The sequence below is a fragment of the Parus major genome, chromosome 5 (assembly GCF_001522545.3).
Source record: "Parus major isolate Abel chromosome 5, Parus_major1.1, whole genome shotgun sequence".
Taxonomy (NCBI): domain Eukaryota; kingdom Metazoa; phylum Chordata; class Aves; order Passeriformes; family Paridae; genus Parus; species Parus major.
Genome location: NC_031774.1, coordinates 19,007,358 through 19,079,446, shown reverse-complemented (window position 1 = coordinate 19,079,446; position 72,089 = coordinate 19,007,358). Strand labels below are relative to the sequence as shown.

The 72,089-nt window shown below is 38.7% G+C and overlaps 2 protein-coding genes across 6 annotated transcripts; one reads left to right on the top strand and one right to left on the bottom strand.

Moving 5' to 3' along the window:
* Positions 1 to 24,254: 24,254 nt before the first annotated feature.
* Positions 24,255 to 64,025, bottom strand: IFTAP (intraflagellar transport associated protein). 5 transcript variants are annotated; one of them, XM_015631947.2, is made up of 9 exons: positions 63,861 to 63,950; positions 59,657 to 59,739; positions 55,120 to 55,215; positions 52,647 to 52,801; positions 40,821 to 40,978; positions 39,186 to 39,257; positions 38,182 to 38,236; positions 31,820 to 31,950; positions 24,685 to 25,327 (listed from the first exon to the last, which is right to left on the bottom strand). In XM_015631947.2, the coding sequence occupies exons 4-9, from the start codon at positions 52,753 to 52,755 to the stop codon at positions 25,178 to 25,180; spliced, it is 675 nt and encodes a 224-aa protein (XP_015487433.1). In that variant the 5' UTR covers positions 52,756 to 52,801; positions 55,120 to 55,215; positions 59,657 to 59,739; positions 63,861 to 63,950; the 3' UTR covers positions 24,685 to 25,177. The 5 variants fall into 5 exon arrangements, with proteins under 5 accessions (XP_015487432.1, XP_015487431.1, XP_015487433.1 ...); XM_015631944.3 differs by lacking the exon at positions 55,120 to 55,215; XM_015631948.3 differs by lacking the exon at positions 55,120 to 55,215 and having other exon boundaries at positions 59,669 to 59,739.
* Positions 64,026 to 64,043: 18 nt separating this feature from the next.
* On the top strand, positions 64,044 to 66,596 carry RAG2 (recombination activating 2). The gene is made up of 2 exons (XM_015631942.3): positions 64,044 to 64,154; positions 64,274 to 66,596. Exon 2 carries the CDS (start codon positions 64,281 to 64,283, stop codon positions 65,886 to 65,888), a length of 1,608 nt encoding a protein of 535 aa, XP_015487428.1. The 5' UTR covers positions 64,044 to 64,154; positions 64,274 to 64,280; the 3' UTR covers positions 65,889 to 66,596.
* The last annotated feature ends 5,493 nt before the right edge of the window (positions 66,597 to 72,089 follow it).

Genomic DNA, 72,089 nt, shown 5'->3' with positions numbered 1-72,089 from the left:
TCCTTTGTACCCTTACAAGAAAGAACATTGTACCATAAAGTATCATAAAACATGTAAAAAGCCAGATGTCCTGACACGTACTTGACCCAAACATTATGTCCTTATTCATGACTGCCTGATTTCTTTTTGAGACAGGAAGATTTTGCAGTGGTTTCTGGAATATTTGGAAGGAGAAAAAAGCATAGAGATATACATGAGACTGGAATAATAGATTTCTGCAGGCTGTGAACCCTTTTTGAAAATATCAGAACCTCCATATTTGTTTTTTAGTGTCCTTGAAAAGGTGCAGAGTTTTAGCTAGTTGCAGAGCTGGCTTCAGTCCAAAAAGAGGAAAGAATCCTGTGGCAAACAAGAGTGGTGAATTAACACACTTTACCACCCACTTGTGCAGGATAAACACAAAATATCTTTCCCAGGGGATCTTCTGAGATTAAGATTTCTACCCTCTGGCTCTGACTTTCTTTCTCCAATTTTGAGACTGTAGGAAAGGTCACCCCCTTCCTATACTCCTTATGCCTCATTCATATGGAAAACCTATTTCCCTCTATTATCTGTACTGTCTTTCAAAAACAGAACTCCCAGCATCCCCTATGGTTTGCTCCATAGTTTTTTTCTTTGGAGGGAAGGAGGATGATGAAAGGAAGAGCAGGGACATTTCACATACAGCCCAGTTATTTATGCAGAGCCCTATCCACAGTGGGCTAGCTGTTGGCACCTTTTATCATGTCAGCAGAGCCATTGATAGTCTAAGAGAGAGGAAGAAAAAACAAGGGCAGTAAAACTAGGAAATGTCGTTCATAAAATTTCCTTTTCATGTGGATGCTGCTTTATAGGATATTTCAATACCCTCAAAATCAATCTGAGAACTATTCAAAATAATAAAGGAATATGGCTCAATTTCTGGCAATAAGATAAATGACATGAAAGAAAAGTTCTGAACCTAAGTGGAAAGAATAGAGACAGTATTGGTACCCTGGATATATTTGAACAGAATCAAAAAGGACTGAGGTATATAGTTATCTCTCATAGACTGATTTTACAGGAATTGAAGGGATCGAGTAATAAAATATTTACCTGAAGCAGTTTTCCTTTTTCTTAGCAGACAAAAGAGAGATAATTGAAATAAAAGTTCTTGAAATAAAGTTCTCTTCCAGTATTTTTCACTACCATTCCTCAAGAAACGGAAGGAACTGATGGATAACTACATGTCAAAATTCACATGAACCACAAATTGTGGAATAAATACTATGCAGGTCTAGAGTGAAAAGATTCAATTGCAGATGATGGTTCAGTTTATAATGGATATAGTTAAACATAATAAGACCAAAAATTTATACATCAGAAAATTAGAAGAACTAGTTTAGCTGTATCATTTATTGGTCAATTAAATCTGGAAAAATCACAAGGCATTTACTGAGTAGAGGATAAAAGAAACTAGCATTTTTCCTCATTGTTAATGTCACATCTATGAATGACATCTGATTTCACAAATCATGTAAGAAGCAAATGGATATCGAAAGCAAAAAGTGTAACTATATGACCAAACCCAAAGGCTGTTCCAGAATTTACCAAGTAGAAATGCCTAATGGGTCTTTAAATTGCACCTGTTAAGCTCTGTCTTAACTCATTAATGCAGATAGAGATCTCATACATAGCTGGGTTCATTAGTATGTCCCTGTAGCCTTATTATGAGGAGTTGCTATTTGATCCAGATGCCTCTCTTCCTCCTAACTCACCTGTGTGCCAGGGGAGAGCTCAGGTAACATCCCCTGAGGGTGAATGTAAGGCTCTTGGGATTTTATAAGCCACTAGGAAAGCTGAAAGCCATCCAAACAAAATCGAGTGGGTTGCCTTCAGCTAACCTTGCCCAAGTGGTTGCAAGAGGGTTTGTCCTCCCCAAGAGGACTGAGTGGTTCTGTCACTATGATTTGGAGCAAGACCCTGGAGGTGTGTCTCACTGCAGAGTGAGCTCCCATTCCTGCCTTTGAGTCCCGTCTCCTCCTGCTGCCCTGCCCACAGCCCAGTGCTGGGTTTAGTGCTCTACACAAGGCCCCAGCTGCCCCAGCACCACTGTCTCCTGAGACAGGAGCACAGCACACCCAGCTGAGCAGAGAGCCTCTTCTAGGAGAGCCCTGGGGCCAAACCCAAGGGAAAAGCACAGCAAGTGTAAGGATGCAGCATAATTAAAAATGTCAGGATTCAGTGTACCATGTTTGTTTGACAAAACTGAACAAACAGAACATCAAAAGGCATAGATTAATAAAAGACACATCGTGGATTTTCATCCATAAATATATATGGCTCAAGTCCCTTCATATATCACTCCCAGATTCCTCAAAGAGCCTTCTGCATCCTAAATATATACAATAATAACTGAAAGAAGTCTAAAGACAGGTTAAGAGTTACTCCAAGGAGAAGGATGCAAAAGGAAATAATGATGCAAACAGGCTCAAAGTTAAAAAGTAGGTATTTTTGGATGTTCTTCTTTATAGAACTATCAGGCATCATGGCTATCATGAGGTTACTGTGGGGAAAAGAAATGAACCATCAAATCTCTCCAGATTGCCAGAGGCAAACAACACTTAGCGCTCTTGTCAGTACAGTTTCTCCCTTGTGGCTTGAACAATGCTTGAAAATTATGATTAGATACAATTGAAACAGTCAGCATACACAATAAAAGGCATGAGAGAACGCATTGTTAGGAAAAAGCCAATTAATGAATTTTGTAACAGTGAGGTAGCCTACAAAAAGTAGCCTTCAGTGTGCATTTAAGAGGAATATGACCTTTTTCTCTAATGTGCACAAAAACTTTTGAGATATATTAACTTAGTGACAGCTGTGAGTGCAGGATATATAGAATTCTTTAATTTGTGAGGAGAGAAAAATAACTCATAAATTACTTTGACCAAAGGGACTTCCTTGAATCTTGAGTCCAAAAAGGGGTTGGTTATAAACTTCATACCCAGTGTTTGACATTAGCCAAGGTGACCTTGGTTCATCCACATGCAAGCCAATTTAGCAACTACTGCTGTTCCTTACTCATGTCCTCCAAATCCCCAAAGCAAAGACAGAAGACATTTCTTTTTTTCATCTGTTTTTCAATGCATGCAACAGACATGTGTTATGAAAGGATAAAAAAAAGGAACTAAAATATCTTCTTTTTTTCCTTACCATATTAACCAAGAAATTATCTAGGGAAATTATGAATAAGCTAATTAAAAAGTAGACCACACACATTTGTAGTGACTAAGAAATACATCATCTTAGTTAATAGTTTCCAAGGTATGTTTTGCTAAAAATATAGAATTTCCAGTGTATAATACACTCCTATATATAGCACTTACTTTTCTGCTAGTTACATGGAAAATAGTTCCTGTTGTCATAAGTCCTAGCTATTATCAGTTGAAATAAGGAATTAAGGTGGTAAACATTCCTATTTCTTGCTGTCTTTTTTTAAATTATGCATACAAAATTTTAAAACCGTATTGTTTCCTGAAATATGAACAACCACTGTCTAAGTGATTAGTGAGATTCAATACTTTTATTTTTTCATGTGCATGTTAAGAACACCTTAATTTTATCACAGCCATTGTGGTAGTCTTTTCCATAAGGGGTTTTTGAGAATATTGTCTCTACAAGAGAGCTTGTATTTGAATAGCTAAGTATAAGATTTCACTCTAAATAGAAACTGTGGAAATAAAACTACAAGCAAAGGACCTGTGAGAAATCCCTTCTTGACTTCTCAGCACTTCCTCCAGTTACAGTTTGATGATTTCTGCTTCAAATTCAAACAGAGGAAAGTTAAGTCAAACAAGACTGCATTATATTTTTCCTTGCCCCTAAAATCACAGTATGTTTTCAACATATTAGTTATTCTAGACTCATATGAACTACCAAGACTTTCAGAACAAGGTAGTGTGCATTTCAGTGTAGCAGGCAGCATATGTTCTGTCTCACAGAACGGCAGCTACCTCTGCAGACTGCCAAGTCCCATAAATTTAACAGTGCAGCCTGCAGAAAGCAGGATCCTAATGATTATATATCTATAGACAGGAATTCATGGTGCTAGAAAGGCCCATTCAATCATCTAGTTGGACTTTCTATATATTGAGGGGCTCTTAAATTTCACAGTGTAGCCCACTCTGCAGGAATAAATACATAGCTAGTCATCTTTATCACCCTTGGCAGTTTGTAATGAGCTTCAGAAGCCGTAGCAGCAGAGCCTGCAGTAAACACAGGGCAGGACTGCCACAGCTTCTAGGACAGAAGGAAGGGACCAACCACAATTGATGCTTCCCTCTAAACCTGTGTCTTCAAGACACCTTTTTTCACACCTTTGCTGCTCTCACATAAAAGTCTGCATGTTGTGGGCCTGTATATCCATGAGAATATACAGGCTAGATTCCTCTGCAGCCTAACAAGATGTAGCACTTGAAGGCAGAAGTTTTGGGGTAAAACCAGTAAGGCACTATAGGAATAGTAAGTAAGATGGCAGGTCCACGTTGCTGATGGTGGAATTTTTTGGGATTCTGATGGCCTCCATTAAACCTAAGGTTACTGGTGTGTGCACAGGCTGAAATTTGTGAGTGCCAATCACAGCAAACAATAAGGCAAGCAGTGTCAACACAGAAGGCTTCAGAGAAAACCCCTGATTTGAAGGTCACAGCTTTACAGTGTAAATTCTGGTGCTGGCACAGAAAACCCACCAGGTTTGGAGCGTAACCAAGAAACCTACAGTCTTTTGAAGCAGACTTGGGGATGGGCCACAGATAAGTACCGAAAAAATTTGTGGTCATGGTTTTGTGTGTGTGCCTGAGGGGATAAGGATGCCTTTGCCAAAGACCACAACATGCAGCAATTCACTAGGAATGCACAGGCTCAAAGACACAGAGCTGCTTTACCTTTTCTACTAATCCGTATTGCAGAAATGGGACTTAGCAGGATGAGACAGGGACACTCGATTTAAAATGTGGTAGAAACTAATTTTGAAATACTATCCCTTGATGTCTGACACCCCTAAGACAGGAACACACTAAGATTTGCTGAACTAGGCTTCCCATGCTGTTTTTGATTGTCAGGCATAAGGGGCCTGTTCTGATTTATACCATTGTCCCGACCAAGACACTTGACTCAGAGGTGAGCTATCAATCCATAGGGGTCCCTATATCAAACACATATGCTATATGGTGTTTTCTGCCACTACAATGCCTTTTTCTTCATATTTTGCATTCATTTCCCTCTTTCATTAAGCTTGCTTTCCAGATAGTTGGTTAAGTTAATGTATTTGCACTTGGCTCACGCATTAATCTCTGCAAACTACATGACATTTTGCATACTGCATACCTTGTCATAAATTATTGCTTACTTCATAGTATGTATAACTCTGTATTTCCAACCGCCATAAATAAAGGTAAAGCAATGCCTCAGCCACTGCTGCCTCACAAAATAACATTGACAGAAGGAAGCCATTCACAAACACAGAAATAATGAAGATTTCTTTTCAATCTAATGGGCATTAGGGAAAATATTTTAAAGTTCAGCAAGCAGTTGGAATTTTAATATATAAGTTTACTAACACAGCTCCTAGAGCTGGCCACGAATTCTAAGAAGGATAAGAAAATGTCACTGTGCTATGAGATAAGGAGTCACTTAATCTTCCCTGTCTTATTCCTTCCTTTGTTCAGTTTTCTTTTATTAGCACAAGAACAACAGGTTTCTTTAGGTTTTGAAGTATTCTTATTTATCTCCCTTTGCTGAAGTTCAGTTCTGCAGTTGAAAAACTAACTAGCTGGGGGTTCACACAGTGTCTGTCACTCCTTGCAAACCGCAGCCACAATACGAAACAAAACGAGGAGCTCTTAATATATGCAGTGAAGAAAGTTAGATAGACTTTCCCTACCCTTCAAACTGGAGGCACAGCACACCACTCCCTGGATACAAATTACCCCAGCCTCACTGATCCTCCCTCTGGAGATCTCAGACTTTGTCCTCATCAGGATGATAAATTTTCTAGAATCACACCATGTTCCAGTGGGAAAATTAAATTACTCAACAAAAGCCATTTTCTGGCTAATTTAAAACCCTTCCATCATCAAGCAAACAAGAAAACTGCATTCATCTTGACACTCTTTTATTCAGGCATACAGTGGAAAAGGCAAGAGTTGCAAGCAAAGCCATAAAGTTTTCCAGACACCAACAAAAGCCTTTTCTTCTCATCATAGCTGCAATAAGATCTGAACTATTTTTAATGTTCAAATTGCTGCTCTCCTATCTGATTTCTTGTGTGCTTACTCCAGGACACTTGCACCACTGTCTGAAGGTTCCTATTTCCCATTTTGTTAAATTCCCACAAAAAACATTGAATGAATATAGCTCTTGTAGAAATCTGCAATTGTGAGCCCAGAGATGCTCAGGTGATTTCAAAGCAAGTTATAAGTGTTTGCTAGGAGTGGTGCTCTAAGTTTCATTGTGGAATCAAGTTGTAGTAACAAAAACCCATTCAACACATTAGGTAGTAAAAGAATGTCATGGAAGATTTGCAGTTTTGCATGCAAGTTTGTTGATGTTCATATCCACTGTATGGTTTTCTTTTTTGAATACCAGGAACATATCTGCAAGGCAGGTGTGTTAACACTGATGCAGTGTAGAGTGATACTGCTAGGCTTAATACTTGAGCAGTGAAAGTCTAGTCCAAAAAATGAGGAGGAGTCAGTCCTTCCTAAGGGCAGAAGACTGCTTGCCAAGTTGGAGAATGCTGCTTACCTGCAGTGACCTCCTTGACGTCTGCTCTGTATTTTCCTGCGTTCTCTGTGAGACATTGATCTGATACACTGCCAAGGTGTGGGATAAATTTGGCATGCCCTTGCTTTTCAACAGTGTTGATGGCTTTTCTTACACTTGCTTTTCTGAAGCAAAGATTTGTTTCCTGCCTTTCTTAGTTCAGCTTTGGAATGCAATCGAAACTTTGTTTTATTCTGTGGATTCTCCCACGTAAATTTCTTTTTATCTCAGAAGTCAATTATATCAGTTAATCATAAAGAATCTGGCAATATTATGTGATGTATGTGTGGGGCAATATATAAATATCAAATCTTGTTGCTGCAGGCTAGAAGGACAATGCTGCTTATGAAATATGTTTTAGGAATGGAAAAGGACAGAACATTTCTAGGCTGGAGTTTACCAGCAACTGAAGTGCCCCTATCCCTGAAAGTCAGGCAACACATCGGCTTAAATCAGAGTTACGCCATTTGCAATTAGTTTCAAGCAAATGCATGCGCCTTCAGAGATAACATTTAAAGACAGAACTTAGAAAATAGACTTTTCTTTCTATCTTTCAAATGTTTGGAACAGCATAAATCTTCCATTGCAAAGACACCAAGAAGACATTAACAAATTAAATTAACAATTAAGTGGGTTTTTTTTAGTATCATGGACAAAAATACATTATTTCTTTGTTATTGTAAAAGATGTTATTTGTTAAAGAAGCCTACATTTACTAAGGAAGACCACATTTTTAAGGCCTACATTTTAAAGGGGCAGGATAGAATACTGGGCTTCAAGCTGGGCTGAATTCCTGTTATGTTGATAATGTCAAAGTCCCCTTCCCTTTCTTCTTAACAGAAGTCTGGTGAATCCCCAGCAGAACTGGTTATTGGCAAATCCCTTCTCATGTGAATTTCCTTTCCCTCTATATTTCTGAATTTCATCTAATTCATGATGATTTCAAGGGAAAATATTGTCCTCTGAGTGCTGTTCTGGCCCTTTTCTACATATAAAGCACTTCCCAGCATCGCCACCAGTAAATTTCACTGTCAGACCCATTCTTTTGTACCACAGATATTAACTAAAGAAGAAATGGGATCATCCTACAGTAGGCAAGTAATCTGGCAGGGAGACCAAAACCACTGGTTTTATAGCCTACAAAGTGAACCTAGTGTTTTTTTCAGTAGCAAAAACAATGTTGAACATGAGGGCAAAACTATGATTGCTCCTAGAACTGAGAATCTCAAAATAACAGCTTCTGGGGAAGAAACAAACCCCCAGTGATCGCAGTAAAGTGAACCAGATATACTTAATCCCAGAACAGCAAGAAACAAAACAGATTGAGTCACAAGATGAGCAGTAAGGATTTTTAATAAATTTTCAATTTGGAAAATATTATATGAATGCAAACAGAAAGATAATACCTTTATGGAAGGGGTAAAAATTACTGCATGCTACAGCTGGTTCACTGCTCTGACCTCAATAGCACACTAGAACAGATTTTTGAAGTAAGCGGGGGGAAATGAGGTCTGCATTTTCTTTAATAGGAACTTATTTTCAGGATAATAGGTTAATATGACTGGACAAAACTTCTGTTACAGAACAGCATGGAAAATGTTGAAATATACTTTAAGCATCTTGCAGCTCTTCTATACCGCTGCAGATGCCCAGACCACCCAAAACAAGTAGCTTCCACTAAGTAATAAAACATGAGAAGGAAGTTTCCCAAAGACAATGCAATCTCAAATGGTGTTTGCTACAAAACAGATTGCCCACTGATTGCAGGGTAGTAGGGAAGAATAAAGTGAGATAATCAGGATAGCAGAGCCACTGTCTGCACTAACCATTTTCTAGCCTGTGCCACTTCCTATGAGAACAAACTAGGTTTAGTTGCTAGGCAGGCTGGACAATTGTATTTCCATGGTCCTGTCTGAACTACTCCATGTTTTTGCCTCTAAAGGAGCTTATGTTACATCTGAAACCCACCCAATAAATCCGTTCTATGATGCACTTCATGGAAACAGGACAGTTATTTCAACATTTAAACGTGATGTTCACACTTTTTCCATGTGCTGCTCCTGCAGAAGAGAAAATATATGTTGTACTATGGATTTTGTTGCTTGTTACCACCAAACCTTGACCAAGTAAAATATTATCAGGGTAGGAAGGTAAAGATACAACCTCTCTGAATTAGTGATGGGCATTAAATATCACAATCTCTGTAACTTTCTAGCCCACATTCAGTACTCTGCAGTGTCTGTCGTACTATCCACAGCTACTGCATTTCTCTTCAGCATCTTTCCCTTGCTGAAATACTTCTGGCTGCTCAGTGGAAATAAATCTGCACACCAATGAAGCCTTGCTGAGACTCCCAGGGACTTAAGGCCTCAACTGCAAAAATGACACTTGTACTGGCTTTTAAAAAAATTGGCAGAAGATGCTGCAGAAGATCACCCTGCCATTAATACAAAGTGCAAAAGCACAGTTTTTTTAGAGCAATTGGCAAATGCCTGGGCTTTTAGCACTTGTTTGAGGTTAGCAAACAGATATTTTACTTATGTGTGAGAAAATGAGCAAAAACCAGCAAGATTTTTTAAAGGATCTTAATATCCTTCTTCCTAAATTACAAATGTTTAGCTTAACTATTTCTCTGCACTTCACAGATGATAGTTTTTACAAAAGGGATTTATAATTTTCTGACTAGTAGTGTTTGAGTTTGTTTCTGTCATTTTCAAACTTGATTTAAAACCAAAACAGAAAGATGAAGGTAAACTAAATCTCTGAGGGAAACAGGGTGATGCATTTCTTTGCCTTGTGACTGCAGGCAGCTGGGCCAAGGGCTCCTAATGAAATTTCGCTGCATTGTTAATCTCCAGCAGTGTGGGCTGTAAAGCAAAGAGCACAGAAAATCACACAAAGTAGTACAACCCCGACACACTATTGACAGGTGTTGGGCAAGTGGGGACTTGGCAGATGCTGAATAGGGAGAAACTAAATTAAATGAAATTAAATGAAATTAAATAAGCATTGGGTATGGGAGCTATCACAGCATTCCTGAGGCAGGGAACATGGCGAGTCACAAGAAGCTTCAGCAGCAAGAGAGAAGGTGGGTAATAGGATTGCAAGGATTAGTAACTGTGTCAGTCTTGACCAGGGAATCAGGGGCACAGGCAGCAGATCTGGCTCATGTGCACAGGCTGAATTGGGACCTTCAGCTGAATCACTCGAGGACAACACATTTCAAGAAAATTCATTACCATGGCCATTTCTTCTTATTTATTTCTCTTTCTAAAAATATTGACAGTAGAAATAATGGTCATTACATATGGGCTATGTTACACATCTGAAAAATAACAGTATGGTATTTAAGTTTCCTCCCTCAGTACATTTCTGAAGGCCTCCAACTTGGATTTTGGATGCAGGGAGAGGCAAAACATACCAAAATCCTGATTAGCAGTTGTTGGCCAATTTCCATTCTCATTTTTCTTCTACCACTTAAGTTATCCCTCTTGTGAATAAACAAAGAAGACATTGAATTGTACGTCTCTTGACCCTCATCCTGGAAATGTACACCTAAAAAATGTCTTAGACACTGAAAAAAAAAAACACCACTTCATTTCTCTGCTATTGCTGCATCAACTACTTCAACATATTTTCAATGGTTTTAGATTTATTTTTTTTTATTTACAATAACCTTGATAGCAACATATACAAATACTTGTTTAATTTCTGTGATGGATTGGCATTTAAGAAAATAAACACCAAAGGAAGTTTAGGCTGCTGGAGGCTGATGGGAGTTTTTCTCCTGGCCAACTACTGGCCATTTCTGAGAATTGACAGTAGTTCTGACTATTGAAAAGTGAGATCAACCTGTGAACACCACCTTAAGACCTTAGCCCGGGAATTTTTTTGTCTCTCTGTTTCCTGGCTGTGAAGGTACCAGAGCTCCAGCTGGCCTCCCGTTCCCCTGCCCAGGCCATGCGGCCCAAGCAGGGGCTGGGCTGGGCCCAGCGGCTCCCGGCCAGGAAATGGGGCCTGTGGGGCTTTTCCCCTTCCCGGGCTGGGCCTGCCACAGTTCCTGAGCAGGAGATGGGGACTGTGGGGTTTTTCCCCTTCCCGGGCCGGGCTGGGCCGGCCGCGGTCCCCGGGCAGGAGATGGAGCCTGTGGGTATTTCCCCGGGCCCAGGCCCGGCCGGGCTCTGCTGCAGCCTCCCGGGAAGCCTCCGGGGTAGCTGAAGCTTTTTCTGAGAGGTTCCCGAGCTCTAAGCGCCGCTGAGCTGAAACCTGGCACCATGAACACCTGCGGATGGAGCAAGATTTAACCCTTTCATGACCCAGATGAGACTTGCAGATTTAATCCTTTTTCTCCAAGAAGAGGACAAGAGAGAGTGATCAACAGATAAAGAGACAAATTATCAAAGACAGTGAAGAAAGGAATTAAGCTTCAGATGGGGAGAGAAATAAGGAGATGCTTTAATAAGCTGAAATACTCTTTTGCCAAAACTATAGAGATGGACAGTAGTGTTCTGAAAAACTCCTTTACTTCATGAAAGAGTATTTTGGGAGGAATAGAGTATTTCAAAGTGTGGATTTAAGCAAATGGTGAAGTAGTTGTGGTCTTATGTGATGCTGAAACAGAAATGGAGAAGTGAGAGTTGTTGAAAATTTGTGGCCCTTAAGAGGCAAAGAGAAAACTTCTATTTCCAGAAATGCTCACAGAAACAGATGAAGAAAACTTCTGCCTTTGAATAACTCATCCTTAAAATGACACCCCTTGACCCATGACCCACAACACACCTCAGAGTGATGTGAAATGGAAAGAGAAAACTGATGGCAGAGTTTTCTGGGCTGCTGGCATCAGAAAAATAGAAAACCATAGGAAAATGGTTTTCTTGTGAAAAACTCCATAGATTGGCAGAAGAGAACTTCTTTTTCTCTACAAAGACTGATGAAAAGACAATAGCAAAATTGAGACTCTTTTAACCACCAAGGTTTTTTTGTCTCTATGTTGTCATGTGAACGAGAGAATGGTTGGGTAGTGATAAAAAAAAAGAGTTCTGGAAGTTTTATTCTGGTTTCTTATTCTTGTAGTTTTGTTAATAAACTTTCTTTGTTCCTTTTAAGTTTTAAGCCTGTTTTGCTCTTGTTCTAATCCATATCTCACAGCAAGAAATAAGTAAGTTTTCTAGTGATTTTTTAGCTAATGCTTTAAAACCATGACAATTTCCAATATTTAGTTTTTGCTGGTCTTTGTGAACATGTGTTGCTCACAAAAATCAACATACCAACCAGTTTGAATGCACTTGTCTCCCAAGAATTGAATCTAAGCAGCTGATTGAGTGTGGCTTACTTGGAGTGCTTGCTCCCACACTTTGACATTTGCTTTTTTAAGTTTTAGTTTACAGTTGTGTCTGATAGCATTAGGAGAAGGGAACAAAGCACGATATTGCTTGTTAGCTGAAGTAACTTGTATTTTCCTTCTTGCTCTATAAGATGTCATCTTAACATCTTGCAGCTTTGTTTTCCCCTTTGGCCTCTCCCACTCAGAGAGCAAGAAGCAATGTGGAAATAGTCTGGGGATACCTGCTGACTTCATTGCTCCTGACATCAAGATCTAGAGTTGAATCCAGACTCTTTAAGGAGAATTAGAATAACCAGGCAGTGGCTGATACCATGTCTAGATCTAAAAAGCTGAAAAAGACAGAAGGAAAAAAAAAAAATCTAAATTACCTTGTGCTGGTGGAATGGAAATCAGATCAGCCATGACAGGCACAGTAAAAAGATTTGTCTGCCAGGGCACAGAGATCATTAAAAGCAGAGGAACACCAGGGAAGACCGTGGCTTGGGAACTGAGTTGCTACAGCTGCAAGAGCACACCAAAAGCAGGACAAATATGAAAGACAGCAGCCCCAGAGACCTGAAATACTCAGCTATGTTGCCTTTGTAATGCAAGTAATCTCCTACTCGGTCTGCCTCTGAAGGGCCCTCCTGTCAGGCTGAACAGAGAAGAAAGCCAGAGGTACATGAATCCTTGGCTGCTCTGCTGCAGTGATCACTGAAGAGTTCAGCCAAACCACACAGGCTCTCAGGGGTTTGTGCCAAGAGCCATCCACGGCCACTGAAGCCAGGAACTCACACTTGTATGTGCCTGGAATTTCTCCAGCTACAGAAAAGTTTCCTTCCACTTCTTTGAAGACATTTAGGAAAGCTTATATTGAGGCTAGAGATGTTTTACAAAGAGCGAGTTCATGGCTAGCTTGTTTAAATAGTAAAGCCTTCATTTGAAAGTGAGAAATCCTCAGTTTCTGATTTCTCTGTGCGCGTGACGGGTAGAGGGTTTTTATTATCTTAAGTGCTCCTCTAAGGCAGGTGTACTTGGTTTATGGAACAAAACTAAATTGTCATATTTTTTCCAATATCAGCTACATTATTTCTGCAAAACTTAAACTGTATCTCCGTGCCTAAGATGCATGCAAATATTACAGAAGTGGTAAAAAGAAAGTAAGAAAAATTACTTTTCCTATACCTTACTCTTTATTTTACCAGAAAACACAATCAGTGCTACCATGTACAAGTATAATATTCCCTGGGTAAAGCAGCACTCTACTGCATCTATCTATTTATCGCACAGTAAATGAATATGGGTTGGGTAAGTGCCACATGGAGCTGCTCAGGAGCAGTGCAACATTGCCACCATGTGCTCTGCACCGAGAATTGCTTTTATGGAGTCAGTGCAGTTACCCTCCTGTCTGCACTCTTTTAGAGAAAAAGGGAAAAAAAAAAAAAAATTAAGGGTAAGTAAGTAATTTCTCCCCAGCAAAAATTTTTAGTTTACTGTGGATTTAGGCACTGGGCAACTATGTCTGGAGTGCTGCCCATCAGCCACCAGTCTCTTTACAGAGTCAGCCAGCAGGCAGCACACTTGGGAGTCTCCTATTGGTCTGTTGTTCTCATGGGGCACACGAATTGCATTAGGAATTAATGATCCCAGGCTTAAGTGGAAAATTCAAGAACCGAAATAGATCAGGAGGGAGTGTTTTTTTCTAAAAATATCGTAGTTCTTTAACATTTTTGCTGAAACTGCCAAGCAGCATCTTTCCTAGAGTTATCCAATGAAAATCACATTCTAGTTACACTGGGAATGATTAGCCATACATGATTGCCATTCAGGACCAGTGACATTTTCCATCACCTTTGACACAACATTGCTCTTTTTCAGAGGCTGGGTCTTGAGTAAGCATGATGCTGATCTCAGCACTAATAGAATTCACAAACAATCTATCCTTGCCTTTCAAGAAGGCTAGAATGTATTTTTTTTCCTCTTGATAAAAAAGGCTGAACATTAAATGTAGAACCTTAGTGTAATCAAGCTATAGTAGATGAAGGCATGCTGTATTTTTGGTATTTTTCACTTGTGAGAACTGAAGCACATAAACATATGGCATCTGCAATGGTAGGAAAGGTGAATTTAAGTAACAAAGAAGAAACAAGATTTTTTTGTTTCATAATCTCAGATGACGGGAAGGTGGAGGGCTACATTGAACCATTCATGCCACAGTTGGAAAGAGCAAATATGTGATTGTACCAGCAGTGTGGATACATTTACTGACTACACACAGTCAATTAAGCCTGACCACCATGGTCAAGGTCACTATAGTTCTCAACTGGTCCAGAAGACAGGCAGCAAACCTGCTAGAACCAGGGATGGGCAGCTACTGAGCAGGCCCTTTTACCCTACAGACACCCTCAGTGAGCCACAAGCAAATTTGAAATGCATCCTTGAGAAAGTGAATCCTTACTGAATTAAGTGGCAAAAATTGCACCTCTCTACCTCATGCCAGGCATGTCATGCAGCCATTCTTATTCCTGGCTTTGCCATTCTGGTCAACACTAAATATTTTTATTGGTACACAAGATTAGAAAGTGCATCTGACAGCACTCCTTGCTTACTGTTGTTTTCCAGCCCAATTCTGTCACAACTCAAAATGTTAATCATGAAATCTAAGATTTCTAATTAAATAAAATCTCTAAATAATGAAGAACATACTAAATCAGAACTTACCAGTCCTATGGTACAGTGCTTACAGACACAATTTTGCACCTCTGAAATTCATTTCTAGTAAAAATTATCCTTCACAATGCTGCTAGAAAGCTTCCTATCTCATCTGAAGTCTTTCCATAACCATAATTACTAGCTTCCTTTTATAAACAAATCCCTCATCAGCTGGCCCTTTTCTAACAGCCCAGAAAGATCAGAGAGCACGCAATGAGAGTACTGTTCCTCTTTTGTACAGCTTTTTATTTTTCATTGTTTATGGCCTTGAGACTTTAGAAAAATCTGTGATAATATTTTATCTGAGTTTAGACAGTTAGGAGCTAATTCATGAGATATTGTCTGGTGATGGAATATTTCCTTTATTACTCAGCTCCTGGATATTTGATTCTACAGCTCACCAGAAAAGACATAGCCCACCTCAGCATGAAAAGCTGATGCAGTCAAATACATTTCCAGCAGACGAGATCCATCAGGGAAAGTGATGTGACCCAGTTGTACTAGTTCAGCAAGACAAGAACATGTCCAATATCAAACAGACATATCAAGAAGATTCCTACTGTTATTTTCTTTCAACAATATAGTGTAACATCACTATAAGAACATGCATGATTTGCAAAAAAAAAAAAAAAAAATCAACTGTGTTGTTTCTTGTCATATTTAGAACATAATTAGAAATTAAAATGGTCATTTAAAAATCCTATTTTCAGCAAACACAACAAATGCAATTGTTTTCAGCTTGAGGCAAAAACTGGTTTCAGAAGCAGCTAGTGCAGCAACTACTCTACAGGCTACTACAAATTTGCTATCAATTGTTCTTAGCTGCACATGAGTTTGAGGATCACATCAGTACATGACTAACAATCACTTCCACTCCTTATTTCAGTCCAAGACCTATAGAAAATATATCTGAAGCCTGAATATTCCCAAAGTAGGGGCTGTCTTAAGGCTTGAGGGTTTGGGTTCAGCCCCCAGTGGGAGTACAGAGTCTGAACTTTCACTGACTCTTCACTGAAATGGACTTTTTGTTTACTCCATTCAGCCTTTCTCCTATATAAAGTCCTGATAACTTTTATGTCACATGCTCTGAGATGAATGGATAATTGCGTCAACCCAGCAAGAGCATGACTCACTAAGTGAGCAATATCCATTTTCAACAGGGCAAAAATATCAGTGTAGACCCACTTAATTGTTCCATGATACAATTTAGCACTGCTATAGCATGTATTAAATTAATTAAAAGACTTTCCTTCCCGTCAAAGGTATAATCAAGGCAATTTGCTTCCAAACACAATCAGAAAACTATGTAAGGAAAGCTTTGCAATATGAGCTATTTTTTTTCATGTGGAAAGTTAATTGATTTTCTATCATTTTTCCCCTTTGGGATTCAAATGAAGCTTTACAAAAGTTGTTGCTCTTTCATGTGTAATTGGTCCACTTGAACTTTTAGAGCTTACCTGAAAGTAGGCCAGCAAAGTACTTCTTTTCTCCCCTTCTTCTGAGAGATTGTATCAACAACCATTAAAAAAAAAATTGCCTAGAGGTCACAGAAAACTCCAGAGTGCTTGAAACAATTAACATTTGTAACAGAGAAACTTTACTGTGAGGTAGCAATCAGTTTCCTCTGCTATTGAATACATCAGCAAACATCTTTCTGAATCTTAATAATATAGGGGTGGTTTGAAGACACACACATCTTTGTTTCCTCAGTATTTGGAACCAGAGGAAAAATTCCATCGGGAAAGGAAAGGTTGGGGAAGGTGAACTGAAAAGCAAAATTGAACACTGCTACACCAAGTAGTTATCAATCTAGATGTTGGTATTCTCCCCTAGTCATTCCCTTGGGGAGGGCAGGGTGATGCAGGATTACACAGAGGCTTTTTTGGAAAAGAAAATAGATAAAAACTCCATTCTTCTCTGGGGAGTCTCTTGGTAAGCTGCAGCTCCCTGGAAGTGTCCCAGAGAATTGGCAGCATATACAAGAGCCCAACTGAAAAAGACAGGGAGTGTCTGTGTGATTCTGACAGAGCTACAGTGGGATGCAAGTATCAAGAGGAATTTGTAATGACCAAAAGACAATTTTGAAGTTGACTGAACTGAGTTTTGCTCTGAATTATTTCAACCAGCAGCACCTTCCTGATTTGGACAGAACAAAAGCTTCGCAAAAATACCAGCTTACCCCAATATGCATCTGTTCAAATTTACAAATGGTCAGCCAAAGGGTTTCAACAACTTCTTGAGCTCTCAGTATGGAGAAGATTCCCTTTTCCTGCTGAAAAATGTAGCAAGGCCATAGCTTGTTCTCTGTACCCTATATTATATTGATTGCTGTATAGTAGCAGCTGAGACCAATAAAGGCAAGAAGAGAAAACAGTAAAAGAAGCATGCTCTGCAAATATATCTGCCAGAGCTTTTGGATTCTGGAAAAGAAATAACTTCACTTATTCCAAAGTAAGATCAAAGGTCATTTACCTCAGTAAAGAGCTCAAGGCTGAGCCATGCAGTCATGAACCAAAGATCTACATAGAGACACAGGTTTTCCCAAAGCCATGATGGGGCTCTGATCCAACATTCCACTTCCAAGTTCTAATCTAAGTTGCCCTTTTAAGAACATTTTTTTAAAAAGCCATCTTTCCTGTCTTACTGTGCAATTGTAATGCAATGAGACTGTTCAAAAAAAGCAGAATATTTAAATAATGTATCATTGCTCATTTTTGCAAATGCTGGCAGTGATGCTTCACAAATGGGCTGCCAGTCTGTGTACAAATCAAGAGCTGGTAGAGATGCTCCAGAACTAAAATGATCAGACTGAACCTGCTTCCCTAAACTGAACTATCCTCTCTTTCATTACAGGAATTGGAACTCAAGACAAAACCATCTTAACAAGCAAAATTCTTCAAACCTCAACCATTCATTCTCATGCACCTTAATCTTAGAGGAAAAACATTAATGAAATCCAGCTCCTGGCTGATGTACTACTCTGTCCCCATAGCATATTCTCTGATATTTATTTCCAAATTTCTTTTAATTGACCTTAGCAAATTAGCTCCATCAACTTCTCTTTGTGGTACTTGCAGAGTCTAGTGAATCTGAATTTCAGAAAGATGTTTTTCCTGCATTTAACACCACTTGATTTTATTTCATTTTTAATTTCTTCACTTCTGTTCAGAGCACCAAAAGTCATGGTTTTTTAGTATCATCTTTGAAGGATATCCTCGATCTGTGGATTCTGGGGCAGTGAGTCAAAAGTATCAAAAGAATATACATTTCAAGTATAGGATTACAAGCAGTGCCAGCAGATAAACACTCATTTGCACACTTGTGAGCAGAGCCCAATCCTGTCAGTTAGTAAATGGTATCAGTTGCCAGCACCTTGCAAAAGGCACCCTGTAATGAATACTACTACCCTTGAAACACTAGCCAGCTGAATTTGGTTAGCTTGCTTGGCAGCACCTTCATACACAGGGGATTGGGAGTGCAGTGGGGTGTTATTCAGCTGGCTTCTGACAACCAAGCTTCTCACACAAACATTGCAAAAAAAATCAAAAGCAAAATATCAAGCATCACATTCGGAGCACAAGCAGCATTTGGCTGCTCAGCCAACCTCTCTCCCCACTACCTCTCTTCTTCCTGCTCTCAGCAGAAGGATATCCACTGGGCCACTGGGGGCTTGTACAGTTTACATCACTAATGTTCATGAATGGGGAATAAATCCACGGAATTCAGGCAAGGTGTCACAACCTGAAACAAAGAGCCTTAAACAGATCACAGTTTTAGTGTGGGAAATGTTGCTCAGCTAATGAGAGTTGCCAGTATTTTTGGCAGTCTGGATTTTGAAATATGTTAGTTAACAGAATCCTTGGTGAGCAGAGGAGACGAAGTGTAAGCAGCTGATTTAAACAAAGGCAATCTGGAATTAAATTTTCATTCAATAAGTAGGATGACCATTATTTGTATTTTCCTGATTGTTTTGACAGCTTTGCAAATGTTAAGCTTGAGCATGAAATGCTAACTGTGCTTTGATGCTTCCTAGCCCACATGCCAGCCTTCCATCTTTTTCACTTTAAAATTTTATCCAGCAGGAAAGTAGCTCATCAGATTAATGTAGTGTCAACTTCTGGAAAGCTAGTTGCAAAACTGACATAGGAAAGACAAAATCAAAAATAAGGAAAAGAGCATGAAAAACACACTCCAGCATTTCTCTCTCAAACACCAAATGTACAATCTGCAGCAAATCTAAATAGCAGAATCAAGACTTTAGGTAATCAGTAGAATTTGTCCTCTTGCTAAGTTATTCTGAGTTATTCTGAGGAGCATAAGCAACATCATAAATGACACTTACTTCTTTCTGAGAAATATGCACATCATATTACACCTCACAAGTTTTTAAACATCTGGACATAAAGCAGATGGATTCAAGAAAACTTAAGAGCTTACTTGCTACAATTACACACCTGCTCTCCAGAAACTGCCGCAAGAATCCTCAACCACAACAGCCACAGAAGAACAAACTTTGTTGTAACATATGATAGAATGAGCCTAAAGCCTTAATCTATGGTGTTAGCACTGCCACAAAATATACTGAAGAATCTCACACAAATTTTAATTTCAATTTAATGGCTCGCTCAAGAGATAACTGTGTTGTATATCCACAGGAATTACAAAACGATTACACTAATTTTTCAGTAGGGCACTCAAAGGCTTTCAACAAGAATTGCATGAAGTCAACAGAACATTATAGTATGGTTCACTCTCCAGAAAAATAACATTTTTCATTTAATTCTACTATCTTTAGGGTCCTTTTATCCATTATCTTCATACAGATTGCAGTTATGCAAATTTTCACATTTCATTGGTTCTTTTTATATAGGCAAAACCCCAAACCCTACTGCTTTGGGTTTTTTAGTCCAGGTCAGAACTATGTGGTTGATAGAGAAATGCATGGTTAGTGATTTTTAAAGTTAAGCATCTACTTCCCCAAACTTTGGGAATATTCAGATCAAAGAAAGCTCTGAATATATATAGAGAGAGTTTCTACAATCTGAAATTCAGTGTGAAGTTAGATTCAAGAATCTTATTCAGATCTATCTTTCCTCATTCTTTTGGAATGTTTATGTGGAGAGATGTACTGAACAAGACACCACAGAGTACATAAAATTATAGATCATAAATCAGGGGAATTTTATTATCTGTCCTTTTTGGAAGTGCTGTAAATGAGACAAATATTTCTGCATTTTCATAAGGCATTAAAATTGATTTCCATTTTAACTGTGGGGCACTGCAATTGCAAATAAAGTAGCTTGTCTATAAAAATGACAGCACCTTTTAGCACTTTCTTTTCTTCTTACAGACTTGTCACAGACAAGCACTAAAACCATTTTCAGTCTCATTTGTGGTATTTCACAACCCATACACCTGCAATGTTGGCTTTCAGTATCTTGCCAGCAAAACACAAGGTGCCACCTCCAACAGCCAGCAATCACTAACTTACCAAACTCACTGTCTTTTGAGATGTTCTACAACTTAACACCATTACAGAGAAAACTGTCTGCCTTGTTTTCCCAAGGGATGCACAGGCATTTAGCACCTGGGAGAGCTGCATGTGCCCAGGACAGCAAAGGCAGGCGGCTCTCAGGAGCCCGGGACAGCTGTGCTAGCCCACCTGTGCTAACTGACAGCTGGCCACAAGAAAGAGCTCCACGCTGGGAATGCCCTGGGCTGGCACCAGCACTCGGCGCTGCGGGCAAGGAGCTGTTTCCTGAGGCCAGCAGAACCCCCAGATGAGCAGGGGGGCCTGACTTGGCCTTGGGAATGCAGGGGCTGAGCTGCAGCCTGGGAAGGGGTGTAGTGAGCTCAGCCCAAGAAGGGAACGCAGTCCAAGGAATGTCTGCCCCAAGCCCCGTCAGCCACGTGTCCAGCAGGAGCACATCCACTGCTGATGTGACACGCATCTCTCCTGAACAGAGGTGAACAGGCACACTCGGCTAAACTGCACTGGAGTGTGCACGGAGCCCCAGCACAAGGCTACTGCTTCAGCTTTGGCAGGAACTGATTGTCCCACAGTCTCTCTGCAGGGCTGTGAACACTCGCACCTGGTGGGACCGGGCTACTGCTTAGACTCCCAAGTAAAACTGGAGGTAGAGGACAACAGGATATAAAATCAGCCTGCTATCCAAGCAGACACTTTTACACCAAATGTCTGTTTACCCGCACTATGATGTAAATGAAGTTGCTGAGCAACCAGGAATTTGGTCCTATTTTTACTTCTGCATTTAGAGTAGCATCACTGAGAGTCTACCTTTATAAGAAAGTGTATGTTTTTACAAAGGACGTCAGATATTTTAAAAACAACTCCAAGATAAAGCAAAGTCCACTTCCAGTCCTTGTCAAGATGGAGAAGGAAAAAACACTTTAAAGGAGGTCAGAATTTTTAGTAGTTATGTATGTAATCAAGTTTCATGATTTGCACAGGACTTGAAAATATATGTGATAATTTTGTTAAAGCAAAAAGCAATGCTCTAAGCACACACAACTACAAAAATAACCTGTGCAGTATCTGAACAGTTACAAGATTTTTTACATTTCATTTGCATTGGCTCTTCATTTAAATCTTTTCCCATAATGATAATGGGTCATATACATAACTATATATTCAGTGAAGTTAAATCAGGAATTGATTTGGCTCCATATACTTCCAGCTAAGACGGTAAATACCAGACTCCTGTCTGCTCTGTATGAATACAAATGGCCTCAGTGGAGTTCTGCCAGTTTATAGCAGCAGAAAATCAAGGCCAGAGGATCAGTCTTTTCCACAAGTTGTTTCCACACTATCTTTTTCATAAGGTTCTGAATTATCTGGTGGGTACTCTCCATACTAAAATTATTTTCCTTCAGTGGCACTGTGTGTATACAAGTGTATACCTGGATACCTCTGTGCGTTAATAGAAATATACTATGTTATACCCATAACAATGTCTGAGTCAGATTTGCCTGCACATCTTTTCATCTCTTCAGTCTTTATCTCATTCTTCCACATTATTTCAACAAATAATTACTGTTCCTTTTACAGTCATGAGAAATGAACATTAATCCTGAAATGTTAATAACCCTGAAATAACAATATCCATGCTTTCACCTCAGCCAACCAAGGAAACAACCCTTCAGTTTCCATCCCCAGTGGAAGAATTATTTTACTTCTCATAAATCTCAAGAGTTCCTAAAACAAATAGCACCTCCCCATAACTCAGGATCCATCAAGATTGTGGAGAGAAACACTCCTTCTGGCAACACCAAAAGTAGCCACAAGTTCAACACAGATAAGCTGACTGACTGATAAGGATGCACATCTCTGCTGCACTTTAAACATCAATGAAGTCATTAATACAAAGGGATTGGGGAGATGCATCACACAGCCTTCACTTCTCATGGGTTCACCCAGTATCAGAGATCTTACAGTTCAGAATCCTTCTAACTGTGGTAGGGAGAAAGCTGTTCTCTACTGCATCCCCTATATAGCCCCTAAGTCGATCCCAAGTAGCACTCCAATTTTCCTGTTCCATGTGAGAGTTTTGCCTTTAATTCTTTTGGAAAACAGGAAAAATGTTTAGAAAAGGCCATAAATAGAGAAGATGAATGTTCCTTGCCAGCCCCTGCTGAAAATATTAAATATTAAACAGAATACAAGCTACAAGAGGAAAATATATATATTATTCAGACTTCAAACCACCTCGCAAACACTAAAACAATTCCAGGTAACTAACTCCATGAGCAAGTATAAAATTTAACATGCACATAAAGTATGTTCTTAAAAATGACAACCTGGTAATGGCTAAGAGGAAAATATGCCTCCTCTGTGAAAGGTAACCAAATGAAAGGTACAAGCCAAAAACAACCACAGGGGCAGGCCAATAAAAATGTAATGTATAGAAAATGTAGCCTATATTACCCAATCTTCACTGTGATATTCATGCCTGTTAACAAAGAGTAAAAATCTAACTCATGAGTGGTGTAAATGTAAGTGAATTATTCCCGTTTCTCTGCGTAAGATGAATGTCACTAAAGAGTTCCAATTTTGTTGGGTATTCTGCAGCAAAGTGTTCCTTTATATCAAAGGAAACCATATAATGACTATACTGAATGACACTTATGGAACATAATAGGTACTCTGAACATTTGGTAAGAATCATCTGCTTATGAGAGAAGGAACTGAATGGCTAGATGTATCCCTAATGTACAGTGAAAACTGAAAATGAAATGAATAGAAAATGCACTTAAGAGATTCCAGAGCTGATGTGGCCTGAAGAGCATTATAAACCCCTAGATAAGTTTTCTCATTGACTCTACTGGCAACAGGATTCCCACAGGACTGATCTATAGTTTGTGTGACCCAAGCCTTTCTAAAAAAAACACACATAAGAAGCACCTAATTCACCTTCCACAAAGCCACAAATGTTCACCCTTATGGCTGATTCTTTGTCTGCAGGATAGCAAATTCAGTTCAGAGGGGTCTTTCAGACAGAAGGTTCCTTACTTTATCTTTGGTATATATACATATGTTAATGAGGTTGTCTCCCTTATTTTTCTGTTGAAGCTTTCAAAGGCTGACCTTGCTGTCATTATACAGCACTTCTCCATTTCATTCTCCCAGATTTGTTATGGAGCTCTTCCAGAACTTACTTCTTATCCTTCTGATTTATACACATTATCTGTGTCCTTCAGAAGAAGATGAATTAGATCTGTTCAGAATTTTTTAACTTTAAGGTTTCACCGGAAAACTCCAGTTGGATCTAAACCATTTAATTTAAAATACCTTGGGTCCAACAAAACACTTTATTGAATTGAAATAAATTCACATTAAAAAAAAAGTTTCAGAAAACCCAGCAGAATCTGCTACACATCCAATTGCATAGTTAAAACATTTTAACTACAGCAAAGGCATCTTTTTGAGTGTAGGTATTAAAATAAATTTTCATTATCTTCTATCAGCAAGGTCCTATACAAACCAGTTCTTCTTTACAACATACTTGTAATTTTGTATCAGTCTTCTTAACTATCTTCTGTGAGAGTTCGTTCTTTTCTGGTTTTTTGGGGGGTTTTTTTGGGGTTTTTGGGTTCTTTTTTTTGAATCTCACTCTTAAATTATATCCCCTAATCAAGGTAAATACCACTCATCAAAACCAATCCTATTCAAATTTCAGTGGAGCATGATTATGATTTACAAAATCACTGATCCAGAAAATCTCCTTTGGAACATCAGAAAACCTTTCTTTGCTTTTATAAATTACTGACAATGAAGCAGCCAACCAGCCACAGAAAATTCATCCACAGCCTTTGAACAAATCTATGGTTTGGTGCCCTGTCAGTCTGCTCAGGCACTCTTCCCATATTTGTCATGCTAATCACCCACTTCAGAAATAATAGAGAGAGGTCAAGGACAAAATGTTGGTCAGTAAACTTTAGTGAATGCAGTTATACCAGATAAGGACCAAAAATACAATTCAGCATTGTGATATTAAACCAAGCTTCAATAGCAAAGCTTCTGCAGTTAGCTGAAAACAAAGGACTCTAAACTCTTCAGAAAAGGAGCACACAGTACCTTGTGTCAAAGATACACACTGTTCTCTCCCACCCATATAGCTGACCTTTACTCAGCTCCAGCTTGCTCTATTTCAGTGATGCAGACTGTAAGCTATAAGCTGTTATTTGGAATCATCTGTGAAAAAATGTAAAATCTGACAGCCTTTCAATGCCAATTTCTTTAATGAATGAGATCGCTATTTTTTTCTCTGTGTGGAAGGGGGGGGTGGTTTGAGCAGTTGCTGTTTTAATTTTAGGAGTTGTACCATATGAATTTTGATCAACACAAAAAGTTTGTTGGAAACAGGAATATTTATTTTTTGCAGAACTAATCAGTTCTACAAATTTGTAAGAAATCAAAAGACAAAGAAAAAAATATTCCCAGATTTATTCACGCATGTATCTCTATATATTTAAAGAGTTCATAGACTTATTTGTCAGCTATTAAGAAGCTCTTAATTGCATTACTGAAAGAATGAGGTAAAAGGCAGCTTCAGGACCAGCTTGGTACTACTCAGAAACTGAGTCAGTAGCAGATATTAGCAAGAGTAGCCATGATGCTATTCTGAAATCCAGCAGCTTGTTTTGTTCCTATGGAGAAGTCACGCCAGCACACCTATCTTGAGCCAGTACAGGATCCAAGGCACCTTGACAGAATAAATCTTGGGATGCCATTTACTGGCCATGCAGATAAGAACACTAAAGGTACAACGAGGAGCTACATTCACCCCATAAAAAGGTCATTCCAACAGCCCTGCACGGAACAACTTTGACTCTGCCTTCAGCTCATGCAGATTTGACATCTGTACCCGTTTCCTCTTCAGACAACTCTAAAATGGCCTTCAGCTCAGCTTCAGAGAACTTAGGGGTCAGTGCCACATTGTCATAATCAAATTCTTCATCAAGTGAGAATGGTTGAACATCATCACCCAGTAGCTGTAATGAGGAAAAACAGATACATAAATAATATTGCTGCAAGTGATAATAAGGAAGCTCAAAATATAAACTTCTAATTAATATTTAATTAAACTATTTTTTTCTGAGTCTAACACTCTCAGCTGATTAAGCTCTTTTTAAGTAAAAGAATAAATTCAATTATTCAATTTGACCTAATTTAAGCCATTTAATGTGCTCCATTTATACTGTACTGTATCTGAATGAATATCATTAACTAATTTTGCTCAAGGCAAGGAATGTAAAAACCTCCCTTGCACACATCTATTATATTCCTGCCACTTGTAGCAGCAAGGCTGTGGGGATATGGACATGTTATATGCAGCTATGTTAAATTGCAAAGACAGATTCCGTATCGTCAAAATTCGGGGCATATTACATAAAGCTTCAGCATACATGCATCTGATACTAATGTAACATGCTTCCCAGAACACAGTTTCACTGAAGGAAAGGCCTGCAATAATGACACATAATCAATTTTCAGACTCCAATGATTTTTTCACCATCTCACAGACATGGAATTGACTGGTTTGCATTTCTTGCATGATGAACATAAGAAACTTGCTGCATTTGCCAATATGTGCTTTGTTGACATATTGTATAGCATTTCTGCATTGCTTCTGGTTGAAATATCTTAGAATAAACACTCTGCCTATAAAATAAAACAATGGAAACAAATAACTATGGCAGGCTCCATGCTGATAAGAAACTGCAGGGGGAAACGACATGAAAGGTTTATGGTAAGCAGTTTCATAAAATGAATTCCGGAGCAACACAGGAGACAGATCCTCACTATTAAAATTGTGTAGGAATGCTTCCTATCCCATGAGAAGTTAATATAAATTGTCTAGAAATGTGTTTCAAAGATTTCAGTACTTCAGCACCAAATCAGCAAAACATTTAAAACATATGCTTATTTTTTCAAGCTTCTGACAAGTCTCCGATGAAGCCCATGACTAGTGATGTATATAAAATTAAGAATACATGTACTTGCTGAAAAGCAGGAAGAACACTTCCTATGATCACTGCTCAGTTTAGAAGGCACAGTATCCTGCACAATTTGATGTGATATTTTGTAAGAAGAAGCATTGACACTGTTAATGCCATCAAGTCAGAGAAGTGGTAGCTGGTTTCCTCTCTGGTGGCTGAGTACTTGATAGACATGGCAGAGAGCACGTGGGTAGTATCTATATCCTTTATTAATAACCTGTAATGTTGCATGAATAACCAAGAAATAATTTTTCTGGTGTTGTATAATTTTATTAATCATCTATATTGCTCAGTTTTCTAGGGATCTGGCTTACATGTCGGAGCAGCCAAATAATCCTGGATGCAGATATGCAGACCATTGGCATTTATAAATGAGAAAAACTTTGTAGATAGAGTTGGTCTAGGAAACACTATTCATTCAGCACACAAAGATTATCTTGCTTATGTCCATAGACTGCTTCAGGTAAACCGTCATTAACTTTTATAAATAGCCCATTTGAAAAATGTTAACAGGAGATAAAGCCTGCACACAAACTCTCATTCCCACTAGAGATAAAGCCAACTCCTTGACCTCCTCAGCATACTCATGTTCATTTTCATCTTTTCCACAGAGCCTTGTTGAATTCCTTGTCAGTAAGATTACCAGCAACTGGGTAACAAATGCCAGCAGCAACCAGGGTTCTACTACCTGTCTTTCATTTGCAGAAATCCAAAGCACTCTTCTAAAATACAACGCAAGGCACAAATATTTTTCAGTTATTTTGGTGGCAGTTTTTTACAACATTGTTGCTGGCTGGAGTAGAGTTAATTTCCTTCATAGGGGCTGGCATGGGGCTGTGTTTTGGATTTGTGCTGAACACAGGGTTAACACAGAGATGTTTCTGCTATTGCTGAGCAGGGCTCACCCAGAGCCAAGGCCTTTTCTGCTTCTTGTACAGCCACAGTGTGAGGGAGCTGGGGGTGCAGGGGAGGAGACACAGCCAGGACAGGTGACCACACCTGACCAAAGGGATATTCCACACCACATGGTATGTCATCAGTGCATAAGGTGGGAGGAAGAAGGAGAAAAGGGGAGTTTGGAAGGATGTCCTCTGTCTACCCAAGTGCCTGTCACATGTGGTGGGGCCCTGCTCTGCTGGGGGTGGCTGAGCACCTGCTCACCCGTGGGAGGCAGTGAATTAACTCCTTGGTTTGCTTTCCTTGTGTGCACTGCGTCTGCTTTCCCAATTGAAATGTCTTCATCTCAAACCATGAGTTTTCTAGTTTACCCTTGTGATTCTTTCCCAGTCCTGCTGGTGGGGAGCAAGCAAGTAGCTGTGGGGCTTGGTGTCTGCCCAGGGTTAAACCACGACACACATCTAAGGTAACTGAAGAAGAGTTCAAACTACAGTAAGCCTTCAAAGGGATTTTACAAAAGTAAATCTATTTTCCTCTGTCAACAGAGTTACAGAAAGTATACACACATCCACTCTGACCCTGTCTTGGCCTTCATGTCATTCTAGGAACATTTTATGCAGACACAGTGAAATACTGGAAAAACTTCTGTTTACAAAACTCGACCCCAAAATGATAACTGAAATAAGATGCCAAAATAAAACATACCCGACTTCACCCTGTTAACGATTTCTCTGTTACCCACTCATTGCACATTTGAAAAGTTTATTCACACTGTATATTTATCAGTGTGCTTCATCTCTCAAATGAGTACTCAAAGCATTAGGGATTCCTTTTTTAATTCTTCTCCCAAGAAGCCATTGACTTCAAACTTCCATGAAGACAAGCAATCTAAAACTTATATACTGCAAACTGCAATTTTTTCTATGTCAAAAGGAAGACATTTTACGATAGAACACTGAATTCTCTGAGCTGATCAAGTTATTATCTTGTTATTTTTGCCTAAGGAGCTGAGAGAAATATGTGATTTTCAGGTGTCTAATTTAACATCTAATTGAAATCTTTTTGAGAGCTCTCTGGGACTAGAATCCTGCTCTATTAGAAAACTGCCAGTTTGCTTAAGGTTGCTTCTGTGATTTACTCTCTGAAGAAAAAAATCACTTTCATTTACAGTTCCTGCATGTCCAAATTAAAGGAGAGAAAGAATGTAATATTCATATTAATAACTCAAATATTTTGCTAGGGGTTGTTTTACAAAGTAATACTGTAAATAAAATACCTTAAAATTGACATTTTCAAAAGTCTATTAATAATTGGCAGTTCAGTTCTTTTATTAATCTGTGTGGAGTTACACTTAGGTGAACAGCTTGCCTCCATCCTTCTAAAACTTACATTTCTGTGTAATTATGGTACTCTATGATTTACTTGTTCAAATTATGTAAAGCTTGCATGTACACTCACCAGCGATTTCATTGCATGCTCAAGGGAAAATTTACTAGTTCACTAACAGTAAATAAAAAAATAAAAGTAAAAAAGAAGTGTGGGGGGAAGGCATATATGCTTTAATCTCATATAAGCCTAGTATATCCTGGGATAAAAAAAGTTTGTTTGAGCTTGGGGCACTGCACTAGAAGTCAATAAATCTTGGCCAGTTTTCCACTTCTGCTTCATCATTCTGGACAAGTCATTCAATCTCTGTGTCTTTACTGGCCTTTGAGAAGATATAACTCTTCCATCTTCTTTGACTTAGTCAATTCTGTCTTTAAGTTCCCCCGTCTTCTTGTTGCATTTATGCATAGCCTGTAGCAGAAGCAAACCTCAGCTGAGGCCTATCAGTAAAACTTTAGCCAAAGGAACTCAATGGAAGTTGTATTTTAGGGCATAAATGCTGCCATGCCACAGATTAAGATAAAATGACAGACATGCTAAATTCTTTTTTGAGTGCTCAAACTACAAAGGAGAATAGAAGGGCAGAATTCTTCTTTCCCAATCCCAGGCATACAAAAGTTAGGTTTCTAGATAGTCAATTAGCCAAGCCCAGTCCAAGTTTGTGGATGGAGATATATTACATTTCACAACAAATTCCTACAGCAAGTAGGATTAATCACTTACTGGAGTTGCTTATCTCTGCCTCTTGGTGACTGGAAGAATAAAACTACATTTAAAGCTGAAGTTAGGTGAGATGAATCCCACTTTGAATGCATGTTTATAGCAAGTGGATGGAAAATATGCATCAACTGCACTCATGTGTATGCAGAGAGTGAAAGAAGAACGAATAAAGACGCGAGGAAGCAGGCATTAAGACATAAAAATCCTATCATATCTTTTATGAAAGAATATATTAAGTAGAAATAAAGGAGAAAATAAATTTCTGGGTAGGGGAGGGAAATGTTCTGCGATAATGTACTTCAAACATAGAATGAATGCTGGCTCAATTTGCAGTGGCCTGTGGGAGGTCATGTATGCTCCGCTGCCAATATTGAAATCCTGAAATATAGTTATGTCTAAAGGAAGAAAAGAAAGATGAAGCAACACCGGTAGACAACACAAATACTTTGCTGTGTCATTCACTAAACCACTTCCTAACACCTTTTGACAGAAAAACATTTTCAGGGAGACAAGTTGTTCTTTAACAATTATTCAGGTTATAAACTGGGTCTTAGAAGAGCTTCTTTTTTTAAACTTTCCCTAGCAATATGTTGAGAGATACACAATTTACCCTAAAGTGCCTCACAAGTGTTTCCATAGCATAGACATTTGTCATCCTGCTATTTTTCATACAGAATGGTCTTCCATTCTCTAAAAAAAACCAATTAGGCAGCCCCATTATGTTGCCCTTCCCTAACAGATTTGTTTTGATGGACAGAGAACAGTCTCATTTTAAAGCAGAGATGTCTCCAGGGAAAATCTTTTTCTCTTTCTAAACTAGTCCTGCCATAAGCAATGCAAGACTTAATTTTCAAGGCAATGACAATTTGAAGCACTGAGGGACTTTAAAATGGACCTGTTCAGTCTTGACAGTTCTAAAAATCAGGCCACAGTTATACTTTCTAAATGAAGGCAAAAATATGTTTATAATTTAGGGGAAAGACTGTCTTCATTTTAAGTAGCCTGGCACCTACCAAATGGTTGTGAAAATTGTCTTTCTTCTTGAAAAATGCAGCAACTCATAGCCAATGTAATAATACTCAGTTTCTTTCATAACCCAAATTTCCCTCAAATGGAAATGAATTTTGCATGCAGTCGGATCTTTATCTATTTTTCATGAACTATAGTTTAAAGAATCATATGCAGTCCTTTATGAACACTGCAGGCTGCTACAACCCTCCTTCTTCTATACAGAAGTTACGAAATGAGAAAGCTATAAAACCTCATTCTAGTTTTTTGGGTGTTATTTTGTGTCCAATGGATATATCTAAGGGCAAAAACCTTGAATTATGTCAACCCTTAGGGAAAAGAGTGAATATTTTTATTCACAGAATGGTAGGTATTAAAGCTTGAAAGGTCATTTTAGAACATCTACTTTTTCCCAAAGCAGACTTGTTCCTTATAGTAAAGAGTTTATTGCAAGGAACTAAACACAATTGAGCCCAGGAAAGGAGGCACCATATGCAGTGCCATAACACCAAACCTTCATTGGTCACGCATCATTTATAAACTTGATTTAAGCCTCATGGGAACATCAATAACCATATGAAACTATCAAAACTGGCCACTTTAGCTGGAAGCAAACTTCAGCTTCTATTGCAATGATCAGGCAGGGGAAAAGAGCAGTGAAGAATTCTCTGCAATAGAAACACCCCCAAAAGTTAATGTTCACGCTGACTATTTGGATAGGAAGCTTAATGACTTAAAATAAGCCTGTGAGCAATCCACACCTTCTGTTGCAGTTTGAGAAGGACTGAATTTCTGAAGGAAGACAGTAATTCTAAATTAAAGCTTGCACTGACTGTGTCTGATTAAAAGGCTCAGAGGCCATAAAGCAAACCTCTCCACACCATATCCTAACAATGCACTTTCTTAACAGCATCTTGCAACCACTCATTTCCAAGGGACCAGATCTTAATTCTGACCACAATATATTCTAAAACCGTTATTTTTTTCTTTTAAGTATCATGTTAAAGGGATCATTCATTACCTCCCTGCTGCAGAAAATGGCTTCTATATTAAGCCAATGAGTATGCCCTAAGATCATGAGATCACTGGAAAATTAAATGGTCTATCATTCAATGTAGGTAAGGGTTGCTAAAAGGCTTAAAAGTGCAAGGGCTTACTTGAATATTCTGTAAGTTACACAAATTAAATATTAAAAAGCCCACATACCACTTGAAGTATTGAAGTACACATTTTGAAAATGTAAGGTTATATAGTTGCAGTGTGCAAAGATAAAAGAGTGTTTATTTCAATTCTTAACATATTTAAGAATTCATTATTCATTTAAAAATTAATAATTTGACTTGTTAACTCACAGCAGTTCCACATATTACATCTATATCCCTCTGTTCTTGTGGAGATAACAGTAGAAGCCAGTAGGAAAAATAAAAATACCCCAAACCCCGAAAGTTTGAATGAATACATCTGCCCTCATACCTCTTGGGCTTTGCTGTCTGATGGCTGGGGAACTGGCAAGTCTCTGAACTTCGGCTGAATAGGCTTTTCAAAGAAGGGTGTACAGCAAGTCACTGTCTCTTCCACCTCTCCTGGGAGAACTAATGACCCTGCTGAATAAAAAAGAGTCAACACTCCCACTCAATGCATAAATTAGCAAAATCCTGTTAAAATCCTATAGTGCTCAGACATGGACAGTAAGTAGCTTTTTAGTTAGGGTGTGATGTACTTATTTGTTTGTCATCATTAAGACAGATCCATGCAGTCCTGAGCCAAAATCTAGATAGTAATACTGTATTAAGGAAAAATCAAACTTGTCTCAAAACAAACATGTAGCTCTTCTTTCTTAAGGATTAAGGATTAAGGCTAAATTTAAAACTGGCTGCAGATGTTTTTATACACAGAGAGTGCTTGGGATTACATTCCTTTCTTTCAGAACAAAGATGGAAGGTCCTCAGCAGAGATGCCTGCAGTAGAAGTTATATATAAACACCTTGTCTGGCACTGATGAGCTGAGCAGGCTCATTCATTTTCTCTTTAGCTAGAGCTTCACCACCTGCACATTGGGCATAAAGAACCATTGCAAAGCATCTTAGTATAACTCTCACAGAGCATTAAGTAAAAATACCTGGCAGAACTATTAATATTGCCCACTACAGTGCCAGATGACTCTCTTGTCTAAAGGTATTTCATGGATGTTTGTTTCTCCCTGAGCTTTCCAAAAAGAGGTACTTGAGAGGACTTCCCCATACCTGGGATGGAGTGACATGTAACCTTTCCATATGGGCAGGATTTGTTCCACAGTTCACAAATGAACAGCTTTTCTGAATCACTTTTCTTTTACAAACTTCAGCAAAACATTCATACCGAGACCAGTGGGTTTGCATTCTGTGACAGATCAGGATATGCCTTAGGTTTAGAAATATCTTCTAACATGAATCAATCTCAGCTCTGCAACAGCACAGATGTGTCCATCATGTCTCAGTAATGTTTTTATGAAAGAACTTAAGGGGACCATATGTCTTGCATTTAGTCAAAGGATTATGTAAATCTACCTACTATTTTTTTCAGCTGATACACAAGTTTCTTTACAGTTTTATACTACATTTACATTTATCTTGTAATCTTAGAATAAATTTTCAAAGCATTGCTTAAATTTTACTTAATGGAAGCAACAAGAGAGTACATAGATCCAAGGTGAAACAGATGAAATGTCTATTTATCTCTACCTGCACAATTTTACCACAGTAGTGGAGTTATGGACCTCTCATTCCCCCGTGAGCCTGCACTTGAAAATAAAGATTTCCTAGCTAGGTCTTCGCAAAAAATCCATGATCAAATTCTTCATCTAGTTTTCTTCTGGGAATAGTGTTCTATTTAAAAGCCAGCAGGGCTTCGAATTGCAAAGTAGAATTTTCTTTTTAAAAGAGTTGAATTAATTCCCTTGGGTATTTAATTTCTGAATTTTTGTCTCTTGTTTCATGATTCACATATAAATCGGTTTATTTTCATCCCTATTCTCCTGGTTGTTTATGTTTAATTCCAGCCATCTAAGTGCTTTCAGTCCTTGTTTTCAGCATAGCATCTATTCCAATTCTGCATCAGTTATATGAGAAAACTTTCTGAAAAGGATAGCCAGTCCACAGGTATCTTGGGCTATGTCCACACATGCTCTGCAGCAGCTGCTTTTTTCATAATTTGGGTGAAAAGTATTTGTAGGATAGAAGGAAGATGTGAATGCTCATTTAAAGACAATGGCATCTTCCACTATTGTTTCAAACTTACAACCTAAATCCACACCCTTACTGAAGTAAGGCAATTCTGGACATCAAGAGGTTTTTATCACCTACTGATATAAACACTGATTACTTCTGCACTAAGAGCTTCTCCCTCTCAACAGACCAACCTGCTGAGAGATGAGAAGGAAGCACTGTTATGCAACAGCCTGGCAGTGACTCCAAAAGATAGCTCTTAAGAATTAGGACAACAGAAAGAAATTTATTTTTGCTCCTACCAAGAAGTGCTTCTCATACTCAGAATGTCAATTCCACATTTTAAGGCTTGTTAGTAATGCAAACAATGTTTCAAATTCCCTTCAATCAGCCTGTAAGAATGTAATCAACCCTTGTTTGCCAGTAGACATGCCAGAAATGAGCTTTGTCTCTCTCTATCCTGGCTGTGTGACAGCATATGAAAGTCTAATTGGTAAACGCTGCTTTCCCTGATTATGTTTAATAAAGAAACCCCTTCAGAGAGAAAAATTAGAGAGTTTTGACAGTCGTCCTTCTCAGTGGGAGCACCCAAAGGAACTCCAGGCTATTGTAAGTTCTAGCCAGTACCTCACAGCTTGTTTAGGCTGCTGCTACAGCACTACTGGATGATGATCCTAATTAAGCTGCTAATTATGTTCTCTGTGGAGGTGATTAATTAGCAACAGGAAAGCCTTGGATACTGCCAACGGCACCATATATAGAGATAACTGAACAGGCAGTGATAGCAAAAAACTGAGAAGACATTTTGAAATGTACCTCTTATACCATGAAGAATCAACTCCCTGGATAATATGGCTGACAATTTTACTCAAGTCCAGCATACTTTAATGACAGCATGTTTGGAAAGTGAACAATACTCTTTAGTCCCTCCCTACCACATCCCAGAAAATGATTACTAAATCTGCTGAGATGGAGGTTTTTTTGCTTATTTTGTACCATAGACATCAATTATGAGTATAGGAAAAAAAAATCTAGAGGCACAAGTCTGCTTTTAACTTTGAAGAGTGAGGAAGTTCAAAGTTTTGTCTATAACTTTACTGCAGCCAAATGATGCTCAGCTATATATACACTGACAGCTAGATATACACTGACACAGGTTTTACCACTTTCAGACACTACATTTCACAAAAATGCTGTTGATGGGGAGTTGAGAAGAGAGTGATAACAAAAAAAGCTTAAAAGCTAAATTTTGCAGTCTCCTCTAATTCTCATGCTTCAGGCTGTTAGTCCCAAAGAGCTGCCTAGTGTGAAATCATCTCAAGGCAGTGTTAAATGGATTGCAGAGACTGGAGAAGAAAAACAAGAAAGGGATTCACCAGCTGGGGAGGAGCCCCATACTTTAAAAAATCCTCACTTAACTCTGAATCCTCTTCCTCAACCTGATTTTTCTGGATGTAAGCATAGGCTCAAACTGTAAATGGAGAGGCACAGATTATGAAAAATAACAGATTTTTATATAATTTGCCTAAATAATTACTTAAATAATCAATAGTTATGCTTGGCCTCAGCTTCAAAGTAACTGAGTCAATCAGGTTCTCCTCAGAATCTGTGGGGTTACAGACAACTGGGACCTTGAAATTACAAGTTTGCAGTACTTCAGTGCTCCAAAATGGATTAGGATGAGACAATTACATCCTTGCCTATGAAGCCTCACCCACACATTTAATTAGTCCTGTTTTAATTTCCTCGTGTACTTAAACAACAGCACACCCAAGATCTCCAGACATTCTTTTACATATTTGGTGCTTTATTCAAATATTACCTATTATTATTGAGCTATACCTCAAGCCCTGGAGCAAGAAATTTGTAACCAGTCCTGGAAAGTCCTGTTGACAAAACATAGGCACTAGGCAGCATCCATCCTATTCCTGGAGAAAGCCTGATCCATCTCTATTGTTGCCTTAAGCTCCTTACAGTTAGAGATTAAATTCAGGGAGAAAGAGAGATTACAGTACACTGTGCCCATGCTGTCCCTACATGATGCATTAAAGCTATGGTTTAGGGCAGCAATTTCACTTTGCCAATTTACCGTGCCAAAGTCCCACAATACAATGCATTGCCCCTGTTTCAAGCTTTCAGCCCAGTGCCATCAAACAAAAACAGCTACAATGAATTTGCATACTGGCCAAATCTGTGGGCTGCTTTTCCTACTCGTAAGAAGCAGCCACATTCATTCACACCTTAAAAGACACTGAACTTAGCAAGATAAATTGGAGAAAAAAAAACACAAAAAAACCCTTCAATAGAATGACTCTTCCAGGACATCTGCCAAACAGCACTGGTTAGATGGGATGTTTTAACACCTACTTTCTATCATGCTTCTCATACTGTCATATTTGAGCCAGTTGCCCTTAAGTGTGAATATTTATTTTATTAATGCACAGTTCCTAACTCGGCTAACTGATCTGCCCTGTAAAGCTAAGTGAAGCACAGAGATATTGAACTGCCGCCAATAACAAGGAGAGATAAAGACTTGTTGCAATTACTAGCAAGGTGTGATAATTTTTACTGGATAAAATAAGCTATGATATTTTTAAGCTTGTTTTGACAATATGAAGTCTTAAATCAATCATTTGTTCTGACATAAGGTGGCAGCATTTAAAAAGGTCAACAACAGAATGTCTCTAACTCGTGTCATAATTTAGCTCATTTACAGACTAACTGGAATTCTTCAGAATTAATCTTTCACTAAGGTATTCACTAGGGATATTATTCTAGATTACTTTAATATTACAGACAATAGAAGTGACATAATTTTATATTTTAAATTGAATTTTGTTGCTATGGTTTCTACAGGACTAAGATTTTACCTCACTTAGTATGAAGCTATAGAGTGGATTTTGACAGCTATCAAATCATAAGTGCTATTTTCTGCACTTAGGAGTAAAGGGGAAATTTTTTAACCTGACTCAACAACTATCTTCACCACAGAAGCCCTGAGCAAGACCCAGGCTGTGGGTTTCCCCAAGTATAAATTTAGATGCTGTTCAATTTCCTTGCAGCATTTAGAAGGAAGAATTAATTTCTGTCTAGGCAGTGTTTCAATGTTATAAAATACAATCTAAAAGCCTAATGTTGTTGGTGTGCATTGTTGATACAGTCTCACTCTTGACTGAGGCAGTCTGCCTCAAATGAAGTGTGTTTTACCAGGGCTTTCCATATGTATGTGATTAACATTTACTCTTGGGCACACACAAATACACAGAAACGACCCAAAAGCTGGAGAGAGGCAAGGTCTGTCACAGTACTGAATGCACTGAGTAATCCCCAAGCTTAAGCAGAGCTCTTTTTCCTCACTGTTCTGCTTGGTATTTTAGCATTTGGCTCAATTCTCATCAACCAATTTGTGGCCTGTTTGGGACTAGAGATATCTAACAATACTTTAATGAAGTAGATATAGGCATTTCTCCTTTCATTATGATACAAGTGAAATGTGGGTTTGTGCTTCCACCAGTAAACTCCAGGGGTTTTTAAATAGATATTATCAGAATTTAAGACATAAGCATAGAACAGTGCCCTACAGGGGGGAAAATGGGCACATATGAACACTGCACTCTAAAGAAATCTTTGACATCTGTACCTGATCTGGGACTGCTGTTTTATGTTACTACCTCCTTTCTGAAAGGCTGGAGAAAGAATATTTGCCATAAACCTGACTTACACTGGTTTATTATTTTCTTGTGAGATACTGGAAGTCTCTAAGCCCTTGGACTTCACTGGAATTTAGGACACACAAAAAGGAAAGACTAATCAAAACTTTATTGTTAGAGTGGAGAGACCAATCAAGTGGCAGTAACTCAGATACCAAGCATCAAAGCCCTGCAGCTTCTGTCTGTGACCTCAGGCAAACCCCTTAATCTGTGTGGCTTGGTTTCCTTGTACAGTACAGGTATAGGTGAGGAAAATGAATTTAAATACTAAAAGGTTGTCAGGTCTGTTTTTAATAAAGACCATACAGGAACCTGTGATAGACTACTATAGACATTAGTATTCCATTTACTTTTTGGAGGTGGGAGAGTTAAAATTATTACAGATGTACAGAACAGTTCAACACAACTCAAAATGCTCCTAATTGGAATTTTTAAAGAAGTTCACTGTGAATTCAGAATTAGTCTAATCTATTTTAAGCCCAGGATGAAATTGTTTTAATAGGCAGGGACAGCATTTTCATTAAATATTTCCACTTTACAGCACTGTCTCTTAGCACCCACATTACCAAAAAAAACTTCTGTTTCAAAGTAATTTCAATAAAAAGTAGAAATGCATAAATATGGAGAGATGTTGCTAACAAGAAGCACTCTGCATGTATAGAAAGGCTTGGGAAAAAAAAAAAACCTGTTCACCAGGACAAAGTACAATACATTTTCCTCTTAATTTATTATTTCATTACCTCGTCAAGTGGGGAAATTAGTACTTCAGTTTGGGGATTTGTGGCAATGTGGGGAATTTTCTAGCAATAGAAGAACTAAGAAATATCATCTCTTTTAGGGGAGAAGCAGTTCTTTAATCAATGTTCACACTCTTGAATTCAAAGACAGAAAATGATGGTGAATATGAAGGGGGGAAACCTACCATTGCATGTCTCCTCATCTGTGTCTACATCTTCCAAGTTTAAGTACTTTTCCACCTGCCATGAAAACCCAGATTGGAAAACAGATGAAAATATATCAATTGCATTCCTTATAGTACAATCTAGAGCAAAGCAAAAATGCATTAAATTGTCTGCTTCATCTTCTCCATTTTTCCCTGCATTTTTCCAAGAAAGCATATGAATTTTCCTTGAAATGTGTAACCCAAAGAAAATACTTTTAGGTGTAGTCGAAGATTTACTGCCAAAATTGTCACATATCAACTTAAGTGATGGAAAGGAAGCTCAAGCTGTACAGTAACTTTTTCAGGAACTTAGTGGGAAGATGGAGAAGTAAAATATTTTCATAAGAAAATGATGCATGATAAGTTACTATGCAATTTTGCAGGCTCATTCCATACAGCACAAAGAGAGTACATGCTGTAGGCAAAGTAGAGCTTGATCCTTCTGTTTTGACACTAATGGTGAATTGATTAGGAAATAAAAAAACTAAGAATTATTACATTTCTAGTGTTTCACCTGGGGCTTTGCTCTACTGTTTTCTCAGGCTAATGTCCCTTGAACAATCTATTTAAAATGTACTAAAAGACAAGACATTTCTCATTTCAGGTATCACTCTGAATAGATCCACAGGGTGAGAATGAAAGGTTTTTCCCAGCCTATCTGCAAATAGTGTTACCATGGAGGATTGACTACATGCCCTGGATTTTCTTCTGTGTTTCCATGAAGTCATTAAAGATGCGCTCAGGTAATTTTTTTCCAACCTGGTTTTAAAACAGTCTCATCAAGACTTACATAATCTTTACACTTTAAAAGTACATATTCACTAACAGTAGAAAAATTTTTGGATTGTTCTCATTCTTCTTTCCCACAGATGGGAAAGAAATACATCAACAAATTGCAGGTAATTTGTAAATTAATACAGAAAAAAAATCAGTCCTGCTCTGCTCAGAATCCCCACTTTGAAGAAAATCAAAGAACACCTCACCTTCACTCTTTCAGACAGATTGAGATTATTTCCATCAGAGACATCAGCTGTTGAGCTCTCACTCATCACTGTCTGTAGATAGATGGGCAGAAATACTTACATGCATGAAACAGAATCAAAATCACAACCAAAGCTCATACTGATTTATACATAGTTTACAGAATCACAGAATGGGTAAGGTTGGAAGGCACCACTGCAGGTCACCCAGTCCCTGTTCAAGAAGGGTCCCCTAGAACACATTACTCAGCTTTATAGATGTTGTATGTAAAAATTTTTAAAAAGTGAATGGAATGTTCCTGAAAATAGAACAGGTACAGGTAATTCTCTGAAAACCTACATGGAACCAGACTGAATCAATCAGGACAACAGTGCAAGTAATCACAGCATGCCTAAAAAGCAACATTTAGAACAGTAGCACTGTTTTCAATAGCAGTGTTTTCCCCATTTTCCTTTCTCAGTGCAGGCCAAAAGGTTACAGTGGTCAACTTAATGCATTATGGCCTCTTCCTGCTACTACCCTGTAATTTTTCTGCTGCATTCTACTATTACTGTATATGTTTCTTAAACTGCTAATGTGACAAAAATGTGCAGCCATGTCTGAAGCTTCTTCTTTAGAAACAAAAACATACCTAAAGGTTTGTGGAAGTTCCATTACATAGAGGATAATGGAAGTTGTACATTGCTTTATGTGGCAGAAAGGCAATTCAATGGGGGTAAAGTAAGAGACACAAAGACAAATTATACCAATGAGGAAACAATACTTCTTATTAAAAAAATGGCAAAAATATTGCCATTACTATTACACAGTCAACTGACAGGATTTTTTTTTTAAAGCCTTGCTTGATTCTACCTCTAAGATATAAGTCTAGTCTAGTCTCTCTTAGTCTCTAAGTCCTAGTAAGGAGGAAAGTGGCTGCTTGTGATCTGAGGCCTGGCAAGCCCATCATTTGAAAGCACTTTAGTGTCTTGTTCTGTGTATTTCACAAAAGGACCTGCTCCTTCTTTTTTAATAAAAGTTTAATGAAGGGAAATTTTGAGTACAGACTAGATCACAGCCTAATTATTTGTTATTCAGGCAGGAAGGCAGAAGTTCTTAACAAGTTGACTCAGATTTCTATCTCATTCCCTTCCAGATGATGTCTGTTGTTTTCTTGTCCCTACATATTAAATCCCTAATCCCTTATGTTTCAGAAGATCAAAAATGCCCCTGGCCTGCCTACTGTTTACTTCAGGCAGTAACATAATTTCAATAACACAGAACTCTGTACTTCCTAAAATCTACAAGAATCAAAATAAATCTGTCCATGCTGGCATCCATACTCTTGGGGATTTTTTTTTTCCTTTTTGCCAACCTCTACCACAAACTGCAGTCTCAGTGAAAGCATTACTTAGATCATTGCAGGGTGCCTTATTTGTTAGTCAGATTATGGCAGCTCTTCAGCAGGGCAAATGCCACTGCCAAACATGATCTCTGCAGGTGCCTCTCTAAGTATTTAACACTTAGGTAGTATTTTAAATATTTGCCTCAAATAGGATAAATACCACTAGCCTCTAACATTTGGACAGTGTATCTCTCCATATTTTCATCTGTTTAAATGTGGTGCTTGTCCACATGGACAAATGTTAACTCATTACCTCATTCACATTTGGCATCCGTGGTGGAAATGACACCCACATTTCTTTGCTTCTTTCAGGTGAACCATTCTGTTTATTTCTGTTTGGTAATTCAGAAGTAGAACATTTCTTTCTTAAGGAGTCCACTTTACTTCCCTGAATTGTCTTTCCCTCTTTCTCTGCAAGCAGAATCACACCAGATCAAATAACATAATGCACTATCCAAGAAAAAGAAAAAACTTTTTTACACATTCACTTTTCCTCTCATGCAAGCTTCCATGTACAACATATAAATGTATTTAATCTATAAAATGAAACTTTACCATAAAACTTTACCAGACTTTACCATAAAACTGAATATGCAGTTTGAACTTCAATTGCACAGAGTCACACTTATTTCTCAATACTGAAGAACTCATTATCACAAAAGCTTATGCAATATACGGAAAACTTAATAAAATCAGCCAAGAATTGTTATACTCCAAAAAGCAAGACAGCAAGGTTACACCTTACTGGATCCAGAAGCTGACTACAATGTGCATGGAAGTATGGATTTGAAAACCCACGCTGAATAATTGGGTTTTTTCCTTCAACCTGGCAAAAAATAAAGTAATCACAACCAAAATAAAAATGCAACACTTTTTTATTTTAAAAATCCCATTATCAAATAAGGAGCAGCTATATGTCAATCGATTAAAATGAACTTCACACCACATGTTCTTAATGAAAAATAAATGCTCATTTAATTAAGATTTTTGGGTTTAGTTTGAAAAATTTACTTTGCGACAATAAGAAACACTGCATTGCATTTCTAAAGCATAATTATGTATTATAAGCATTGAAGTAATTCTTGTGGAGAGTTTTAATGATGCCTTTGGGGTTACTCTGTTGAGCCATACAGCAAAGAATTATTAATCCCCTGGGACAGCTCTGTGCTACAGTTACTGTGACATGCAGAAAGGGCTGGCAGGCTGGGCATAACCTTGCCCAGTCCATGCTTACAAGAGTCAGGGTTCACAGAAAGCAAACTGCACTACACCAGAGCAACCTAGCAAACAAGTTTTAATGCTCAGATAACAGATGGATCCTCTGAATAATTCCCAAATCCCAGGTCTCTGTAACATCTTGCTTCTCCCTGCTTCTTTAGCAAGCACTTTCCTGAAAGAGTATTTGATACAGCAGTACATATGAGCCATTGCTTTTTCCAACATACTCTTTTTTAAGCCATGGAAATGAAACAGTGTTAGACATGAATCTTTTTTAAATTCTTGATGGGTAAAAGGGTCACCCACTATTTGGAGATAATTTTACTGTCAGCCTACTTTACAGGAAGAACTAGATGGCTACTTCTTAAAAAAATTTCAATATTTTTTTACTTTCAAGTTTTATCTTAAAGACTGACAAGCCACAAAAGAGTAATAATGTATTTTGGGGGAAAATGTGTATTGGTAAATAATGTAGCTGAACATCTGCAGACCAGTAAAGTACAAACAGGGCCTGAGGACCGACCCAGTGTCCTCCGTTGTGCACATCAGGAGCATTTCTGTATGAGGAGTGATAAAAAGATTCTGGAAGCCATGCACTTTTCTCATCAGACCAACAGAGAGACAACATTCACTGGAATGATCAGAATGATCAGAAGCATAATTCACAGAGCCAACAGACTCTGAGTAAACATGATATTCCTGCACTGGCCCATGCTTCTCTTGTACACCACTGTGGCCATTCTTCCAGGCTATAAATCAGACCATCCTTCTCAAAAATACAGGTTCTGAATTCTCCAAAGAAAATAATACCACTTTTAGCATCAAAAGACCTATGGCACATAGCTGGGCAGTTATCATTAGGCACACATACGACCTGACAAACTTGCTTTATTAGGTTATATATTTTCTGGACATCTGAGCTATTGTCACAGCTAAAAAGCTAGATAGATTCAATGAGCTAGTAAGAAATCAAGTGCATTCAGAGTATTTATGTGCCATTTACCAACCCCAGACTACAGCTTAGAAGCACTATCCCTTTCCCTAAGAGATCAGTCATAAACTTTTGACAGAAACCTTTTACTGGTTAAGACCACTGCAAAGTTATTGGGTTAGAGAATATTAAATATTACATTTGATGAAATGTTCAGCACAGCAATGTGATACTAGATTCATAACTGCTTGTGAAGAAAAATTCAGAAGAAAAATATCTAACAACACAAAGCAGTTGTTAAATGCAATTCTATAGACAGAATATCAACTATGCAACTGTGTGCATGAGACCATGCCATATAAATTAAAGGGGGGCAGGTAATTTAAATACTGTGTTGCCAACCTTGAGCACAGCCCCTCAGGACCAGTAAGAGCCAACTTCAGCTGCCCAAAGCAACCACTGACACCCAAAATCTCCCAATGCATGCATCACATAACTGGCTCCTTTGAAGCAGTAACTGTAACCAACTTAGAAAATACTATTAAAAATACCACACATAAGTTGTTTTGAAGTTAAAGAAACTACAATCTGAAGCATCACAGGTGTATTTCTTTGACAGTGTTCTGAATTTCAACCATTTCTGTCCTTACTTTTTAAAGAGATCGGGAAGAAGGAAGGATTGCATTCAAGCCAGCAAGAGGATCACTCTGCCTTTCCCCTGACTAAGTGATAATTGACTCATTATTCACAGTCACAGCTCTCAACCTGCCAAGAACACTGGCCTTCACAATATGTGAGAAAAATCAAAAATAAGGGATACAAACACAACAAAATGTAGCAGAGAAAGAAAGTTGAAATGATATAAAGATTCACATATTTATTCTGCAGACAGATTTTGTCTCAGTTTTTAGTCATTTCACTGTCAGTATCTTAAAAATGAAATAACAAGTCAACTCAGGTCTCTAGAAAAGTACATCTGAGTCTCTCAAGAGCAGTATCCATCATAATTGTATGTCACTAAGAGGATGGTGCAGACTTCAGAAACATGTTTCAATCAAAAAGTATATCCAACTTGATAAATTTTTTTCTCTCCTGCTATCTATCCTGTATATTGCCTAAAATTCTCTTTGTCTTCCAATTTGGACGGGAATTTTTTGAGAATGTCTAGTGATCACCCACATATGCCAAAGAATAATGGAGTCACCACAAAACCAGAGAAGATTATCACCTGTATTATCAGGACAAACTTACTGTCAGTGAAATCTCTCAGACGACATAGTAGCCCCAGAAGAATGATAAAATTCTCATGGTCTGAAGCATTTCAAAGCCAAACCAGACAGAGCAATCAACTACATACCACAGAATACCTGACTTGGGATAATACACTGGACAAAAAAAATCAAACTAGAAGGTACTTCCCACCTTTTTTCAATTGGATTAATTAATTTCAAAAACAAAAACAGGTTGAGATTTAGAAACAAGCCCCTTTAGCTATAAAACATCAACAACAAGAAAAAAAAAATACAGAAAAGCTACTATTTTAAGTTCCAATTTATTTTTTTGTCCTCAGATCATGGACTGAGGGCCAGCAGAAGGCCTATGAACCCCTTAAATCTCTTCCAAGTTATGCTTTGATGGAAAACCTGGAATTCAAATATTAGAGTGACTTTCTGCAGGACTCCTGACCAAAAAACAAAAACTATTTTACTCACAGTACAATAATAACTGTCTTGAACAGAAGTCTTAAGTACAAATGTCATGTTCATTCAATTTCTCTATCCTTCAAACACCATCAGCAAATGCTTTAAAACAAGAAAGAAGGCTGTCACTGAAATATTCCCGTAAAATACCACTTTGACATGTTCACAAGGTGATAACATAATCTAGAACTACCTGTATTACCCTCAAATATCTATTATCAATATTATCAAATATACAATATCAATATCATCAAATATCAAATACCTATTTGCAACTATGTAAACCATTGTACAGCGCTGCATTCATTTACACTAAATTACAAGCTGTAAGAGGAAAACAAGAAATTTCAAAGCTGAAAATCCAGTTTGCTGAGAAGGTAATTTTTAAAGCCTTCTATTAATTTCTGTTAACTCAAAGAAAGCAGGTCCCACATTTTCTGCAGTAACCCTACCAAAATTTGCAGCCTCCCTGTGCTTGTATGTTGTCCTGCTAGGAATAGGACACAGTATTTTAAAGTTACTTAGCCTAAAAAAGTCATTCCGATTTATGTTAACCAGATACCTTTCTGTTTCCATGTATTTTTATGTATAAATTGCTGTAAATCAATGCAGTTTGTCTGACCATTCAACACAGTAAGTCAAATTATCCCATATAGTATGTGCCTGGAGGATTTCAGTATTAGAGTCCTATATGCCTGTCCAAAATTAAGAGCAATTCAGGTGTAATTTAGGCACCAAAACTTCATCATATAGTCCTGTTTTAAGAGTTTAAGGTCAGCCTCCAGATGCCACCCAAAAAGGCAGAGGATGTTTTAAACACATTGTACCTAATCTGCCCACACTCAGCATCTAAATTGTCTGTCCCATAACTATCTGAATTCCTGTAAGATCCATTCCAATCTTACTCTATCTTACACAATGCACACTGATTTTGACGGCAGCGATCTCACAGTAGTACTGAGCAAGCAGAACTCCTTTACAGCAAATAACTTGCCCAAAACATTTACTTCAGTGGGCAAATTAATATTGGTAACACAAAAGTTCAGCTGGTGTAGCCTTTTCCCCTAACGTCTTTGATCATATCCTGATTAAATGACAAATAATTAGCACAAAGTATTATTTAGCTTTTTTTCCCCCCCTTCAAAAAAGGTCAAGTTTTACTGTGATCAGTAATGTGGACTTGATTTTTTCATTTAAATTTATGCATTTCTTAAGGAAATTCCACTGTATTATCTCCTCAGCTAGGATAAATACATATTCCACAGACTGGGACAAGTAATTTTGGTGGGACTAATTCTAACCTAAAATGGTAAACTCATAAGTCCCAATAGTTACTTTTGACTGCCATTTTTGGATACTTAATGTAGTATGTTTAAAAATAAGTCAGGAAAGGACTTTTTTATGTGCTCCTTCAGGGGAAAGGTGAATGACTGCTACTCTCAAGAATATTTCAGCCGCTCTCACAGACCTGTTCTAGTTTAATGTACAACAATACTTCTCTAAAACTAACTGAGCTTCTAATTTTCAAAACTTTAGCTGTTTTTTTATTGTATCAGTATCTCTCCCTGTGTACTTAATGGAACCTATGTGTTCTGGTTTTATGTAGTGCTTATCTGTATCAATATCTATGTCTCTGTTGTGCTTTTGATAGTCTCAGTGTTAGAAAATGGGCAGTATTTCCTGTTTATTCCTCATTCACCCCATCTGATCATTTAAAAATTCATATGATTCTTTCACAGCTCAGCAGTGCTGTTGCTGGATACCTTCTCCATTTGAATACTAATGCTGTCAGTTAAGTAACAAGGCAAACGTGCACTTCATCATTTCAGTAGCTTGTACAAGCAAAATCCTGTTTCTTTCAAAAGATTTACAAGAACTCCAGACTTCTTTCTGAGTTTGGGTTATACTAAGCCGTACTTTGAGCCTTAACTAGGAAAAACAGATTCTATTTGAGTTTATTTCTTAAATACTTAGTTTTTTGTTTTTTTGTTTTTTTTACAGTCCAAGAAACCACAAATTTGCTTAAAGTTCTCTTCAGCACAAAGAAACTATATTAAATACATATGGTGGGAGCACTTTAAAAGAACATATGAGGTACTAATAAATCAGGGCAGAATCAATCTTGAAGACTTTCTGTGCACTTACATCCTAGAAGAATTCAGCACTAATAGGCGAGTAGGTAAGTGCTGTAAGCAACAAGCAAATTGTATATAATTAAAAGCATCTGACATCTTCATACAAAGTATTCCTTTCTTAACAAGTAATATAAAAAAGATGACAGCAGGTGGGAACAAAATAAAATGTCAGAAAGCCCAAGAGTTTTGAAAATGCTGAAATTTGGACATCATAATTCACAACATTAAGGCATTCCTAAAAAATTCCTGACTTTATTTTAAGGCAAATACCTACTTTCTTGAAATTAGGGGTTTCTATTTAATTTTATACTGAACACTGAAAAGTACCCAATTCTACAAAGAGCTCAGCACTAAATTGGAAGTGAGGTCACTCAACTTCTGATTGTCCTGTTAAGTCACTTAGACACAGCTCTGGTTTCTGACATTATTTGCTTTGTGCCATTCCCACATGTGGAAAGAGGGCTTCCTCAGCACACTGTGATACATGAAACTAAGCCTACAGCTGCTCTTAGTGCACTTTGATGCCATTCTAGACAAGGTGATGAGGTACAGCAGAGTTCACCCTGTATTACTGCTTTTTATATTGCTAGAATTCAATCACTGTCAATATGCCACTATAGGATAGAATGTCTACCAAAGTATCAACAGCAAAATTACCAAATATTTCCTTTTCTGTGTTCTAGAAAATCTTGGTTATGCAAGAGAATGAAAATACCTTTTTTTTCATCCGAAATACTCTTCAAAAACTGTTTAGTTATAAGGGTATCACAGAAAATAACAAAGAATTGTTACTAGGGAAGCACTACTGCTCAAGGGCTGTTCAAGTTTCCAGGAGGCTGAGTGTCCCTGTACTTATCTGGTGCTGCCACTGAGCTACTGTGCAAATGCACAGGAGTCATTTCCCTTCTTTAGGCCTAATTTTTTCTGTCTATACAATTGAGATGAAGTATCTTGTGGAGCAAATACCAGGAATATAACAATATCCATAAAACAAATCAGTTATCATTATTTTATTCAAAAATAATCTATTAAGTTTGCATGTCTATGTCTGGGATTTTTTCTACATTTAGGGACTCTGTATGGTATTTGATTTTATACTATATTGAATAAAAGCTACATAGAGATAGCTACTGAATTTATGATCAATTGCAAATTTTGTCTCCCGACCAATTCTATCAAATGATCCAGCACAACACATCAATAAAAAGCTCTGAATTGACGCTGTTCCTCTATTTCATGCCCTGCTAAAGTTCCCTGGGGATGACAGATTAATTTAATTAGTTTTACTGAAGTTTCTAGTTGCTTTTATTGGCAAACCTACTCATAGGCTGAAATTTCTCTTGGGGTTACCATTGTCCTACTGGTCCATTTTTAAAATAAAAGTGCATTTACTGTCACTTCTTATATAGTTATCTGCTATGCTTTCTGCTGTGAAGACTGACATTTGTAAAGTGCCTCCACTGACACTTATATAGGAAGTTTTAAGTTGTTGTTTTTCCTAAATGTGGTTAATGTAAAAAAGGAAGCAGACAGCTACAGTCTAATGGACTGTAAACTGAATATCTTGCCCACCTTTCACTGGGGAATTAAGTTAATCTGAGCACAACACAGAACATGGCTCTTTTATGCCACCTGTAAGCACAGAAGTGATCAGTCACTTCCAAACTTCCTCCACTTGACAGCTTGTGCAGCACAGAAGCATCAAAACAACAGCAGCGAGGCTGCAAAGTTTCAATCCAAGCTGTGGCTTGCTTAGATGGGTCTAATCAAGGTCCCTGGACATCAACACACTGCCAGGCAGTGGGAGGTGTATGAAATAGAGCAAAATTAACAGCAGGAATGGAATTCATTTAATCCTAGTGGTCAAATGCCCAGAATCATGAAAAAAATGTAAATCTTAACTTGGATTTGGGTAATTTTATTCATGGCAGTATTTTCCTATCCAGCTGAAAGATCCCTAATCATGTATTTTTAGAAGTGTGAGAGGAATAATTTAAAATCTAGATGAAAATTTTGAAGCTTGGACCATTTTTTCTGTATTTTTGTGTAAGGTCAAATGAGATATTTTATGCTCCAGTGAATTTCCCACTCTTCCTCTGAGTTTAAAAAAAATGAGCAGATGCTGCCTTCTGATTTTGAGTGTCATAGCTCTGCACCAGATTTCAAACACTCTTCCTCAGATTTGAAAGAGGCTTTTGTCCTCTGTGACAATTTTTTTCAAAAGCAGGGTTGGATGGATTTCCATGAGATTTTGTCCAAAGTTTTTCTAGGAAGTGTGTAGTTCTGAACATACCACTCTGACCACATCTACAGAAATTTGTATGATGCACTATTTTGGAAATTCAGCTCTTCTGAGGCTCCTTCAACTGCAAAGCTTTACAGCAAGTAGGAAATATTTCATCTTTCTAGACACATGCTCTAATTGCTAAATTACATCCCTGTGGGCTCACCAGCCCTTTCACCTATATATCCATCTTGTTAATATTATCCCTACGACAAAAAACATACTTTGGATGCTCTAGATAGGAAAAATAGAGAGACTTAACTAGAATCTTAACCTAGCCTTCAAATGCCCATCCATTACAGAATCAATGAAAAAGGTTTTAAAAATTTCCTGCTTATGGAGGAAGTGCTCTTATAATTTTAAAATATTATTTATTTAAGCTATATAGGTCATGTTCTGTTGGAGCAGTATGTTTTAAATTCTGAATTCTGAGTTTTAGAAATATATTTATTTATGTATGTTTATCCGTTTTCCATCAGATCTGAAGTAATAGTCCTTCTATAGGATTTACTTGTCAGTTAGTCTGTGAACACTCATTTTTTCACTGCACCAAGCACATTTTAAGAAACAGCACCACTGGGATTTTTAGGAATACTAAAATCTGGAAGATTAAAATCCCATATGAAAGATGTAATTTTATGGTCCAGCTAAGTTATAACATATCTCTGTGCTTGTTAAACCAAACACACATCATGAAACCAATTACACAGAATTTAGAAGGACTTATTTTGACTCCAGATCATGTTCTATGGGACCTAAAAGAGTATCTTTCCAAATAGCACAAGGAAGAATAGAAGCAGTCAAAGGTAATATCACACATTCAGATACAATAAAAAGAAAACATTCTAAAAATGTGATTTTCTAATTAGGATATTAGCAATTCTTAAAAAGCCAAATTGAAGTCAGGAATGTAAAAATTAATGCATTCTATTTCCCACATTTATAAGAATGAAACTATACTCTCAGCAGAAGGTCCCAATGTGCTCACAGGGGATCACTCCAGGCTATTTATAGCCTCAAAATGTTCTTTTTAGCTGGGCCAGAACAGCCAAGGATGCTTGGGTTTTTCTAGTCCAGGCATATTCTTTACAGCTTCACTGTGTGTAAATTTAACATATGAAGAAAAATTTTTAAATCACTAGCATGTCAGATTCTTATGAGATGCTTACAAGAATAACAGAAACTTCAGCTGAAAATATCCTTGCAATGCCAACTGCACACCTAGTACAAATTCACGCACAAGCGAAAATCACCTTCTGTAAATATGTTACTTTCTGAAATCAATAGGATCCAATTAGTTTTGTGTGTTTTCTGTTTCCTATGTTATGACAGACAAAAATCTTTCAGGCGACAATGTATTTTTTATGCTTTAAGTAGAATTTTTGCAGGGCATTAGTTTATAATGCCAACCAGCATGCTGGGTACTTTTAAAGAAAAATGAAAGTGAGAGGAAAACAAGTTGAGCTGTTTAGTTCATACAATCATAAGAACCTACATTTCTATGCATTTGATTCAGGTAAAGCTCTATCTTTTATATGATTTTAGTGGCAAATGCTTACAGTGACAGTGAAAGTGACTGAAATACACGCTGAGGCTTTTTGCAAGTAGCATCATGATATGCAGCATGCTTCTATGATAGCAGCTATCCCCAGTGTATCAATCATACATAAGAAGACCAGAACTGGATTTTCAATCCTCTTATCTCATCCTCCAGTGTCTCCTTTCTCTTCTATATTTTATAGGGAGGAGAGACAGAAAGTAGCCACAAGATTATTTCTGTGGCAGCTTCAACTCCCCCACTGGTTTTCTGCTCAATGCTTGTGACTGACACTTAGTTCTGCCTGAAGGATAAGGACAGGACAGACTTCTGAGTACCAATCAATGGGGCATGCCACACGCTGTAATTGAAAAATACAGTGCTTCTGCAATAATATGAGGACATCACTTTTAGTGCAAAGCAGTGGTAAAGAGAAATGAGAGTAATATGTAGGTTGCACTTATTTTTACAGCACATGTCTGAACATGGTTAAAAAATGTGAACCTCAGCTACAGAACTGGAATTCTGTAATTCAGCCATGTTCAGATCAAGGTTAAGCTCCACTTTTATATTTCATCTTCAGAGCATGAGATCTTTTCAGCCTAATCATCTATCTGATGTCCTGCTGTACCTTCATCCAAGTTACCTATTAGCTTGCCACAGGATGGGTCAGGTTGGAAATGACCACAGTGGGTCATCCAGTCCAACCCCCCTGCTCAAGAAGGGTCATCCTAGAGCACCTTGCACAGGAATGTGTCCAGATAGATCCTGGATATCTCCAGTGAGGGAGACTCCACATCCTCTCTGGGCAGGCTGTTCCAGTGCTCATTCACCCACACAGTAAAGTGATGCTTCCTCGTATTCAGGTGGAACTTCTGTTCATCTGTTTCTGCCCATTGCCTCTTGTCCTATTGCTTGACACCACGAGAAAGGCTCCATCCTCTGATACCCTCCTGTCACACACTTACAGACACTGATAAGGTCCACTCTGATTTGTCTCTTCTTGAGGCTGAACAGGCCAGACTGCCTCAGCCTTTCCTCGTAAGTGAAATGCTCCAGTTCCTTAATAATCTCTGTAGCCCTCTGCTGCACCTGCTCCAGGAGCTCCATGTCTCTGCTGTCCTGAGGAGCCCTGAACAGGACACAGCACTCCAGATGTGCCTCACCAGGGCTGAGTAGAAGGGCAGGATCACCTCCTGTGAGCTGCTGGAAATGTTCTTCTAATGCACCCCAGGATCCCATTGGCCTTCTTGGCCACTGCTGGCTCATGGACAGCTTGTTTTCCACCAGGACCTTCAGGTCCTTCTCCACAGAGCTGCTTTCCAAGAGCTCAGCCCCAGCCTGTGGTGGTCCAGGGTTTTTTCCTCCCCAGGAGCAGGACCCTGCACTTGCCTTTCTTGAATTTCAGAAAGTCCCTCTCTGCCCATCTCTCCAACCTGTCGAGGCCCTTCTGAAGGGTTGCACAACCCTCTGGGGTATGGGCTGCTGCTCCTGGCTTTGAGTCAGCAGGGAACCTGCTGAGGAGGCCTCTGCCCCTTCCTCCAAGTCATTGATGAATTAGGTGAACAAGACTGGGCCCAGTATTGAACCCTGGGAGACACCACTGGTGACAGGGCTCCAACCAGACCCTGTGCCATTGATCACCACACTCTGAGATCTGCCAGTCAGACACTTCTCAACCCACCTCACTGTTCATTAATCCAGTTCATACTTCCTAAGTTTGCCAACAAGGATGTTGCAAAGGACAGTGTTGAAAGCCTTGCTGAAATCAATTTAGACAATATCCACATCCCTCCAGGCAGTTGTTTCATCATAGAAGGCAATCACTTTGTAGAAGGCACACACACAGGCACAGCACAGTGGGCTAGCATTAATAAACCTGTAAAAGTACCCAAATTGCACACTCCTAATCTCAGGCCATCTCACACTATTAAGTACTTTCCTTGGGCTCTTCTTTTATGGAGACTTCTCAAGCAAAACAACGCAAGATGTACTTAGGAAACATCTATCTTTCCAAACAGTGCATGTTCCCCCCACCTCCCTGAAGCAAGCACAAATGGCTAACCACCTGTAGAGACATAGCAGCCTGGGAACCAATCTGTAGAAAGCTGTCCTTAAGGTTCCCACTGCTGAGTGGAAAAACAAAAGCATCACAAGGATTTGCCTAAAGTCACAAAACAGGTGAGTAGCACAAAGACACAAAATACCACTGCTTCTCTTTTTACCTCTTCTTTTGTCTATGATATCTAATGAGAGATTTGGGAAATTACATACCTTTAAAAAGATATGTGAATGTATTTAGAAACTCTTCATATGACTGCTCATGGCTATTAATAAATTGATCAAGGATGCTGTTCTTTAACAGTTGTTCTCCCATGATCATCCACACCTTGAGAGTCGACAAGTGTGTCTGTTTTTGTAGGCTGCTTCTGCAATAGAAAGAAAAGAGCTATATATACCTGCAGGCAGAAAGAAAAACAACAGAAAAGTCCATAGCTCACATAGATGGGCACTAGAAAGTATAAATTTTCTTCTCTCCTTGCAAAGTTCTGATCTCGTCAGTGGAACTTTACTCAACATTTCCCCCAAAATTCACATGAACATAGAAATTTTATATACAAAGGGAGAAATTGTTATAATTTATGCTTGAAATTTATGACCATTGGAGTGCCAACTTCTCTTAGCGCTGTTCATTCCCTTAACTTGTTCAGCCTTTCAACCCCTGCCTTCTTTGCAGAAAGAGTGGCACCCCTCATAAGCACATTGTATTTAACAGCCAGGCCACAACTGTACATTCAAATTTTGGACTGAATCCATCATCTCCAGGTGCACTGCACACTGTGCCATCGAAGCCACAAACTCAGATTTTGGACCACACATTAAATCACAATAACAGGTGTGTTTGTGTGTGTATGTGTGCTGAGGCAGCACACAGGACAGGGAGAGCATGCTGGAGCTGGACAGCCATGCAGGAATGTGAGAAAGGAACAAATGCTGGGAGCTGAAGGAAGCTCCACTCTGCAGTCACACAGCAACAGCTTTGCAGCCTGCCTCCATCACTTAACCAGACTCTATGGGCAGTAGCAGTCCTGACCAGCCCTCGGTGAATCCTGCTGAAATTAACCTTGCCCCTAACTCATAAAATCTGTGTAAGCACATGTTAACACCTGCATGATGCTACACACTTGCCCATATCACTTATTTTTTATACACATAGGTCTATACTGATAGAATCAGTTTGCACACATAAGCCTGATTGAGATGCAAGAACGCATTATTCAGTAAGTGCTTGATTTGCATGTGTTTCTCTGTTTCCTCTTGATTTTCCACAACACTGGATCTTCAAATGAAAGCTTAACTCTTCAGCAAAACTTCAGCAATACTAAGGGAAAGGCTGCCAACCTGATACTGAAGTTAAATAAGATTTTAAAAATAATTGTTTGGATACCAGGAGGAAAATAAAGCATGACTTCTAACATAAAACTCTAATTTTGTTGCATTGCCTGCTTCCAAGGAAGACTAATGTTCTGAAGATATCAAAATACCTGCACACCCACATGACCTAAAGTTTAAGTTTTCAAATGTTTCACAAAAATCCAACCATTATTAATCTTTCTGTGGATTGACCAAGCAGAATATAACTCACTAAACTCTCAGAGTTGTTTATGCATATTACAGGGCTTTGAGAGGTAAGCAGTGCCTTCTATTCCTCATTATGGTGAAGTTATTAAAATTATGACTTGAAATACTGCTGTGATTTGTAAGGCTACTGTAAAATTATATCTATATATATATATATGTATATATATATACACATACACAATCAAGACGAAGTTAATAACTTTTTGTTTTTCTTTGGAGTTTGGTGTCTAGGATCTCCAACTCCCTTACAAACACTAACAAAATAAACTCAAAAACATTCCCAAAAGGAAGAATAAATATTATTCCAAATAACAGATTGAAAAAATGAGCCACCAAGAATTTAAATTATTTAAAAACATGTTAGTGGAGGGCTGACAGCAAATCTTAGATTAATTTTCTCTAAAACTCTCGAGAAAACTAGAAAATTAATATGCAATTTGGGGGCACAGTCATACCCTTAACCAGCTGCATGACAGCTTTCTCTGTGAAAGCCATGCTCTACAGCCACCAGATCACCAGCCTGAGATTCAGCACTCACACCCTGTGGTACCAAAATCATATATCTCAATTCTTACTCTGCTGTGCAGCTTCTACTTCCTACAGAATTTGGGAAATTTCACTTCATATATTCCCTTGTACAGTTGTTATTGAGGTCTACAGAATCATCTCCTCATGGAGAGGAAAAACCAGCTAGGTCTTAATGAAAGCCTAGGTTCTGTCAGAAAAACAGCCACTCTCTCAGACAACAGAGAGGAGAGACTGGCAGCCAGAACTATCTGTTCCCCGTTTTCAATCATTTTCAAGAAATACCCAGTGCTGTAGCATGGCCCTAAATAAAAGCAAATGTAGAGGCTGGTATGTAGGGAATATCTACTATCCCTGAAACCGAACATGTGGCTAGGATGGATGGTACAAGAAAGGTGTTCAAAAATTTATCTCAAGCCATCAAGGCTTTGGTAGCTTTCATTTTTATTCCACTTTGTTTTCTGCTGCTTCCCACCAACCTTATTCCAGAGTCTTTCTTAAATGATCACCTCACTGTGTCAGTCACAGAAAAGTTTCATGAGGTGAACAGCTGAAACCAGGCTGACCAGAAGACTCTCACCTTTGCTAAGGAGCTAACCAGTAGATTCTACATAAGGAAAAGGCTTCAGCAATCACCCAATTCACAGCCTCAAGGCAAAGACTTCTTTAAACTATTCTGAAAAAATGAAAAAATACACAATAATGGATTGGAATCCTCCACAATTTATAAAGTTGATACAATGACAGTTCTAGGAGTGAAATTACTGAATTGTTCTGTTAAAGAATAGATACTACTACTAAAATCAAAAACTTATCTTCTTTTTTCCCCAAAGGAATCAAACTAACTTGGAAGTGTCAAGGAAAGTAAAACAAGGGTATCCTTTCCTTGTGATGGCTTTGGATACTTCTGGAGTCAAATATCATAACTGATACATTGAAGCAGCATCTGTGCTTTCTTCTTTTTGCATTTCACTCCTGCTCATCCATCCAAATAACTTTAATGAGGTTTCTTGAGGCAATCATTCATTAAGCTTTGCTGATCATCATCAGATTGTGCAAAATCAATTTTATTTCTCAAAATGCATTCTTCTTCTGAGCAGTTAAAATAACTCAGAAATCTCTGCATTGAATCAGAGAGGCAGGTCAAGTAAGTATTAGCATGATTTCAATTATACAGTGATTAATTCTATTAAACAACACAAAATGTGGTGGAATATAAATTTCCTGGTTTATGTTGCATTTTTAAGTATTTTATGTTTCTTTAAAATACGACATAGGCAATGAAAGAAAAATCAAGATTCTTAATTTTTTTAAAGAAATTGCAGGAAGCTAATTGTCTCTACAAACTCAATAAAATCTTATGTAATATAATATTTCAGGGGAAAAAAAAAACTTCACTAGCATTTCTGGCATAAGTTCAAGTTAGGCTTTCACACTATGGATTTGCTCTTAATTTTAAATTAATTTTAAAACAAGGCTGATTAAAAAACAGTGTTTTTTATAGTTCACCCATAGGTTCATGAAAAATATCCACTAGGTACACCTGGTACCAAGATTTTATAATCCATGCCTGCAAAAATGTTCAGACTGAACATAAATACACTATTTTTAAATTGTATACTCTGTTACCACTGGACAATGTCCCATATTTTTTTCCCTTTAGAGCTATCACAGTAACTACACCTTTAACAATATTGTTACAGCAATGAAGAATGAGATAGCAGCTTTGCAAAAAGAATGAGACTTTAGCAGACAAGTGCACTCAGAATCAGTTTAAGTCTATCTAGATTCTGGCAGCTCCCAAAAAGGCCACCAACACCTCACTTCCTCTTCACCTCCTGGTTTACCACTCCAGTTCCGCTCTCAGGCAGGCAAAATAAGCTACCAACACAAAAAATTGAGAGTAAACAGATGTCCTAGTTTAGGGACAACAGAGCAAATGCATATATTCTGTTTTAAAGATATATTTTCAAATCTGCCTTTCAGCTGTACGATCATGATTGTCTGTACAAGGGGACAGTGGGAACGTGCAGTGTGAGCAAGGGAAGGATGCAGGATTGTCCTTTTGGTGGCCTGTCATAGTGGCTTATGCAACCACAAAAGCACAGCCTCATCAGAAACACCCTCACCAATGGCCCAGAAAGAGGTGCCTCCTCCACACTGCAAAAGCAGATGTCAGCAGGGCACTCCTACACCCACCGTGCTGAGCTGGAGCCTGCAGTGCACACCATCAGCCCCCACGGTGCAAAGAGGCAGGCAAAGCTGGAAGTCAAGCCTGTCCTTAACAAATTGCTTGTTAGCTATGGACTGTGGTTTCTAAATATCCCAGGATGTGGCTTTAAAAGTAGGCCAGGTGAAGGCGTGTTTCTGGGAATTCCTGCTCAAGAAAGACATAAAACATTTTGAGTTAAGCAATTACACATTTTTCTGAAGGCAGAAAACTGCCTCCTTCTTGTCTAGACATCTGCAAATCTGCAGTTGCAGAAGCCCTCCCTCCTCCTACTGTCCTGCCCTACTTTTCTCCCTCCTCCTCCTCCTCCTCCTCCCTGCTACCACCACCTGTGGGGAAGTAGAGCTCCAGCAGCAAACACAAAGCTACCAAGTTCTGGCCACAAGCAGGTGCAGGTCAGCCCAGCTGGAGATAAAAACTAGAAGTTACAGAGGACAAAAATTTCAGATGAGGTTCCTTCCAGCATCTCACAATTCAATGTGATCTATGACAGCTAATCCTGTTAAAATCAACTGGATGTTTGCCATTGCCTTCAGCAGGAGGCCTTAAGGGCACACACTTAATGCATCAGCAATTCGTGTGGACGGGAGCTGCATCTGCTTGCCTGAGTGCATTACTGAGCCTGAGAGCTGACCTTTAGATGGACAAAAACATGTGCCTCTCATACCCAGCTCCTACGAGCTTTTAAAGGATATATCCAAGGGCTTTAATTGCAAGCCAGCATATTGATCCTGCTGGATTTCAGTGCTATTATGCCAGTCCTATACCTGAGCAGAATTTTTTTTTAATGAACTTCCAATGGCTTCAAGAGTACTGCTCCCTTTAAAGACAGCCTGGAGGCCCGTGGGAAGGGCAACATTTTGTCCAAACTGAGGCAGCCACAGCCCCCTGGAATGTGATTGTCCAGGATCTGACAGTCAAAGCACAGCTGGATTCAATCGGAAATATTAGATAAGCCATCCAAATAAAGCCCTCTCTCTCACAAGTTAAATACTGTTTACTGTCAGTTTTAGATGAGACAGAAAATTGAAGATTGTAGGATGCTAGACTCCCTGTGCCCTTTTCTACAGGTTTCAGCCTGTGGGTCCTGGCTAAGTATCCAGCATATTTGCATGCCGGCTGGCAAAACCTACATAAATGAGTAAGGCAGCCTTCCCTTTCCCTGCTGAGCTGGAGTGCATTACTGCAACCCACAGGAAGCCAGCCACATTTCAGCTCAGAGATGACTGTGTTTTACTGGCAGAAAATATGCTGAGAAGCCTGGAAATATCTCAACGCAATTTGGAATGATTTGGAATGGAGAAGATGCAAACAACATCTTTTTTTAAGAAATTAATTGTAGAAGATGAAAATCAAGTGAAATAAAGCATTTCCATAACAGTGAAGAATCTGCTAAAAACATACTACTTCTGTCAATGTTATTAAAATAGAAATTGTGAAGGAAAAGTCTATTTATTCCTTTTCACATGGGTTCTCTGCCAGTTAAATTCAGGATGAAAATCCAAGATCTTCTTGCTATGACCTGGATAGTTTTGAACATGATTTCCCTACCATGTAGCTACATTATTCTGAAGCTATTTTCTGTAGATTCTCCAAAGCATTTTGTCACTGACAGTTAGAAACCAGCTTGGACAGACCATGTCCTCATCCAAAAATGACATGCTGTTGCCAAAAACCTTTGATTTCTCCATCTTCTCAACCACAGTAATTGGAAAAAGAATTTCTAAAGATAAGGCATGTCAACTGGTAGAAAGAATCTAAAAATAATGTAAAATATTAAAGTGACACAATTGGGGGACTGGATTTTTCACGTGAATATTTGTTTTGGGCTTTTTTGCCAGTAGATCTTTGACCACAGACCCAAACAAAGGTCGGGATACATCAAACACTTAGATAAGAAGCTGTCAGGTATTATCTAGGTACTACTGAAAATATAAATAAATGTGATCTGAATGCCCTTAAATTCGGGGGAAGTTCTTCAGCATTCAACTCTGCACTAGTTTCCTTTTATCTTTGTTTCAGTAGAAAAGGCCCATCTGGATGCTACAGGGCACAGTGCCTTAGCACTGCTGTATTTCAGATGAAAAACATCACCACATCCTATCTGCATTACAGTTATTCAATGTCTCAAGACAATTTTCGCAAACATTTGGTCTGTTTGCTTTGCTGTACTAATCAAATTCCATTTCAAGTTCCTTCTATTCCTATTCTCACAGCAGTTTCAAATGGGAGTTGAGATATTTCTAAAATACTGTGCAGCAGATGTTGTAACTCAGGAGTGGGTGAAGTAGGGCCAGGAAAACAAAAGCAGGGAGCTATGAAGAGTAAATTGTTTTCCAGGTTTTTCTGTTTATTTGTTGTGCTGTGTTATGCAAGTGGCTTATCCTCTGTGCCCCAGCACTGCTAGCTGTTGAAAGGATATGTTCCCAGTGGACTTCCCAGCGTCTCATTATTTGTTGTTGGAGAAAAGCACTGTGAAACTGATGAAAAATGCCACAGAAGGGTGCAAAGTTTTATTAGTCTTTCAAGGTCTGATCAGAAGGCCACTGAAGGAGAAGAAAAGACATTTCTAATTACTTCAGTGGACTTTGAGTTGGACTTTTTAGTCAGCCCTCACTCAGTGAACTCCATGCATTTCTCATTTCCTTTGCTCTTTTTCAATGTCATTGCCCGCTTGCAGCAGAGCATTCCTGGGTAAAGTAGTATGCCAATCAGCAAGAGTTGTTTTCTTTTACTACCTATTTAAATTATTTTTTAACTCGAAATTTGTTTTAAATTACATTTTAGAATAGCACTGAAAAATTCTGAAGACAATCACAAGGTTGATAGGTTTAACAGCGTAAAAAAATTCAACCGTAAAGAGGCATATGCTGCAAATATTTACAACCTGAGGAGGCACCTGCTGTCACTCTGAGCTTGTTCCACAGCAAAGAGTTAAACTGGAGGCTGGTGGGTTTCTTGTTGTGCCATCTGAAGACAAGAGAGGAAAGGAAAAAAAACCAGTCACAGCCAGTTAGCCACAGTAGATGGAGTTCTCAGGAGCACATCTGCAAATTAAGCAGACACATTCCCCTCCATCAGGCTGTCTTTCCATGCCACGAGCCCCCTGTGCTGTCACAGAAGATTCCTCACGTTGCTCACATTTGAATCCCAATTACACAGAAAGATTACGGAGGACGCAAAAAACTGCTATCAGCCAGGTACGTCTAAATTACTGTTTTGCCCAAAGCAAACTTGGTTGATACACTTAGCAAATGTTTTGAGAAATACTATATGAAAAATTTTCTTCCTTAAGCTTCTTTACAGAGGACTTCAAACTTCTCTGTGTGTCTACACATGATTTTGATTGTGGAGAATTTGGAAAGAGCACTTGCTTTTCAGGGGTATGCTTTTCCATTTTGGAAATGAAAAACTAGATCTGTCAGAGAAAAAAAAAACAACACAATACTGCAAAATCAATTTAATTCTGTAACAGATATCTGTGCTCATGCCAAAATAACTGCAAACTAATTAATGGTCACAAATGGGTGTTTGCCAGCTAACACTCCATGTTATCTTGCGTTTCATTCTCTCAGTGTCCAATCAGTACATCTTAAATATCTTATTTTTGTATAAATGAAAAAAGGTTCCTTGTGTTTGCTGCAGTTCATAAGATCAACTCATTTGTCATTCATTATTTTGCAGCATTCAAATTACTACAGATGAAATTATTACAAATAATACTTTCAATGTTGAAAAATATGAGCTGACACACTAAACAGCATCACTGATTAGTCATTGTTCTCCTGATTAGAATGTTTTTGTTGCCTAACTGGGTAACAGGCAAAGCACACAGGTGCTTTGCTTAGCACCATTTCTGAATAGGGTCAAAGAGGGCAATAAGTAATAAACACAGTTTGGGAGTGACTCAGTGCCTAAACACTGTCATCTAGTGACATTTCATAAGCCCTAGATTTACTAGGATCTAGGACAGAAAACAGTGGGAGACTTGCTTCCATAGGAGAAGGGAGAAGACAAGGAAGACTATCCAAAGGTACATGAAATGTCAGTTGCTGTTTAGGTCACTCAGTGCTACCTACCCCTTGTCTCTAAAAGCTGCCCATCCTGTACTTCTCTGTGAACACCTAATATGGTTTCTGAAATGGTATACCACCCAAAATTGTAACTATGTAACAATGCAACTATTTCAATAGTAAGCACATTTTAAATTACATTAGCTAGTGCTTTTAAAAAACATCTTCTCTCTTAATTTGATCCTTCTATAAATATATCTCCTAATGATCTATCTATCTAAATTTTAATTCCTTATAATCTGTTTTCGCCAATAAACCCTGAAAAACCTGCTCAAAATACTGTTTCATTTTAAAATAAACACGGGGAGAATACTAGTTTTCTTCTTTCTGTTACCTTAGCTTCTACCTCAGGTCTCTACTGCTTCCCAAATAGGAGGCTTATAAAAGTAATGCTGAGATTCTCATTTATTTGTATAATCCTTACAGCTTAACCTTTCCTAAAAACACCAAATATGATGAAGCATGACTCAAGTCATCATAACTGGTAATTGTTTATGTAACTCTCGCCTTCTCTTCTTATGCAACTTTACTCCTTGTAATGTCTCTTCCCCAGTTGTGCCTTGCCACAACAAAGACATTTTTGTCTGTTTCCCTCTGCACTAGCTGTAATGTTAATCCAACCCCAGTTTTAAGCATAAAGCCACAAAAAAAGCACTTTAAACTCTTTGCTTACAAGGGTAGATCTTTTGGGTTCCCCGAAGCTGTTCAGGGCTAGATGAGCCATGGCCCAAAGGAATCAGTGGTATTGGAAGGTTAGATTTGGAGGTCAGCACAGCCAAAGAGCAACCACGCTACATTGACACACTGTAATTAGCATGAAAATACACGGAAAGGCAAAGCAATTCCAGACAGTGCCTAAGGAGCTACTTCTGTCCAAAAATCTCAGATAAATATTCGCTTCATTACATACTAAACTGTTTGCTTATGTAAAGTTCAAGAAATATTACAAGATGACAAGGAAGTGTGTTTAAGTGTTCTTACCCAGTATGTTCTATGTGTCTAGCAATCAAATAATTTTCACTGATCTTTTCCCCACTCTGTATCTGCAGACTCTTCAGATAGTAAACTCTTCAGAACTGAGTACTGCTCAATATTTGGGAAATAGTTTGTGACAGTGTGGACACTAATAACTACCCTATTTGGAGATTCTTCAAGTATATGTAAAAATATAAGATGCATACCAACATGTCAGTTAAATTGTTTGCTACTTTTAATACTCCCGTTAGACTTCAAATATTAACCAGCAGTCAAATGTAGAACTGGAGTGGTACAAGATAAAGAACTCTAATTTTCTAATATAGAACAGAAATTTTCTTACAGTATCTTCATTATAAAAGACATTTTCTTTTTCTAAAGATCGTATAAAACCAAAGAAGCTAAGTAACCAGACATAATGAAAGAAGAGCCAAACGACATCTAGTCAAGTAAACTTTAGTGCAAGCTCCTCTGATGATGCCATTTTTGAATCCTTGTAAGAAACAAGCAGCAGATTCCTGTTTAGCATATCACCTGAAGGTAAATAACTTCATAAGTCTTTCTCCATGCATAATAAGGACAAAACCTGCTGTGTATACCGACACGCTCAGGAAAGGGTTCACTAATTTAATTAACTTTTAACTGAACTTCACCCACAGTGCAGTACTTCTAAAAAGAAATCTAAATGTAGAAAAAACTATCACCTTCAGGGCAGAGGCATTAGGCTACACAGTGAATGGAACTCAACCATGATCTCTGGATGATTCCACAACATGAGACAGCTATTCCATGGAGTTTTTCAAACAGATTGAGTATTGCTTATGCCTACCCTGTCTGTGTGCTCCGACCTGAAAACATCTCACCTTTGAAAAGCATTCCATGGCAGATCCCTATTTTAGCACAGCACTTCCCATACCAGTTTGCAGGGAGGCAGTGCAGCAATATGGTACAACATGGCAATTGACATAGTCAGTGTAATCAGTCCCCATGTTCTTACAGCAACTCTTCGTCTTCAAGATGTTGTTCAGATCCCCCCAGGTTTTGATGTCAAGTAACTAGAAGACACCAATCCTTCTTTAAAAAAGAAACCCCATGTGTCTTGTTTTTGTTGCCACAGCAAAATGAAAAGCAGCAACAAGGAAAATATGAATCCTAAAGATTTCAACAAGAAAAAAAATTATTTACATTTTAAAATGTAGGACTTAATGGGTTTTTTTCCTAATATTTAGTTCACATCTTTCAGTTCTGGGGATTTGGCAAAGTCTGGGATGGAACACTCGGACATTTACTGAAGGGCACAAGTCTGCTGTCACCAAAGGACACTGCCAATGAATCACCCAGTTATTTCCCTCCCTGGTGTCTGTGCTCTCCAAAGCTCTTTCACAGTCAATATCCAGGCTCATTACATAAACTCCTTTCGGTCCTCAAATAAACAGGTTTACAAGACTAAAAGATACCCCTTGAAACTCCTGAAAGCATGAGCAAAGCGCAGAGATGAAAGACAAAGGATTCGAGCACCCTGAAGCCCCTGAAGCGGCAGCGGGACTCGCAAGCCCGAGATGCCGACTGGGCTGTTCAGCACCAGCCTGAGATCCAGCCCGGCACCCGCGACCCCTGCCGCTCCCGGCAGCCCCGCACGGCTGCAAGGACAGCGAGCACCTCCTGCCTCTAAATGCAGTCAACAAATACTGACGTTCTCCTTGTAAACAAAACGTGCAAGCTGAAGTTTCCGTGCACGCCCGGCCCCATCTCACTGACTGCGGGGCCCTGGGGCAGGTTCCCGGCCGGGAGCGAGATGGGCGGCAGGAGCGAGCCCGAGCCCCGCCGGACGAGGCTCCCGGACTCGGGGCCCCAGGCCTGCGGCAGCCGGGAGGCTCCAGCCCGGCATCCGCGGCCGCCTCGGGGCGACAAACGGGCAGGAAATCCCGGCTTGTGGCATCTCCGGAGCTGCTCCCTCCGCCCCGGGAGCGCCGGGGCCGAGCCCCGCCGCCAGCAGACCGGCCCCGGCCCCGGCCCCGGCCCCGGCCCCGCGGCCGCACTCACCGCAGCCAGCTCTCCGACTGCCCACGGCGGGGACAAGCCAAACGGCGGCCGGGCCGGGCCGGGCGGACCGGACACCCAGCGAGGACTACCGGCCCCAGCAGCCCCCGGGCCCGCGGTCCCGTGCGAGCGGCCGCTCCCGCCCCGGGAGGCCGCCCCAGCGCGGGCCTAAGGCCGCACCGTGGGCGGGCTGCGTGTGCCGACGGCCCGTGGTGTGCACAAAATCCCCGAAAACCGAGGAAATGGTGCACACCTCGTGCTTGGTTCATGTCTCGAGACGCAGAAAGGCGTGTCTGTGTGGGTTTCAGAGTGAACTGCAGCACAACTTCCATAGGATTTATTCAAGTTCTGTTAAATATTTGTGATAGGATCTAATTCATGTTTGATCTCTGTGTTTTTTTATTTTATTTTCCCAGCTACGGTATGGCCCAGTCAACAGACAGAATGTTGCTGCAGATGGTATCCACCGTCAATAACTCATCCTTGCTTCAGCCAGGCTTCTCTCTCCTGAATTTTGATGGGCATGTTTTCTTTTTTGGTCAGAAAGGATGGCCAAAGAGATCCTGCCCCACTGGTGTTTTCCTCCTCAATATAAAGCAGAATGAGCTCAAAATGAAACCTGCCTTCTTCTCTAAAGACTCGTGTTACCTTCCCCCTCTCCGCTACCCTGCACTTTGCACACTCAGAAGCGATGCAAGGGCTGATGAGTACCAGTATATCATCCACGGTGGTAAAACACCTAACAATGACCTTTCTGATAAGATTTACTTTATGAGTCTGGTAAGCAAAGCTAGCAAGAAAATGACGTTCCAATGCATTGAGAAAGAGCTGGGTGGAGATGTCCCTGAAGCTAGATACGGGCATACAATTAATGTAGTTCATAGCCGGGGAAAAAGCATGAGTGTTCTGTTTGGAGGGAGGTCGTATACTCCTCTTGAACAAAGAACCACTGAAAAATGGAACAGCGTAGTCGACTGTTTGCCGTCTGTGTTTCTTATTGATTTTGAGTTTGGATGCTGTACATCATACATACTTCCAGAGCTTCAAGATGGACTTTCTTTCCATGTTTCAATTGCCAGAGATGACACTATCTACATCTTGGGAGGCCACTCACTTCAAAATAACACCAGGTCCCCTAACTTGTACAAGCTAAAAATTGATCTGCCGCTGGGCAGCCCAGCTGTGACCTGCACCATCCTGCCAGGGGGGATATCAGTGTCAAGTGCTATAGTGACCCAGATCAGTGACAATGAATTTGTCCTTGTCGGTGGCTACCACTCAGACAACCAGAAACGACTGGCATGTAACACCATAGTTCTGGAAGACAGTAAGATAGAGATTGTTGAAAGTGTGAGCCCAGAGTGGACACCAGATATTAAACACTGCAGAATGTGGTTTGGCTGTGATATGGGTAAGGGGTCTGTTTTGCTGGGCATTCCAGGGGCCAACAAACAGATAATGCCAGATGCAAACTACTTCTACATTTTGAGATGCAAAGGCGCAGAAGAGGACAAGGAAGAAGAATTGATAACACAAATTTGCAGTCAGACATCAAGTGAAGACCCTGGAGATTCTGCTCCATTTGAAGATTCAGAGGAGTTTTGTTTTAGTGCTGAAGCCAACAGCTTTGATGCTGACGATGCTGATACTTACAATGAAGATGATGAAGAAGATGAATCAGAAACAGGCTACTGGATCACCTGCTGTGCCAGTTGCAATATTGACATTAACACCTGGGTCCCTTTCTATTCGACAGAACTCAACAAGCCCGCAATGATCCTGTGTTCCAGTGGGGCTGGCCACTGGGTCCACGCGCAATGTATGGATCTCTCAGAGACCAGGCTTCTACATCTCTCAGAAGCAAATATCAAGTACTTCTGCAACAAGCACATTGACCTTAATAAAGGGCTAAAAACTCCCCAAAAGGTGATGTGCCTGAAAAAGTCTCCCATGAAACCGTCGCGCAAAAAGAAAACCATGAAGTTATCAACATCAATGAAAAAGTCCTTTCTTCGGAGACTGTTTGAATAGATTTACACTGCTGATTTGTATTCACCTGGGAGAAAATGAAATCACAGGCAAATGCAACAATGGTTGAAGCAAAGTGGCTTATTGGAGCTTGAAGAGATCTTATCTCAGTTATCTCAATGTTTTTGTTAAATTTCAAAGCACATTAATTTTTTCTGTCTCTTTATATGTATTTTTGTAGTACCCAGACATGGACCCCATCCTAGAGGGCACCATGCAAACACACAGCCAGAAGCCAGATACTGGTAAACTGTGTGCTGAATTTTATGCTATAACTTACTTCCCAGTAAGTCTAATGGAACTGCTGGTAGGATAAGACATTATCCCATGTAGTCAGTGGTGTTTCCATCTGTCCATAAAGAACATTTTAATTTTTTTATCTTAGTCAGTAGTTCTAGAAATATTTGACCTAATTTATGGCTGCATTACTCCAGTTTTATGTTGGTGTAATGAAATAAAATGAGACTAATTACTCTGATTTTAAACAAAAGTAGTGTTTTAAGTCCCTTGTGTCAGAAATAATGAAATATTCAGATAGTGAGGGTCAGTTTTCTTCAGGGACTTCCATTATGGAAAGCTTACATATGGAGCATTTAATTCTGGATAATTAATTTTTTATTTTGAGAGTTACGGAATGATTATATGTCAGTTTTGGCTACAGTTGTGGAATATCATCTCACAATAAAAATTAAATTGCTTTTTTAAAACTACTGTGATCATCAACTGCTTTGTGTTTGTATTTTTAAAAATTTAGTAAGGTAATAAAGTTTATAATAAAAATTACTGTGTTCTTTTCATGTATTCATGGGTAAATCAAATACTGTAAATCCTAAAGTTTACAAAAGGACAGCATGTATGTTTGGGAGGTGCATATGAGGCCTGATAAGGGGTCTAGCTTCACAGCCACCCCATGCTGTGAGCTCCCATTGACTTCAGAAGAAATTCCTTCTGATGAACAGGACTTTTATCATTTACTCCAGGTCCTCCACTACCCATTTCTTTCTCTGCTTTCCCAGGGTGACTGTGTAGACTGTGAAAGCTTAGAAGTGCAAACTGTAGCTCAGAGTGATTCATTGAACCAGTGGAGCATTGTGAGGGTAGAAACAAATGCGGTTGGCTGCTCAAAACATGAGGAGAAGATTGGATTCAGATTGAAAAGGACATTGTCAAGGTTGAATAGCCCAAGAGTTTACTAAGATTTTTGTGGATTCTTTTATTGGCTATTTGTGAAGCCTCATCATTCTTGACTTTATTTTTTATTCTTGTTACTGCTCCAAACATCTTTTCAGAAAATCAATACCAGCAGCTCAACATTTGTGAGCCAACAATAATAGCTCAGTATTCACAGTCCAACTCTCATGCTGGATCCCTGAATAAAAAAGAAAAACAAGAGCAGCTGTCAGCTATTTGATCACTATGTGCAGACCCTGAGCAGCCACTCCTTTACAAAGCAGTGTGTGGAGCACAGTATTCCTGTCAACACAGACATGTCTGCGTAGTACTCCCCTTAAAACCTTACCACCCCAAGTCGGCAGCAAAGTAAAGGGCAACCATTCAAAGTTTCCATTTACAAACTTTTCATGTGCTGAGGGAGCTTAAAGTTTGGGTTGAGCTTCTAAAGGGGAAGTATATCACCCTGATTGCCCTCTCTACAGCCTGATATGAATATAAATTCATAGATTTCAATGCCAGCTTCCCATTTCCTTTGTCATGTTACTTTATGTAAGCTCAGAGTATATAGTGCTATATGTTTTTCCAAGGAGTAAGTTAATATCATGTTCAATGTTCATGTAAAGTCCCTTCAAACTGATGAAATTCAATAGTCAATGTCCCGTTCTGTAGGTTAGTCATAGGTCTTAGAGAGCTGAATTGTGTGCTTATTTACATCAACCAAAAAAATCCCCACCTGCATTAAAGCCACATCATCTCAACACCAACAAAAAGGAACAGTATACTCACACAACAAAACTCCACCTCTTGCCATTTTGCCATTTTACAGCAAAAGAGGACTCGCCACAATTGGGCATAATTATTGAATTTCCTGGAAATACCCAGTCTGAGTTTTTGCCTGTTACTGTTCTTAGTTACTGTCATTATCTCAAGTTCCTTGGACAGCACTCTGTATGACAAATATGTCTGCTAGTGCAGACAAATAAAAGGATGGAGATATTTTGTAATGGGAAAGCTTGACACTAGCCTAACAGAAGCAATGTAGCCTGAGATAAAGCCTTGTGGCTGAGACACTGGTGGTGTGGTTGCAGAGTGTTGGAAGCCACTTTGAATTTCCAGAATGGACTCCTGCAGCTGCAGTGACTCCCTGAATCCCTGGGAGCTGAGAACAGATGCTCAGCATGTGGCAAGCACAAGCACACATTGTGGCCCCTTCCAGCTCTTACTGGAGCTGTTCTTTACTTAACACTGTGGCTGTGAAAAAAGAAATTCACAGTCAGACTTTATGTTCTACCTCTTTGGGCCCATAACATAAGTATACTGTATATTTGAGCTGTGTTTTTTTTTAAATGTATGGTTTATTTGGGTAGGAGGGGAAAATACTTGGTTAAATGATGTCCCAGCTTCACTGTGAAAGGCTGTACAAGTAGCATTAAATCACATCTCAGAGAGTGCAGCTACTGCAGACAAAAGAAGTTTTAAGTAAAATAGAAAATATTTGAAAATACTTGAACATAAAGAAATATACAAACTTCAGCCTGTAAAGCAGTCTTGACATAGCATTCAAAACTGCAGAAAGTACCTAATTTCCTGATTCATGTACTTCAAAAGCATTCATTGTCTTCAAAACCAGCTAATCAATACAAGATGTTTCTTGCTCAGGCAGGTTAGAATTAACAGATAAAATGAAGTAGATTTAGGTGCAGAAGTAAATCTCTATTGTATCTACATCCAATTGACCTGTGTGTTTTGTAACCACAGTAAGCAGCATCATGGTTCCCAGACACATTTAGTAACACTGTACTGTTATTATCAGCTTCTATGAGAAGAATGTATGGATTTTACTGCTTTGAAAGGTGCTTGGACCTTGAAGTACCTGATTAATTTACAGGAAAAGCACAGCACAAATTTTACTGGTAGCACTAAAGCTTGTGTTGTAGTTCAAAGTGACTCATTGCACCAATAGACGTTGGAAAGAAGTGGAAATAATGCAAGTGGGAGCCCAAAGCAGAAGGAAAATATTGAATTCAGATTGAAAAGAAATTTATTATTTACTGCTGGACTCCATGTATTAAAAACAGAAGGATTGGCTTACTTCTTTTTTTATGATTGGTGGCTATAGCTCCCTCCATATTTGATTTCCTACCTTATTCCATTTCAAACAAGACTAACTTTTGGGAGAGGCTCGAGCCTTTGAAAATCAAACTCCAATTTGTTGTCTGTACTTCAAAAACTGTGGCACTGGAGCCCATTTTTACTTTGGAAAAAAACAAGGCTATAACCTTATAAACTCTCTAGTTTCTCAATACATAAACATGTACAGGAAGAACAGGGCACTGGCCATTCCACAGATGTGCAGGACCTCCTTTGTAGAGGTGGTAGTTACTTGTCCACTTGCTCAGAATGCCCATCTCCAGAGGAAGAGTATTAAAAGTGCACCTCCTGACCCCTCTCTTGATGCTGCTAGAAAAACTGCTAATTAAATCCTCTCTAATGTGCCTTTTTGTATCATGGACAATATTAAGCTTGATGAAAAAGGTATAAAAGCTCCTTAAACACTTAAGGAAACACTTAGTAGTTGCAGCTGGTCAGCTGCTTGACAATTACACCATACTCAGTCTCCTAAAGCAGTACTCTGAAGAGCTGTGACAGGCCTCATTATTCTTCATCTTACCCCCACAGGGATATGAAAGTAAAATTCAGTCAGTTATTACAGATTTAGGAGTAAAGGAGTTATATCATCCTAATTTACCAGAAAACTGTCTGAGGCTTAGGTTTTTGCTTTATATGGGTTGGTTTTTTCCATCCAACGATTTTTTCACTTGAGGTCAGATGAAAAAGCTAAGTTGGTGATATAAAGTCCAGATATTAGATGTCTGGTTATCTGATTACACAGGAAATCAGGTAGCTTAATTTGCTCATCATTAGTTCCATTCAAACCAGTTGGTTTACATAAATCTCTTAACCTGTAGATACCATTGTAAGGAAGAAATAAAGATTTTTCTGAAGTAGAATAAAGCTAAGCTACAAATAATAGACTAAAAGATAAAATGGAACTAATCTTTACAGCTTAATCTCTAGTGAGGAGCCAAATTTTGATGCAAAAGACACTTAATGTATTAGCCTGGTGATAACAGTGCAGGGCTGATTTTACATAAAATCTGGGATGATATTTGTAAATGAACCAAAAGACATTTACAGACTAAATAAAACTGGTTCTATATCAGTTCAATGTTCTGTCAAAAAGTTGCCTGTGAGGAAGGGTGCTGAAAGGACTGCTGAGATTCACAGAGTAATCTTCATTTATGTTAATTTAGTGACTTCCAGAACAGGGCTGGAATCACAGCTGCCTCTGGGTATTAGAAAAGCCTAACTGTGAAAAGCATCCACAATTTAAATGAAAACTAAGACTACCACCAGGAAATTATGTGCATTGTTGAAAAACTGTAAGAAATAAAAAGTCAGAAACTTAAATATTTAGAAGACATTTATTTTAAACTGGTTTAATGAAATAAGAAACTGTAATACAGTAAGAAAAAGTAAAATTATGAAGCCATGCAGTGAAACAAAGCAAATAACTCAATGTAGTCAGAAATTAGGATCATGTAAATATCTAGAGTTTGTTTCTGAACTATCTGACTAAAAATCAAAGCTGATTTGTTTAAAGACAATAGAATTATTCCTGTGAGGAAGAAAAACATGTGATAGAAGAATCATAGCTTCTAACATAGTTCACATCGTTTGTAACATTGCAATTCACAATACAAAACCCTGCAATAAAAAAATATAAAACCAAACAAAACAAGATATATAATGTGAATGTATGAAAACTACAGTCAATACAATTTCAGAACAAGGTGGTAATTATTTACTGTGAATTACTGAAGGATTTGTACCGGTTATTAAAGTAAAAAAGAGAATGTGAAGGCTTGAAAGACTACCATGAATAGTAGTCTGTCCATATTTCTAAAGCCTCTTCAAAGTCTGAAAGCTTAATGACAGGCTGCATAACCAAATGATGCACCTGTCTGCAGTCAGGATTTGTTTGCCTTCCAGTGCATGGCTGTGTGCATGCAGCATCGTTATTTCAGCTCTGTTTACAAAAGCTTCACTTGCAGGTACCTACCCTTTCAGGGTTTGTTCTAATGAGCTCAAAATTCTCAACTGATGTACAGAAAGATGTCAACAATGGGGAAATAGAAGATTAAACTAGATTCAAGTCAGAAAAAACAGAAAAGAAAAAAAAATAGTCGTACCTCTCTGTGTCAGCTATCCTGCCCAGAGCTGGTAGAGTGTGAAATGTGACTTCATATTACTTTTATCTCACAAAAGAATACTGCCACATGGCACTGCATTCCTCTGTCCCCACTCACATTTCATGAGTTCACTTTCATGAGTTAGTTACCCCAGGATGTAAGGCTTGTCTTAAGAAATCATATGTACAAGGACCAAACTTACTCAACCCTCTTGAAGACAGTGACACCATCACTTGCTGTTATATTGCCAGTCTGTTAAATTGAATTTGGAATTTGACAATGTTTCAGTTAGAGTCACTGAAATTACATGTGCAAAATTAAAGTCTGGTCCCTCACTCCATGACACATACACATATCAATAGCAATGCATTTTATGGATGAGTTTGGATTACTTGAAATTCACTCCTGTGCAAAAAGCAATGAAAACTATATATACCACTTAAATGGAGTGAAAATCACCATGAGCTGAGTCAAGATTGTTAAACTAACCCCTAATTCATTCAAGCAAACTCAAGGATACAACGTAAGGTAAAACAGCTGTCCCAAATACACATTCAGAGAAAAAAGAAAAAATGTACAACTATTTGTATAATGAAATATTTGCTGACCAAATACAAAGATGATCTGCAAAATTATAACTACCAGAGAATGTTCTTTATACTTGCTATTTATACTGCCTAGGAAACAGCTCTATTTTTGGTCTGCATTTATTGGTAAAGAATTATACTTACATAAAACTAGTTTTTATGCTATATAACAAGTAGGAAATACTTGCTTT

What these genes read in the sequence shown, in the direction of transcription:
- RAG2 (XM_015631942.3), top strand. Translation starts at nt 64,281, where the DNA reads ATGGCCCAGTCAACAGACAGAATGTTGCTGCAGATGGTATCCACCGTC.
- IFTAP (XM_015631945.3), bottom strand. Translation starts at nt 52,755, where the DNA reads ATGATCATGGGAGAACAACTGTTAAAGAACAGCATCCTTGATCAATTT. An exon ending in ATCTGTCTGAAAGAGTGAAG is followed by an intron (nt 38,237 to 39,185) that starts GTGAGGTGTTCT and finishes TTTTCATGGCAG; the next exon opens with GTGGAAAAGTACTTAAACTT. An exon ending in AGATGAGGAGACATGCAATG is followed by an intron (nt 31,951 to 38,181) that starts GTAGGTTTCCCC and finishes TTTTTTATTCAG; the next exon opens with CAGGGTCATTAGTTCTCCCA.